At 40.2% G+C, this 66,807-nt stretch overlaps 1 protein-coding gene across 1 annotated transcript; it reads left to right on the forward strand.

The window, feature by feature from the left end:
• Nucleotides 1-17,580: 17,580 nt before the first annotated feature.
• On the forward strand, nt 17,581-42,714 carry LOC124595005. Its single transcript, XM_047133553.1, has 3 exons — nt 17,581-17,717; nt 33,826-34,050; nt 42,440-42,714. Exons 1-3 carry the CDS (start codon nt 17,690-17,692, stop codon nt 42,499-42,501), a joined length of 315 nt encoding a protein of 104 aa, XP_046989509.1. The 5' UTR covers nt 17,581-17,689; the 3' UTR covers nt 42,502-42,714.
• The last annotated feature ends 24,093 nt before the right edge of the window (nt 42,715-66,807 follow it).

Consider the following 66,807-nt stretch of genomic DNA (forward strand, 5'->3'; position numbering starts at 1 on the left):
GACAGACTAGGAAAGACATCCTATATAAAGTATGGACGGTTACCGAATGCTTCCTCGGTCGTGCGCCTTAATAAGAAATAATATAACATTAGACACTGCTGTGATTTGGAAAATGGGAAAACCTTCAATCTGGGGGAGTAAATTTTGTAAGGAAATATTTTAAAGATCAAATACCCAGCTGGTCAAAAGAGAAAGTGTATAAACTGTTTCGAATTACTACCGTGTCCTCTAACCTTCTGGTAGAGGAAAAGTCACAAATGGAACGACTTACAGAGAAAGAGCCGATGCTTCACATCTCACAACCAGCTCCGCTGAGGTAAACATACGTACTTAACATGAGAAATATTTAATTGTTTTGGTTTTTAGTGTAAATGGCATATTAGTTATATATGTAGTACACTTTCACGTGGAAGTAAATTATGTAAGATTGTCCTTAGAAAAATAAAGTGAAATAATTTTTTTAAATGCCTTGAAACTTGCATTTTCCAAAAACAGACATAATGTCAGGTGGGATACCGCAGTCACTGATTATAAATTGTTACTTATAATTCGTCTTAATTGCAAAAATGTTTAATTACATGACCGGTTTCGGTTCCTCTAGAGCCATCATCAGATCTGCAAATTTCGGTTACAGGAGTAACTCGTCTATACACAGCAACCTTCACATGCTGCGTCCTGTTACCGAAAAAATAAGTGGACAGATATGTCAACAAAAGTGGGCTCTGCGAACACTCCTATAGAGGTCTTGTTATTTACTGTTGGTACAACAAATGTCAGACACTCCCTTTCCTACAGAGCACTCGTACATCTGTTCCTGCATCCCCAGCATAACATGAGCAAGAAGTCACGAATGTAGACTTCCTTTGACTACATTCCCATTAACAGTATAGTATCCATTTTGTTGATGAGCTTTTAATTGCTTCATCTTCGCCTTGTTCGTAAACAAAGTGATGGGCTTCTTTTGTACTTTTTACTAACAAGGGACATCTTTGGCAACGAAATTTTGGAACCGCACAAAACCATGTATAAAATAAGACCATATCATAGAAAAACCAGTGGTCTGTATAATTTCCATGCAAAACGTTGCATTCTACTGCAAATAGCATTTTAATAGAGAGAAATAAAGTAACATGATGTAAGTGAAAGGTAAATAGGGAACTGGAAGAATATTTACACGTAATTCAGTGACGTCAGTGTAACATGCACTGTCAGTCAACAGTGCAAAATTACTCTGCCTAAAGTAATCATGCAGCTCAAAACACACTTATCCTACACACCTGATAGTGCTTATACTAATCCTCATTCTGCAAATGCGGAGGTGGTTAAAACATCGTGGACGAGAACAAAGTCAACATCTCACAAAATCCAAGTTTCTATATTCAAAATCACTTCCATATATTATCAGTCCAACAAACAACGGCACATTAATTACATTTTTAAATAATAATGTGGGTATATCAGTGTCATAACAGGCCTTTCACCAAGTATAGTGCAGAATATGCATGTACTCTGTTGCAGAAACTTGATTGTACATGACAGAGCGAAGTGTATAATGACAAACTTATGTGAATCTTCGCTTATGTTTGGAACGGTGTAGCCTTACATAATCAGCAATCCTTCTGATGTAGAGACTGTATTGCCGAAAGAGGTAACCACCAAGAGATGTTAGTGTTTAGTGCATTTTAGTGGAATATCTTCAGCATAACATCTATGCTTGGAAAACTTGCACCTAGACGAATACAATGCGTATACCCTCACCATCAATTACGCAGCAACACTTTCTTTTCACTTGCTGCATGTTCGCCAAGTACTAAAGTTAGAAATCGTTTCATGTTGTTCTTCTGTCGTTGTTCTACTTTTGTTTGCCTCCGCTTCAATGACCAGGTTTCTAGGAGGAAGTTATTGTCTGTTCTACGAGATTATGGAATAGGAGGCAAACTTTTTCAACTAATTAAAGGCCTTTACATAGATAGTCAGCCACCAGTTAGAGTTGACGGTAAACTGAGTTCATGGTTCAGAGTAGTTTCAGGGGTAAGACAAGGCTGCAACCTGTCTCTACTGTTGTTCATATTATTTATGGATCATATGCTGAAAACAATAGATTGGCTGGGTCAGATTAGGGTATGTTAACACAAAATTAGTAGTCTCGCATATGTGGATGACTTAGCTGTGATGGCAGATTCGATTGAAAGATTGCAAAGTAATTTTTCAGAGCTAGAACAGAAATGTAAGAACTGTGGTATTAAGATTAGCATCTCCAAAACGAAAGTAATGTCAGTGGGAACGATATATAAACGGATTGAGTGACAAATAGGAGGAACAAAGTTAGAACAGATGGACAGTTTCAAGTACATGCATATTCTCACAGGATGGCAAAATAGTGAAAGAATTGGAAGCGAGGTGTAGCAAAGCTAATGCAGTTAGCGCTCAGCTACGATCTACTCTCTTCTGCAAGAAGGAAGTCAGTACAAAGAATAAGTTATCTGTGCACCGCTCAATCTTTCGACCAACTTTGATGTATGGGAGCGAAAGCTGGGTGGATTCACGTTACCTTATCAATAAGGTTGACGTTACGGATATGAAAGTAGCTAGGATGACTGCAAGTGCTAGTAGATGGGAACAATGGCAGGAGGGTGTCCACAATGAGGAAATCAAAGAAAAACTGGGCATGAACTCAATAGATGTAGCAGTCAGGGCGAACAGACTTAGATGGTGGGGTCATGTTACACGCATGGGAGAAGCAAGGTTACCCAAAGGACTCATGGGTTCACCAGTAGAGTGTAGGAGGAGTTGGGGTAGACCAAGGACAAGGTACCTGGATTCGGTTAAGAATGATTTTGAAGTAATAGGCTTAACATCAGAAGAGGCACTAATGTTAGCACTGAGTAGGGGATCATGGAGGAATTTAATAAGGGAGACTATGCTTCAGGCGGAACGCTGAAAGGCATAATCAGTCATAAATGATGGTGATGATGATGCACTTCAAGCTGTAAATATAATCTGCAGTGACTCAAAAATTCACCAACTCGCACACACTGCCGCATTCGCAAACACACACAATACAAGACAAAATCAATTGATAATTAACACAAATATCCACCGATCGAAAACGTGACTAACAAAGATTGTTTGATTACACACAGTAAATCTATGATGTCGCCAAAAATAAAACTTGGTGGTGACGTAATATAACTGTGTCTTTTATCTACAAAGAACATTTAAATCGTAACGTCAGATTTGTAGGATTAGGATCGCCGTTTTCTAACTACTTACATATCACACCTAACAAGTGATAATCCTGTCTTATTAGTCTCAGCAATTCTGCTGTTACTGTGAAACATACAACCCTCAAGTATGAGGTGGTCCCATTAACTTTATCAAGGTGCGTTCCGATACTTCAGTTAAATGCTCCATCTCATGCTTGAGTGATGTATGTTTCAGAAGAACTGCGAAAGTACAAAAAATATTAAGACAATATTTCCACTTGCCTGATTCATTTTGCAGGTAGTTAGAGAACGCCGAATGTAAGTGTGCTTGGTTATTAGGTTTGATACATTCAGAAATTCTGGAGGTGCTGCAGGAACCCATTGAACCAAATATGTCAGAAGACAGAGAAAGATACGAATAGAAGCTATCCTACGAGCATGCATTCCATTTGCCAAAAATTTATGCTGGGAGAAAAAATGTAGATCTGGATGTAACATGCAAGGTTGCTCCAGTCATAAGTTCGTAACAGACCAGATATGTGATGCGTTCCTGTATTTCACTTTAAAAAGGTATTCCTTAAAACATTTCCACACAATATGAGGCAGCTTGGAGGTGGAAGTAACAGTCTTATGTTCCGTAATCGTCATATATACGTATCACAAATATTATTACACAAGAATATGCAATGAAAACTGTGCTGCAAAATTTAGTCTCATTTTAGAGACTAAACTACTCCCTTTCGACATTTTTACACAGCGTAATGTGCATGTCAGTTGAATAAAATGCATTGAAAGAACAAATAAGTGATGTATAGAAGCTCTGATTTCTGTTAATTGATTTTTCTAACACAAAATTCTCTAAAATTCCAATAAACTTCAGTAAATAAGGATGTTTTGTATCTGAGTGTTGTAGTATCATGGAGACATGATGTATCATATTTGATATACAGTCTACAGATACTTTTACTTGATAGGGACCTGCTGTAACACATACAATACATGAAGGTAGGTCAGTAGGCCAGTTATTTAATGACGCTTTTTTTCAAATTATATGTCTATTAGCGGTGCTAAAATGTGAAATTTTACGAGTTTTCCATTTCTTTCAGTTAAAAGTTTTATTCCAGGTCTGTAGAGATTAACTGATTCTGGACAAGAGTGCAGGATATTGTTGGCAATCGTGTGACCAACAGGTTACTTCCTGGATGACACAGAACTAGCCTACAAATATCACTTGATATTCTGTATGATTTGCATCAAATAATATGAGTGATTTTCACATAATGTGTGAAATAATGTTATCAACTTATGGTTATGAGCCCACGGAAGTCATTTGACTTGGAAACTGCGATAAATCTCGTCTTTTACGTTGTGAGACTATCCTTCAGAGCCACGAGTGGAGGCGTAAGGCAGAGCACAATGCTGCAAAATTTCGCTAGCCACGAGTAACTTGGTTGCCAGGGATGGGTGCCTGCTTTGATCTTGTCTCGGTGGAGGATACACTTTTATCCATTTTGTGTCACATCTAAAGGAAATTAAATTCAAAATCAATATGGAATTTTTATTTATTTCACTTATGGCATGCCACATTACCGTACCACTTGATTGTGACATGGGACAGCAAGTAAACACAGTTTGATTCAGTATCCAGAATGAACAATACCTTAGTAATTGAATCTAATGCAGGTAAGCTGTTCTTACAGATACTTTATATATTACTAAAATCGACTTTCATTTCATGACTAGCGTGATGATATGAATTTCATTTGAATTAGTGCAATATATATACATATATACATACATATATATATATATATATATATATATATATATATATATATATATATTCATGGCGTTGACCATTATTTTATTCCACACACCATTAAATATCAGCGTTAAACCTAAAATTTAACGATTCCACACCTGTATAGATCTACTCGGTGTGATTTAAAGATGTTAAACATTAAAATATGAAGATAGGGATACTGATTTCTAAGAACAAGAAGAACCTGAAGCTGAAGGTGATTGTCCAATCAGTACACGACGTTCATCGCCAGGACAGCAGCAACAGTCCAGTCAAAGTGAGTATGACCTATCTTCATGCAAACCGTCGAAATCCAGTGTACTGGAAGATATTGATGAAAGCCTACTAGAAAATACTGATGAAGGCTGTGGCAGTCGTGCCTTCAATTCTTGTAGCAAACTAACGAGACACTATAAGGGCATGAAAAGTAAATCAAATTATTCATTTACTGTAAATTGTGTGTCTAGTGAAACGCAGCAGGACATCATTTGAAAGAAAACAGTAGAAGCTCTGAAAGAGCATGTGGTATCACAATTAGATAGTGGGAGGTCGTGTTGATTTACAGTTCACTGTTGGCATCTGCAGATGTGGGCACTAGAAGCGTCTAAAATGGTTGACTTGGATAATTTCAAAGCTTCGAATTACTTTATCGACAATCTTAAAGCTGAGTATCGCATTTCATTTAAGCATTTTACTACATTCGTCACACGGAAATACAAAGAAGACGACGGGTCAGGGATTTTCTCTGCCTCGTGATGACTGGGTGTTGTGTGATGTCCTTAGGTTAGTTAGGTTTAAGCAGTTCTAAGTTCTAGGGGACTGATGACCATATGTGTTAAGTCCCATAGTGCTCAGAGCCATTTGAACCATTTTGAACAAAGAAGGCGATAATAGTACACTTCAGGTGGCACAAAGTTTGTTGAAGAAGTGAACATGTTTACGACAGAGCAGAGTGTGCGCAGAGAAAATGTATCTAACAATGACCAGAGCCTATTCCAGTACGAAATCTCTTCACCAACATCACTGCCCCACAGAGGAAAGAAAACTACAGCTAATGTATTGTAGTTTGTACATAGCTCTACCCCAGCTGCGCAACTGATGTCACTTTATCAATGACGGATTGACTAGCAAACAAATTGTACATCTGTTTTCATAAGGCTACAGTCACTATTGCCCTATATATTTAAAAAAAAAAAAAAAAAAAACGTGAAACAACCTGCCCACGTAACATTGAAGCGGAGGCAAACAAAAGTAGAACAACGACAGAAGAACAACATGAAACGATTTCTAACTTTAGTACTTGGCGAACACGCAGCAAGTGAAAAGAAAGTGTTGCTGCGTAATTGATGGTGAGGGTATACGCATTGTATTCGTCTAGGTGCAAGTTTTCCAAGCATAGATGTTATGCTGAAGATATTCCACTAAAATGCACTAAACACTAACATCTCTTGGTGGTTACATCTTTCGGCAATACAGTCTCTACATCAGAAGGATTGCTGATTATGTAAGGCTACACCGTTCCAAACATAAGCGAAGATTCACATAAGTTTGTCATTATACACTTCGCTCTGTCATGTACAATCAAGTTTCTGCAACAGAGTACATGCATATTCTGCACTATACTTGGTGAAAGGCCTGTTATGACACTGATATACCCACATTATTATTTAAAAATGTAATTAATGTGCCGTTGTTTGTTGGACTGATAATATATGGAAGTGATTTTGAATATAGAAACTTGGATTTTGTGAGATGTTGACTTTGTTCTCGTCCACAATGTTTTAACCACCTCCGCATTTGCAGAATGAGGATTAGTATAAGCACTATCAGGTGTGTAGGATAAGTGTGTTTTGAGCTGTATGATTACTTTAGGCAGAGTATTTTTGCACTGTTGACTGACAGTGCATGTTACACTGACGTCACTGAATTACGTGTAAATATTCTTCCAGTTCCCTATTTACCTTTCACTTACATCATGTTACTTTATTTCTCTCTATTAAAATGCTATTTGCAGTAGAATGCAACGTTTTGCATGGAAATTATACAGACCACTGGTTTTTCTATGATATGGTCTTATTTTATACATGGTTTTGTGCGGTTCCAAAATTTCGTTGCCAAAGATGTCCATTGTTAGTAAAAAGTACAAAAGAAGCCCATCACTTTGTTTACGAACAAGGCGAAGATGAAGCAATTAAAAGCTCATCAACAAAATGGATACTATACTGTTAATGGGAATGTAGTCAAAGGAAGTCTACATTCGTGACTTCCTGCTCATGTTATGCTGGGGATGCAGGAACAGATGTACGAGTGCTCTGTAGGAAAGGGAGTGTCTGACATTTGTTGTACCAACAGTAAATAACAAGACCTCTATAGGAGTGTTCGCAGAGCTCACTTTTGTTGACATATCTGTCCACTTATTTTTTCGGTAACAGGACGCAGCATGTGAAGGTTGCTGTGTATAGACGAGTTACTCCTGTAACCGAAATTTGCAGATCTGATGATGGCTCTAGAGGAACCGAAACCGGTCATGTAATTAAACATTTTTGCAATTAAGACGAATTATAAGTAACAATTTATAATCAGTGACTGCGGTATCCCACCTGACATTATGTCTGTTTTTGGAAAATGCAAGTTTCAAGGCATTTAAAAAAATTATTTCACTTTATTTTTCTAAGGACAATCTTACATAATTTACTTCCACGTGAAAGTGTACTACATATATAACTAATATGCCATTTACACTAAAAACCAAAACAATTAAATATTTCTCATGTTAAGTACGTATGTTTACCTCAGCGGAGCTGGTTGTGAGATGTGAAGCATCGGCTCTTTCTCTGTAAGTCGTTCCATTTGTGACTTTTCCTCTACCAGAAGGTTAGAGGACACGGTAGTAATTCGAAACAGTTTATACACTTTCTCTTTTGACCAGCTGGGTATTTGATCTTTAAAATATTTCCTTACAAAATTTACTCCCCCAGATTGAAGGTTTTCCCATTTTCCAAATCACAGCAGTGTCTAATGTTATATTATTTCTAATTAAGGCGCACGACCGAAGAAGCATTCGGTAACCGTCCATACTTTATATAGGATGTCTTTCCTAAGAGTCGTTACGTGCTCTTTCTCCAGAGTTTCAGCAGATATCTGCCATTTCGGTGTTGAATTGTGTACCTAGACTGGATTCTATCAAATAATGCGGGTCTAGTCTGTCAAATGACAGCTAGTGTCTGCAGAATGTGTCGGTTTGTTAACCGTTACACGGAATATGATCTTTTAAGGAGGGGAATTTTATGTGCCCGTATCATATAGCACTCCCAAATTTTATCCAGTGCAATATATATGGAGAACTTGGTATAATAGTCTGTAACTAAAGAATTAACCATATATTTCAAATAGATTTAATGTGTCATACAGGACTTAAAGAAAAAAATTTACAATATCGTGGAAACTGCTGAGGTAGTCTCTAGAGTACACTCCCTCGTGTGATTCTATGATTGGTAACTAGACTGTAGTATGTAGGCTCATAAGTTCCTAGGTATAAAATGCTCAAGGCACAAGTGTCCTCTTCAAAATGGAAAGCTCTTTAGACTGGACGGTGAATGGTATAAACGATCACTGACTTCTGTTCACCTCCTTCCATTAGGATTCGAGCCGTAGTACATTAAAAGATAGACTTTATTCAGAGAAAAAACTATTACTTTCACGCCTGTGCCTAAATTGAGTTGTACTAATGTTAAAAAGTATTACCAGTAATTTCTAAAAAGTAGAAATTTGTCTTCTCATTGAGGATTTGGCAAGTACCACCCCTAAGACGTGTGTGAAAATATCAACTCTATTGTGTTGCTGAGCCGTGGCAGTTAATTTCCCTGGGCACCTGTCTTTTGTTTCCTTGCCTCTACTAGAGTGACATGCCGGCCGGAGTGCTGTGTGGTTCTAGGCCCTACAGTCTGGAACCAAGCGAGCACTACGGTCGCTGATTCGAATCCTGCCTCGGGCATGGATGTATGTGATGTCCTTAGATTAGTTAGGTTTAATTAGTTCTGAGTTCTAGGCGACTGATGACCTCAGAAGTTAAGTTGCATAGTGCTCAGAGCCATTTGAACCACTACAGTGACACACAACGCAAAAAAAGGAAGGGAAATAAGAAGCAAACTAAATGACCCAGAATAGTGAACAGGTTTATAGAATGCTGTAGTTGTAATGTTGATTATAATTAGACACCGCGAACGATAACACATCCTTTCAAGTAGAAAGAAAGTCAATCTGCTGCTATTTCCTGCAATCACAGTTCACGGAACGGGAAGTGAGAAGGGAACTTAACGATAACATTCGATGATGCCATCGGGTGTATAAACATATATAAATGAAAATACAACGCAGAGAGCAGTAGTAGTTTTTGTCGAGTACAGTGAAGGCTGCTCTGTTGCTTGTTGCTGGTAAGTATTGGTATAATTTATAAAGTTTCATTCACGACAAACATTTTTTTCTTACCTCCATTTTACATAATTTCTCATGTATTAATCCGTGTGAAAAGCTAGTTCTACAGTCGATGAAGTACAGTTAACTGCCGCAATTGACGCCGTAAAGTTGGGAATGGAGAACACCTTAGGGGTCGGGCGTGGTCTAGGAAGATTTTTTCATTTCCTTTGCTCACGAACAATGACAATTCATAGATAGTTGACGAAAGGTGTTCGGGTTGCCTATATGAAAAGTTTAAATGGTTTGGGAGTAAGACCCAAGCAATTACAAATAAACAGTTTAAATGATGACTAACTGAAAACCTCAGCTGCACACAGGTGTTGTTGATATACCTCGATGTGGACAGCAGAAAATGTGGGCCCAGACGGGGACTCGAACCCGGGATCTCCTGCTTACACGGCAGACGCTCTATCCATCTCTTTTTTTAACACTTATTTTTATAGTAAGAAGAGTGTTCAGCTATGATTAGGCGTCCCTGAATCACTACATCAAAGTAGCTTTTTGATTTATTTTAATTTCATTTTATTATTGTTATTTTTTTACCAGGAACAGGGTAAATGAACAAAGATCTTTATTGGTAAAAAATAAATACAACAGAAATGCCATCCTTCCGGCGAAAATAACACAAGACATTATACGCGTACGAGGCGAGCAATTGTATTTTTTTTATGAACAAGGTGTAGGAAAAAGAAGAATAATAATACTGATGTAAGCTAAGAGGTGTGAAGCAATATACAGTGGAGTGAGGGAAAAACCAGTGTGTTCTGGTATAGTGCATAAAAGAAAGCAGGCGCGTGTCCATGCGCGTACTCCGCTGTGGGTTACAATATAGAAAGTAGCGTGGGGAGATTCAGATGTCAGCAGGGGGGGCGAGAGTGCTGTCGGTGTGTGGCACCATCCAACTGAGAGGGGGTGACAAAAGGATCGCATGTAGGTAATTGGTGAAGAAGGCGCGGTAGCGCGGTCGGCGTTCGACTTCACTGTGGTCGGTTTGTAAGTACTGCCAGAAATCAAGGCGTGATTTGTCGCCATCATTATACATGTAGGTGATCGTCCATCCCTTAACACATACAATCGCATGATGTTTGGTGGCTGGGAAATAAGTATTCTCAAGATGGATAAAAGTCCATGGGTCAATCGAGTCCGGCGGAACGCGGAGGTAACAGGCAGCAAACTGTCGGGCAAGTTTGCAGACGTCACTGGTGGCAGCACAGGTCAGTTGATGGACATCGTCATCCATGAGGTGACAAATGAAACAAAGTGGAGAGTCCGTTAGTCCGATGGCGTGAAGACGTTGATATGTGGCGAATTTTTCATTTGCGACTTGGTACCATGTTGCCCGGACGTTGGAGGGAAGAAAAAGCTGGGGGATATGACGCCAAACCGTGGGCCACCGCTTGGACGGTTGTTTCAGTTCGCTATTGTTGCTTGATATGGAACGAAGCAGAGGGCTGTAAAAATCTTTAGGTCGAGGAGAACGCGTGGTCGGTAGGTGTGTGTGAGCATAACTAAAGTCGACGATGAAGTCAGAAATGTGCGTCACATGGTGCTTGATGTGTCCGACTGGTACTGGTGGTGTTATGGAAGCGGGCACAAGAATTTCCAGCAAGCTGCGCGTAAGCGAGGGGCCCCCGTGCCACTGCTTGTGCATGGTGGACATGTACAAGGACGCCGCTCGGAGTCGCACATTGACAAGGCCAAGGCCTCCTGCTTGCAAGGGAAGGGTGAGCGTGTCGTAGCGAACCTTAAAGAGCGTACCGGTCGTAAGGAAGTATTCGAAGGCCGCCTGGAGGCTCCGCCCAATAGTTGATGGCAGTGGGAGGACCTGTGTGATGTGGACCATTCTGGATGCCACATGTTGATTGAGGTATTGGACCCGTTGTAAAGAATCGAGTCGTCGGAGAAGATTTTGACGCACCGTCGTGCGGATTGTTTGGAGTGCAAGCCGAAAATTGATGGCAGCGGAGCGGCGCACGGTGGAGGTGAAAATGATACTAAGGTATCGTAGTTTTTGTACACATGGGAGAGGTGTTAAGTCGTCATGTGAGAGGCCGTGTCCAATGGGCATCGACACGGATTTATCCACATTCTTGTTACTGCCAGCTGCCGTGCCGTACGTTGATATCAAATCAAGTACCGTGTGTGACTCACTCCGTGAGCGGATCAAGAGGAGCAGGTCGTCCGCATACGCACGACATCAAAAACTATACCGTCGCAAAGTGAGACCAGAAAGGTGGCTCATCAGACTCCCGATGAGTGGCCCCAGGCTTATGGCATAGAGTAGGGTCGAAAGTGGGCAGCCTTGCCGTACGGAACGCCGGATCGCCACTGGTCCCGCCACAGGGCCATTAACCTGAATCAGTGATTCGGCGGTGCTGTACAGGCGCCGGATGACGTCGATAAAGGCTGGGGGAAAACCCATGCGGTTCATCACTGAGAACAGAAAAAGATGCCGCACTTTGTCGAATGCGCTGTCAAAATCAATGGCAACCACTGCGGCGCGGAGTCTGCACGCCGCTGCCAGTGCAATTAAATCGCGATATTCTACTGTGGCCGTTTGTATATTAACTGAGCCGCTGGGAGTTATCTGTTCCGGGGATAGAATGCTGGGCAGGACCTTGCGGCATCGCATTGCCAGTAGGCGCGTAAAAATTTTATAGTCTGCGTTAAGCAGAGTCAGGGGACGGTAATGTGCTGTCGCCACATCTGGTGTCGGTTCGTGGATGGGTATAATAATTCCCATGACAAAGGACGGTGGTACGGGGTTCCCCATCGTCAGCAGTTCATGAAACATCGTTCTCCACCGTGACGCCATTAGTCTGAGGAAATCGCGATAAAATTCTATCGGCAATCCGTCGACATCAGGTGACTTATTCAGAGCACGTTTCTTGATCGCATCGTGGACTTCGTCACGCGTAATTAGCTCCATCAGCTAGTCCGCTTCGTCGCTGCTGAGGGTGCGAGTTACGTGTGGTAACACAGACTCCTCAGCGTGGTTGTTGGTAGTCTTGTTCCGCGGAATCTTGACATCGGGTTCGCACCATAGCCCCCTGCAGTCTACGGCAGGTCAACGCTACAATTTGCGCCTTAATCCGGCTGTGTTCCCTCTGGGTGTCGGGGGTGGGCGGTTGGGCGTCCACGTCGCGGAGAACGGCATAGAAATAGTCGATAGTGTGCCTGCGCCACGCAGCAACTTCCTTTCCATACTGAATCGAGGTACGTCGAATGGCAGGTTTGGCACATTCCAGCCACCAGGTCAAGGTCGTGCAGTACTTAGGTAAGCGACGTTCATAGGTGGCCCATGGTTCGATAACACGTTGAAGACATTCGGAATCACGACGATTGGAGGTGTTTAGCATCCACAGTGCACGGGGAAGAGAATGTTGCAGATGTAGGCATAGTGGTCCGGAAAGGCCAGGGGCCAAAGTTCTGGGCCTTGGACTGCAGGTGTGAGTTCCCGACAGACGTAAATTCTCACAAGGCGGCTCGCGGAGTGACTCGTCTGGTAAGTATGTCCAGGCGCGTCGCCGTGCTGAACTTCCCTAGTGTCGCGGAGCAACAGATCTCGGACGACAAGACGCAGTTCTTGCCAGGTGTTGTAGTCGGGCACTTGATCTTTAGGATGCAAGACACAATTAAAATCACCCCCGAGCAAGTAATGGTCGCAGCGTCCAAGAAACAAAGGAGCGATTTCTTCTCAATAGGAGATTGCCCTGTCGCGTCTGCGGGTGGAGCCTGACGGAACGTAAATGTTGACGATACGTGTCCCCATGACGGTGATGGCCATGCCTCTGGAAGATGGAAGGTATGTGATATCGGCCACTCGAATGCCTTCTCTGGCGTAGATGGCTACGCCGCGTACTAGGTGGTCACCAGGAGAAGGATAAGTGTTATATCCCGCGACGTCTAGAAGTGTGGCCAAGTGTACTTCCTGTAGTAGTGCGTCGTCGACGTCCGACGCCCATATCATCTCTCGCAGCAGTTGAAGTTTCACGGGTGAGCTAATAGTGTTGATTTCGCTATTCGGTAGGTTTGCAGTCCTAACCCGCCGAGGAGGGGAACTCCACCGGCGGAGGATGAAGAGGGGCGAGGCAACGGCGAGCCGTGCCGTACGCCACCTGACGGCGTAACGATGCTTCCGTCTGGGGTAACTCTGTCCCCAGTGTGTGGTCCGGGTCCTCATCGACGTCCTCACTCCGCACCATTGAAGGAGTTGTGTTGGACGTACGTTCCACTTCAGTCGTAGGGGCGCAGGACGTCTCGGCGGCAGTCGCAAAAGTGGAGTCCATTGGTTCAGGAGCACCTGGGCGAGCCAGTAGAGTAGGCATCGACACAGCCACAGTCGGCGTCATGTTGTCGTCATTCGTATCGTCGTGCAGGCTCTCCGAGGCCTCGTCGGGTCGGACGGCTCCTGGAGCATCAGGGGGAGGTGATCCGTCTCGTTCCGAGACCGTACGGCGCCTCCTCTTGCGTCTCTTAGGTGAACGTTGATTGCGGTTTCGGCCCTCCGTGTCGGAAGACAGAAGGGAGTCACGTCGCTCTGAGAGGAAGGCCGTCGCGGGAACGTCAAATGAAGGGGCGTCCATATGATCGGGCGGGTGAGGGTCGGAAGTTATCGCTGTTGGTAGTGGCGCCGGAATAGCGTCAGGCTTGGAGCGCGGCTTGTCAGCCCCGGCGGTATCCGTAGCAGCTGGAAGGGTCACCGGTACATGGTCCGATGGGCGGCGGCCGGTTGGAGGAGAAGAGAGCGCCGATGCGTAGGTGATCGGTAAAACCGTCGTCGGAGCCGGAGGTGCCACGGTAGCGGCTGGCAATTGGATGATTCGTCGCTGAAGACACTCAGATCTGAGGTGGCCTTCTTTGCAGCACCCGGAACAGGTCTTGGGTTGGCCGTCGTATATGACAACCGCGCGGTACCCGCTAATTTGCAGGTAAGATGGCACGTGGCGATGGAGATCAATGGTGATCAGTCATACACCGTTAAGAACGGGGTACGTTTGGAATTGCGCCTAGCGTTCGGCAGTGTGGCCATGTACAGTGCCATAGGGGCGGAAAGCCGCGATAACGTCTTCCGCCGGGAGCTCGAACGGGAGTTCAAAAACTCGTATGGTGCGCATTCCTAAGCCGGCATGGTCTACAGTGACCGATCCGACATTTCCGACATTGCCGTCGGCGTGGCAAAAGCGTAATCCATGGCTGGTGTCACGAAGGAGTCTTTCACGTACCGCGTCACTGACTACTTTGACGCACACCGTACTGCTTAATATGGACAAATGGATGCCAAAGATGTCTGAAGCTGGGATCTTAGCAACGTCGCGTAGGAAGCGTTCTACTTCCAAGGCCTTTGGTCGTGTGTAGCCGTTGCAGAAGTTGAATCGTAGTGTTGATGTCCTAAAACGGTTGGCCATGGTCTAGTACATGGAAGCCACACATAAGTGACGGCCGCTGAAATGTAAACAGCAGCGAGCGCGCGAGCTCCGTAGGCGGAAACAACAACACGTTCGCACTGCACGGCGGCGAAACCCTCTAAGGGTTGCTCATACCTGTACAGCCAAAGGTTGCAACGGACTGAGGCGGCCGCGTTAACAAGTGCGGCTGGTGAACATGACATTGCAGAGAAAACGCCATCTAGTAGCCGCAGGTACTACTTAGCTAATTAACATTCAAATGTAGACAGGAGAAAATTGTAAAGAATATTATTCAGTACATGATGGAAAAGGTAATGTTTTGTTTAACAGTCACAGATAAAGTAACATTTAGTCTACATCAGGTATTAGAAGTACAGTTTGAAGCATAAAAACGTCATTACAGAAAATACAGAAAGGGCTAAATGACGCATTCTGTAAAAAAACGATATAACATGAAATACAACCAATAAACCTTTTAATAAATGAAAAATTAGGAAACGACAGATGGAAAAAAACATTTCGGTTAACTGCACGAGGAGACCCGAAATTAAATGTCAAGCAACGGCTTTATACCGTTGAAGAAATTTTTGTTACGCAACTGCAGCAGATCATTGAGAATGAGGCTATCATTTGGAGAAACATGTTTAAAAATCCCTAATTTTTCAAGAATATTTAATCTACGCCGTTTCTTCTCTGTGTGCAAGAAGTTGATATCAGGAATGGCTTTAGACACGTGATATGTAATCAGAAGATGGCCACACAAGACGAATTTTTGGGGCTAGTACAACTTTTATCTTAAAAGGTGTTCATTACATCTTGTTGTAAAAGCGCGTCCTGTTTGTCGTATGTAGTGAAAAGATGAGGTATCGCTGAAAATCTTATAGACGCCACAACTTTCTAAGGGAGAACGTATCTATTATAAATTATATAATAATAACTTGTATAAATAAAAATTACTTAAATGTAAATATAATTAAATATAAATTGTGGTTTGTTGTCGTTGTGGTCTTCAGTCCAGAGAGTGGTTTGATACAGCTCTCCATACTACTCTATCCTGTGCAAGCTTCTTCTTCTATCAGTACCTACTGCAACCTTAATCCCTCTGAATCGGCTTAGTGTATTCATTTCTTCGTCTCCCTCCACGATTATTACCATCCACGTTGCCCTCCAATGCTAAATCGGTGATCTCTTGATGCCTCAGGAAATGTCCTACCAACCGATCCCTTATTCTAGTGAAGTTACACCACAAATTTCTGGTCTTCGCTCTGCATGGGCCACAAAATCTCTGTGCACAAGATTAAAGGCCTTTAAAAATTATTTTACTTTCTTTTTCTAAAGACATAATTTACTTCATCGTGAAAGAATTTATTACATATATAACTAAAACGCCATTTATGCTAAATACCAAACCAAATATAAATTTGTCGTGTTACGTGTGTATGCGTACCTCTAGCGAGCAAGCTGTTAGATGTGAATCATCGGCACCATATCTGAAAGCCGTTCCTTGTGTGGCTTCCGCTGTATGTAATTGATAGCGGACAGGATTATAATTCGAAAACAAATTACACAATTACTCTTCTAGCCAGCTGGATATTTTATGTTTAAAATACTTCCTTATTTCTTATCCACTTTTAATGTGCTACAGTCTTTTTCTACATTACAAAATTTGCTCCGCTAGGTTAAGGTTTTCTTATTTTCCCACTCACAACATGGTATTCTGTTAAATTATTACTTATTATGGCGCACGACCGACGCAGTATTCCATACGTTATACCGGATGTCTCTCCTAAGCGTCGTTACGTGCTCTTTCTCTAGAGTTACAGAAGATATCTACAATTTCCGTTTTGCATTGTGTATCTGGACTCAATCCTAACAAATGATGCTCGGCTGGTCTTTCATATGACGGCTAGTGTCTACAGTAGGCGTGGGTTTGTTACCCTTTACAAGCAGAATTATTTTTTAACGAATGATAGAACGATCCCAAATTTAGTCCAGTGCGATATATGTCTATATTATACACGATTTAAACGTGTAGAACGCGAAACAATTATAAATGCAGCACAAAACGGAACCTTGGGTCTACAAACAATAAAAAATTTATAATTGCGTTTTATTAATATTAAACAGCATTATTAGCAATTTCCAGAAACTCACTTTAGCAAAAATTTCTCTTCTCACTGCGGGTATGCCGAGTGCAGCCCTTAACACGTGTATGAAATATCAATTCAGTTGCGTTGCTGAGCCGTGGCAGTTGATTTCCGTGGACACATGCCTTTTCGTTTGCTCGTCTCTACTACAGCGATACACAAGTCAAAAGAAAGGAAAAAGAGCAAAAACACGACCAGTATGGTATTTCCAGAAACTCACTTTAGCAAAAATTTCTCTTCTCACTGCGGGTATGCCGAGTGCAGCCCTTAACACGTGTATGAAATATCAATTCAGTTGCGTTGCTGAGCCGTGGAAGTTGATTTCCGTGGACACATGCCTTTTCGTTTGCTCGTCTCCACTACAGCGATACACAAGTCAAAAGAAAGGAAAAAGAGCAAAAACACGACCAGTATGTTCATCAGTGTTTCTGACCGCTGTTAATGTAGTGGTGATAATTTTGGCACAGCGAACGATAACAGACCCTTCCAAGTACAAGGAAAGTCAATGTGCTGCTAGTTGCTGCAACCACAGTTCACGGAACGGAAAATCAGAAGGGAACTTACGATAACAATCGATGATGCCGTCGGGTGCTTAAACATATATAAATGAAAATATAACGCAGAGAGCAGTTATAGCTCTTGTCGAGTACAATGAAGGCTGCTCTGTTGCTTGTTGCTGGTAAGTATCGGCAGAATTTATAAACTTCCGTTCAACATAAACCTCTTTTCTCTTACCTACATTTTACATAATTTAAGGTGTATTAATCCACTTGAAAAAACTTCTACGGTCGAAAAAGAACAGTTAATTGCCGCAATTCACGAAGTAAAGGTCAGAATGCAAAACAGCTTAGTGTGTTGAGAGTGCTCTAGGAAGATTTTTCATTTCCTTGCGCTCGCGAACGATGGTAGTTCACAGATACGTGACGAACGGTGTTCGTGTTGTCCATTTGAAAAGTTTCAGTGGTTGAGAGTAATCCCCAAGCAGTTACAAGTGTTAATGTTCGCTGACTAGTTCTTATATACCCATGAGAAGCAAACTGGGAATTCTGGTGAGCAATCGAAGGGAAGATTTGTAGTGCCACTTGCAGATGAAAATAATGCGAAACATACTACAAAGTAAGGTGGATTTTACAAGTTCGCAAACGAAGAGGGTAACGTAAGTTAGGAAGGGATGAAGAATGTCAAACCAGTGGAATGACTGAGCCGTGAATATGGTATATAGCTACGACTATTAGACAATGTCAGTAGTAATCTCTTATTGTATGCTGAGGGATTGGTAGTTTGTAACAAAGAATACCTGTAGATAATATACTATTGACATAAAAAATTCGCTTTCTGGAAGAACTAGCACCTTGCCTTAAAAACTGGTAAGCAGAAAGCAGTTGTGGAAAACGAAACTGTCTGGAACCACGTGGCTGCTACGGCCGCAGGTTCGAATCCTGCCTCGGGCATGGATGTGTGTGATGTCTTTAGGTCAGTTAGGTTTAAGTAGTTCTAAGTCTAGGGTGTAAGGTACAGTGAAGCGACTCTAACAGCCTCTCCTGTACAAATGTCAACCTCACCTACCCGAGTTGCAGCTAAGGATTGCTGCACGGTACACCCTGTTATTGCTAACGAGGCTCTGACGACCGAGTGTTTCCCGGGATAAGGAAACGCCCCCTATCAAGTGCCAACGGTCTCAAAGAGAGCGGATGAGCGGATAGAGGCAGGGCACTCTCTTGTCCTTGGAGTGAGAAATTGCTCCTAAAGGCGGAAGAACTTCACAGTCAACGGCATAGGATGGAGAAGGCAACGGGAAACCACTCCATTAAAGATCACTCAAGATATCCCAAGAATCAGTAGCGCACCATGCCAGAATCTTCTGTTAAACATAAATCCGGAGTAATAGTCCCCCAATCGGATCTCCGGGTGGGGACAATGGAAGGTCAGGCAAAGTTGAAGAATACACTAAAAATAGCAACATGGAATGTAAGAACACTCCTCCAATGCGGGAAATTAGAGAACCTCAAACTAGAGATGGACAGAATGGGAACAGACATAATAGGAATATCTGAGATGCGATGGCCTGAACCAGGAGACTTCAGATCAGGAAATTATCGTATCATTCATACAGGTACTAACCAAGGAACAACTGGAATCGGTGGAGTTGGAATAATTCTAAAAGGAAAACTCGGGAATCTAGTCACAGGATATGTGCAATTTAACTCTAGGATAATACTAGTCAAAATTGGAACCAAACCAAAGAACACGGTAATAGTACAAGTCTATATGCCGACATCGGCAGAAGAAGACGATGTAATAGAAACAGTGTATGAAGACATCAACAAAGTTATAAATTATGTTAAAGGTGAAGAGAACTTAATTATAATGGGAGATTGGAATGCTAGTGTTGGAGAAGAGAAAGTTGACGGAATTGTAGGGAAATATGGTCTAGGAGATAGAAACGAAAGAGGAAGCCGGCTAATTGAATTTTGTGCCAAAAACAAGTTGGTCATAGCGAACTCCCTTTTCAACCACCATAAAAGAAGAAGGTACACGTGGAAAGCCCCAGGAGATACTAGAAGACACCAAATCGACTATATATTAGTAAAATCGCGTTTTAAAAACCAAATCAAGGATTGCAGAAGCTACCCGTCTGCGGATATTAATAGTGATCACAACCTTGTAATGATGAAATGCTTACTCAAACTCAAGCGATTAGAGAGAAAAACGAACAAAGTATGGAACAGAGATAACCTAAAGTCTGAAGAACTAGTGATCCCTTATGCACGGAAAACTGATGAGATGGCATCAAACATTATTCCCGGGAGTACTAACGAGGAGTGGAAACAAATCAAAGAAGGCATACATAAAGCAGCAGAAGAATTTATTGGGAAAGCCAAACCTGTAAACAGGAAAGAGTGGATAACACCTGAAATAATTTGTCTAATGGAAGAAAGAAGACTATACAAAAATGCCTCTGACGAGCAAAGCGAAAACAAATATAGAAAGCTTAGAAACCAAATAAACAGAGAATCTAGGAAAGCAAAAGAAAATTACCTCAACAGCATTTGTAAAGAGGTGGAGGAAAACATGGTTAAAGGAAAAACTGACTTGGCCTACAGAACAATAAAACAAAACTTTGCTAAACGGAAAGTAAAATCTTCAGGAACTATAAAGAACAAAGAGGGCAAGGTACTATTTGGATATGACACGCTGAAGAGATGGCAAGAATACATTGAAGAGCTATATCAAGGAGACCCTCTAACAGATAATATGATAGAATTAAGCGAAGAAGTAGAGAAAGAAGAACTAGGGGACACAATTCTGAAAGATGAATTTGAAAAAGCACTAAAAGAACTACCAGATAAGAAAGCGGCAGGTGTTGATGATATACCTTCTGAACTAATTAAGAAATCAGGAGACAAAATGAAAGCTACATTACTGCAACTCATACAGAAAATATACAAAACAGGTGAAGTTCCTGAAGACTATCAGAAATGCATCATATTCCCCATGCCTAAGAAAGCATCTACTATGGACTGTGAAAACCATCGAACACTCAGTCTTCTTTCACACGCATCAAAAATTCTAATAAGAATAATTTTGAAAAGAGTTGAAAACCAATTGAATAGCACTCTAAGTGAAGACCAATTCGGTTTTAGAAGCGGTGTAGGGACGAGGGAAGCAATCTTATCTTTAAGACTAATAATTGAGAAACAAATTTCCAAAAACAAACAAGTATTTATAGCCTTCGTAGACCTCGAAAAGGCATTTGACAATGTTGTATGGTCAGAAATGTTTAGAATTCTGAAGAAGGCTGGTCTGAAATATAATGATAGAAGGATAATCTTTAAAATATACCAAAATGAAACAGCCTTAGTTAAGAAGGAAAACAAAGAAGAAACAGCAAGAATAAGGAAAGGAGTGAGACAGGGATGCCCACTATCTCCAGTAATTTTCAACGCATATATCCAAGAAGCAATAGACAAAATAAGAGAGAATATTGAAGTAGGAATAAAACTTAACGGAATGAAAATAGATATGTTGCGATATGCAGATGATATCGCCATAATTACAGAAAGGAAAGAAGATTTAGAAGCCGCACTCAATGAAATGGAAAACACCTTAAAAGAACAGTATGGAATGAAAATAAATAAGAAAAAGACTAAAGTGATGGTGAGTGGCGCCCTGAACTACAATGAACCCATACGAATAACAATAAAGGGAGAGAAACTAGGGCAGGTTACAGAATTTAACTACTTAGGTAGCAAAATAACAGCAGATGGAAGGAGCAAAAGTGACATTAAAAACAGAATACAACTTGCCAAAATAGCATTCAATGGAAAAAGAAACTTACTGACGAGTAGAAATGTTAGTTTAGACGTAAGAAAGAGAGTCATGAAAACCTATGTGTGGAGTACAGCCCTTTACGGATGTGAAACTTGGACTAGTGGAAAAGAAGAAAAGAGAAGATTAGAGGCATTCGAAATGTGGTGCTACCGGAGAATGGAAAAAATCAGCTGGCGAGACAAGGCTACAAACGAAGATGTCCTCAGAAGAGTGAAAGAAAACAGATCTCTTTGGCGAAATATACAGAAAAGAAGAATAACCTTCATAGGTCACATTTTACGGCATAACAATTTCATTAAGAGAATATTAGAAGGAATCATTGAAGGAAGAACTCGCCGAGGACGACCTAGATTAAGCTACATTCAACAAGTAATAAATGACATCGGATGCCAGACCTATGCAGATATGAAGAAGAAAGTTGACAAAAGAACGGAATGGCGTGCTGCTGCCAACCAACCTGTGGGTTGATAACCGAAGAAGAAGTCTAGGGCACTGATGACCTCAGATGTTAAATCCCATAGTGCGTAGAGCCATTTGAACCAATTTTTGAAAACTAAACGCATCATATTCTATCACAATGTTTTTTCTTAGACTGTAAATGAGAAGTTCTAGTAAGCCCAGACTCTTCCTTGCATGATGTTCTAGGCTCTGCAAAACCTGATGGCCCGTTTCTAGTGATTATATATTATTTACCTCCTCGAGTATTTTTCCGTTCAGTGTTTACATAATTTCTTCGTTGAAAGTAAGTTAGTAAAGTGTGTTAGCCCCACCGTAGGATGTTACATCTTTCTTAGATCAGCTAGATGGTTCTTAACAGGCCTCCCAACAGGGCAACAGACGTCTTTCATAGCCGACCACTTTGGTAACAGACGCTGCTCATTTTTGCAGCCGTCGTCAGCATGTAGAGAGTCGCTGACTACGTTGCCGCTTGTTCCAAGTCAAGAACGACGTGAATTTTTTCTGCTTGGTGGGTTGCCTGTTCCGCTAGATCCGACGTACTGAGGTATGTCCTCGCCAGTTTTACTAACGTTGAGGTGACACTGTCGGTGAAAATGACACGTCCGCCTTTTTTTTGCCCTTGAGAACAACATCTTCATTCGCCCCAGAAACCGCTGACTATCTTCACCTCAGCTCCCACGTTGCTGACGAATTGGGTGCCTCTATCCTATTACCAAGCGACCAGCTATTAGAATTGGACTGTACTGCATTTGTAGTCTGGATCACTGAATGATGAGAGCCCCACTCCAGGTCAAGGCATAATTCTTGGGGGCACAGACAATGTTCCTAACAATGGAAGAAGATGATATCGGCAAAACCACCAGACAATTAAAAAATGGCTCTAACAAACGAACCTCCCCATCGCACCTTCCCCCACCCCCCCCCCTTCCCAGATTTAGTTATAAGTTGGCACAGTGGATACACCTTGAAAACTGAACACAGATCAATCGAGAAAGAGGAAGAAGTTGTGTGGAACTATGAAAAAAATAGCAAAATATACCATCTGAGTTGTCCATGCCCAAGATGGGCAACATCAAGGATAGTGAAAGCTGAGGAGCGCCGTGGTCCTGCGGTTAGAGTGAGTAGCTGCGGAATGAGAGGTCCTTGGTTCCAGTCTTCTCTCGAGTGAAGAGTTTAATTTTTTATTTCCAGACAATTATTATCTGTCCGTCCGTCCGTCTCCAAAATTCCAGGACATGTTCAGATTTGCTTGGACATATGCAGGATGTGACGGTCTACATACTGAAAAATTTGAAAACGTTAAAAACATATGTTTTGACAGAGCACAGGGAAAACTGTGCGACTGTGAAACTGATGCATTCATTTGTTGCAGTTTATGTGACACTCTTATGTTTTCATCACTTTTTTGGGAGTGATTATCACATCCACAAGAAAACCTAAATGGGGCAAGGTAGAAGAATCCTTTTACCCATTCGCCAAGTGTACAAGTTAGGTGGGTCGACAACATATTCCTGTCATGTGACGCACATGCTGTCACAAGTGTCGTATAGAATATATCAAACGTGTTTTCCTGTGGAGGAATCGGTTGACCTATGACCTTGCGATCTAATGTTATCGGTTCCCATTTGAGAGCACGTCCTTTCGTCTACTAATCACGCGGTTTTGCGGTGCGGTTGCAAAACACAGAAACTAAACTTATTACAGTCAACAGAGACGTCAATGAACGAACGGACAGATGATAACTTTGCGAAAATAAAGAAAGTACACTTTTCACTGGAGGGATGACTTGAACCAAGGACCTCTCATCCCGCAGCTGCTCACGCTAACCAAGGGACCACGGCATGGACTACTCAGTTTGTATATTTTGCTTACTTTTTTCATAGTTCCACACAACCTCTTCCTGTTTTCTCGATTGATCTGTGTTCAGTTTTTCAAGGCCTATCCACTGTGCCAACTTATATCTAAATCTGCAGGGGGTGCGATTGGGAGGTTCCCTTGTAAGCACTATGGGACTTAACATCTGAGGTCATCAGTCTCCTAGACTTCGAACTACGTAAACCTAACTAACCTATGGACCGCACACACATCCATGCCCGAGGCGGGATTCAAACCTGCGAACGTAGCAGCCGCGTGGTTCCGGACTGAAGCGCCTAGAACCGCTCGGCCACAGCGGGTGGCCCAAACAGTTACTCAGACAGACAGACACGCACAGACACATCTTAGGAAGTTAAATTTGTAGAATTAACACAGGAGTCCGGCAAGACGATGGGTTCTCACAGATTGACTTCATTCTGGTCTTAGACAAGGTATCAGGGAGTGGGATAAAGAACGGCAAGAGAAAAACATGGAAGGAGTCCATCTAGGACATGGCAGAGAAAGTTTTGAGATTAAATATCTCTCATTTGCTGACGATGTTTCAAAGGAGAAAAAAGATGCAAAGATAATGAGGGAAACACTTCACAAAATTGCAGATTATACCTGATAACTAATATCGTATCAGAAAACCGAATACATTGAATATAGACACGGCATAGAAAAATAAGTACAAATAAAACACGGAAACATCAAAGTAGCTGATATGTTTCAGTATTTGTGAGAATGGACACTATCGAATGGGTCGGTAAGACAAAAGGTAAAGAAAGATTAAAGAAAATGGAGTTAGCGTACATTCACCCAAAACTGGTATAATAAAAGATCAGTATCATTCCAGGCAAAAATTAAAAGCTACGCTACATCAATTATACTGTAAAAACTTTACGAATCTGAATTCCGGATACGAACACACAGAAATCTTTTAGGAACACGCAAGAACAAGGATTACAACCGGATGAAGACGATAAGATGAATACAGAAACATAGAAACATTCACACATACAATAAGAAGAAGGAGATTAAAGTCTTGCGATCATATTTAGAGAATGAATGAAAATACGATAGTGAAAAAGGCTTTTATTTCACTTACAAGTTAAAAGACACCACTAGATGGTTGGAGGAGACAAGAAAGGTCTCTAGAAGTTACCATACAGACTACGGAAAGATCCAGACTCCTAATCAATACTGCAAAATATCCTGTCCAACGACGAAATTCGCTACCTGAAAGGATCATGTCAAATAAACAGAGGCAGGTCATCATCGAATGCACGAAGAAGATCTGGGAGATAAAAAGACAAAGATTTTACCCTCGACTTAGGTTGTAAATGGTCTATAATTCACCAACTTCAATAAAAAAATATATCAGTGTTAGGCACAGCCGTAGCAATTTTGTTACTGTCGCTATATATTGATTTGACGATAAGCAGGCTGATCTCGTCCAGCACCTTCGTAAAACTCTCGCACTCACTGAAAAAAAGGATCACTCTTCATTGTATTTTCTCTACCTTCTCAGTCTGTCCTACAGATTCAAGACGGGCGAGCAGTACACAGGAATCTACAGAATGTTAGCCATCTCTTTCATTGACGAATTTTATTCCTTAAGAACTTTCCAATAAATCTCAAGACATGCAACTGCTTATCCTGCAGTCTGTTTTGTGCAGTTGTTCCACTTATCGCTTCGGACAATTAATCCTTGGTATTTCCTCGTTCCAGTGAATCTTCGCCAATAGTTTAACTTGACTGTTGTGTGTTTCCTCACGTGTTTAAGCGCAGTGCTTTATAATTAATTACATTCAGGGTAGACTTCCAGCACCCCCACCTATCAACGATCCTCTGCAGATTTCCAATTTCCTACAGTCTTCTGACGTAGCAACCTCGCTACAGACAACAGTGTCGTCCGCGATATATCTTATGGACCTTCCGTCGTCATCACAAGATCATCTGTATACAGAGTGTTAAAGAAAGTGTTCCATGTTTTGAGAAACTATTGTATGGTTCGAAACAAAGAAAGGAAAAGATACCGTAACTATCTAAAATGCATACCTCATTAGGAAAGAACACTTGTTCATCTCCGCTATTCTGAAGCTTATCTCGTCTACTGTAAGCTGTTGTTCAATCGCATCATTCACAGAATGCAGTAAACATTTGGGTAAACAAATGGGACCACCATACATTGTTGTTGAGTAACAACACACAACTGACATATACTCACCTATGTGTAAAACTGCTGTTCCACAATTAACAGAAACAAGACATCTAATACGAAGACCAATGCATACCGATAACGCGTACCAATAGAATTTAGACAGTTACAAATCAATTGTTACCGGACTAATGTTTACTGTGTCCAATGACGATTGAAATGGAAAAAAATGGCGAAAAGTTATGGTCTTACTGTAGTTATCAGGAATTATGTATCCCAGAATTGTTTGAATGAATGTAGAAATCAGAAGAAAAGTTTCACCTACTCCAAAAGGAGGGAAAGTTGCATTTGGTAAATAGCTAATGTCACTGAATTCACACAAATACTCGACATGAAAGTTAAAGCGGCAAATAAACAAAATACACTTGCGCGAACTTAGATGTAGAAGATACCCGTAAAGTGAACACTAAAGCTGTTCATTTGTGGTGCAATAATTTTAATATTAAGTTTAATTAGGACTTGCAACACTTCATAGAAACTGTACTGTGTCACGGTAATGCTGTCTATCTGAAAATGTGGTGACCAGAAGTGGTTAATATTGTTATAACTTACTGTTACAATAATGCCATAGAAACTTTCTTTCAAAGCAACAACTATTTGTGAATACTGATGTTACGAAGAGTTACGTCATTAGAGAAAACCAAATAAAATCATAAAATTACATTGGCTGCAAGATGGCCAGGCAAGCATACTTTTGTCACCGAAACATGTATTGCACTTGTATCACGTTTAGTTTGAACTGAGTGTCTGCGTTATCATAGCAGTGCTGCATTATATGAACAACTATAGTTACTACAGCTTTCTATTACAATATTACTTCATTGAAAATGAGTTGTTAATTTAACGGATTCTTTTTTCTTTTCACTATATTTTTCGCTTATGACTTTCTCGGAAATTACGGTGAGGGGATAGGACAACATTGATGGTTAATGGGTTGGATCAATAGGCTTTGCTTTGACTAGACCAGTCTAATGTTCCAAGAAAACTACTATTACAATGGCATGCCTATCACACTACAATACAAATACTGTCCAGATCTTAATTTGCTATGAGCTGCTTGTGGCACGATGTAATTCTTATAATAAATATCAGTATTGACTGTAGGCTCTTCTTGATTAGCGATGAGCTTGGATAAACTTGGGCCACACGAATCTCTTCATTAATCCTAAAAGCCCTCTTGCGTCCATGTACTACGCTTGTACATGTGCTCGCTCACTTTTATTTTGTCTTCCCACTTATTATAACGCCATTTACACCACAATATCCATTTGGCATTTGCGCGCCAACACACGCGTCTGCAACACAGGACAGATGCTTCACAAGTAATCTCTGCCGGCTCTCTCATCCAACGATATTATTGTTTCATGATATCTATGCCTCGTTTCGTGCAAATATAATATCCCTGACATTGCCAGAGTATATACTACAACGACTTGACATAATTATTTCTTATTTATTCTTCCAACATGTATTACATTTCCATACCATCTGATTTATGAGAAAATACATAAACGCATATTGTTTCAGAAATGGTTTTTCAAGTCATGAAATAAAGTGGCTGCCAAGTACGTGAGGCAATGTGTTGTACTTTGTCAAGATATTACGTACGACCTGCATTAGTGTCCCATCTATAAAGGAGGTGATCAAAATGAAGTTTGGTATTTTCCTTGTGAAATAGTAGGCTTCCATTTTCTCGCTGATGCACCTACCCTAAAATGTGTATACGGTTTATAGTGTCAAGAAGTGGTCGAGCTGAAAGTATACTTCTTAGAGCCCATGTCTCCCGGACATTTTGCTTACGTTTTCATGCAAACTATCACCTCCCAGAGTATGGAATCCTAATTTTACATCGTGTATATTGTGAACAGATACAGGCATATCACAGCTCGCTGTGGTTCCCTTGAAGTTATCTTTCCGACTATAAATTTTCTTTTATTGAGAGAGATGTGTTGAGTTATATCGGCAGTGAATTAGCGAATAAAATCAAAAATCTGGTCCGATACACAGTATTCTCGTAAATTATCCGCTAAATGCCATTTCGGAACCGTATCGAATTACGTTCGGAACAATTCATGGAACAAGGCATCGATGTGGGCTACATTGGGCACACTATGATTCAGAGCTGATGAGTATCGCAAGATTTCTGTTTGCAGAATCCATTTGGTTTTTAGTGGATGAGACGTTCCTCCTTTAAAAATGTCATCATCCGTGTGTGTAAAGGGGGTTCATTTATTCTGTAAAGTCAACGAGCAGGCTTTCAATCATGTGTGCTATTTGAAATCGTTTTGAATGCTTCGTCGCTCCTTTGACCTACAATTAACTGCTGCTAGTAGGAGAGAAAGACAGGAACTTATCGACATCTTCTCAGATACGGATACCTTTCCACTACTGAATAATTTTAGTTTATATTGTTCTGTCAGTTACATCAACGTCGACCAGCTGGGTATTCTGAAGCAACTGAGCGAAACATCCTTCCGTGGTGAAACAGTTTCTCAAAATCTACATCAGTAATTGACCTTCTCTCCATGATCTGTCTTGATGGTGCCAGTACGGTGAATGAGTGACTGAATAAGTGCTATAGATTTATATACTGTACCTATAATTGTTAAGATTTTTGGTAAGATCGGCTAGTGACTGTAATCTCATGGCTCCTTTCAGCTCTTGTTTTTTAACAAGGCACCGAAGTCACATAAATGTGTATCGAAGCTCTTATTGTATTGACAGAAACTTAGTAACATATCACTCGAACCATGACGGGTCTTTGCATTTCACTGAAACCTTACTCGGCACGTACAGTTCTACGATACCTTTTCCAATGGTTGTAGAGTTGACCATTTTGTGTCTCACATCTTTGTAAATAGTGAAGCTGAATATTCGATCATGACAGCCGAAATACTCTGCAGTTTATTTCCTGATATTATTGCTCCAGTAACGGTCTTTTGACACCAGTTTTCATTGAATTTGTAACAGCCGTATGTTCACTGATCTTCTCTTCCATGTTAACCGATTCGCGAACTTTAGGTCTGTTACCAGATCATGTAAGAATTTCCCTATGAATCGCTTCTGTTAACTAAACTGCTAGAGGTATTTCTCAGAAACGTCGTCCAGAACAGTCTCATGCAAATCCTGCCTGTAGCAACTCTTTTAATCGCATGACTCAACCAATTAATAGCGTTGCAATTCTTTTACACTTGAGAAGTATGTAAATATTACGCTGAGTGATACACACTGGGACGCGCACGCTACACCTCTTGTAGAAATGGTAAAAAGAGTTATCCCGCTTTAATTACTATCAATAAAGTTACTACACCAACTACGTTTTGGTGACGTAGCACTACATAATTCGGGATTTTTTTCCGCCTTAGGCTGTTGTAGGAAGGAACGTAAGTTTTAGATCATCTGTCTTCGTGTGTGTTATTCTGTGGCTTTTCCCATGCGGTCGTCTTTTCATGTCTTCATTGCATTCAAATAATTTTCGAATGTATGGTCTGCGCTCCTAGGATAATGTTTTCGGAATACCTTATTATGCATATCATGTCACTTTCAAAATCCAGAGATTGACACGTACCTAACTCTGCATTCACAGTGTTTGTGTAACTTAAATCGTAACATAAGACTTCGAGTTCTTCGTTGCCACTGTGAAATGTTTTGGTGTGTTGATTGACAAATTTTTTATGTGTTACGTTTCAGATGTTTTTTAAAAACTATAAGAGTCACTTAGAAACGTAATAGGTACTGCAATAATGAACCGCAATGAATAATGCATTTCAAGTCACTAAATAAAGTGCTTCCAAAAGAATTAAAGAAAGGCGGAGATAACCGCAGGCAGGACCATACAAAACTATGATAAACAATAAGTAGCATAAACGAAAGGACTAAGGAGAATCATGTAACAATTACAAAGTCAAATGCAGACCACATAATAGACGCTGTGGTAGAAAGCGAGCACAATGAAAAAACTCTTATATTATTTACAGAAAACAACGTAATGTAATTGACAACTAATATTGAAAGAAACAGTTGCGAAATAAAATCAAGCTGCGTTTACACGGAACATATTTCTTGATCACAGTGTATAAAGAGAAGTACATGAGCCCTAAAGCTACCATATTAAGTTCTCATATATATCAGAAAACCAAACAAATAAAAATGGTACCTATAAATCTTTTCACGCAAGTGATTTTCAGAGGACGTTACAGGAACTGTGTTATAATAGGTTCCGTTCTTTACCTTGACGAGGAGGGAAAAACTGTTACAGAGTCATCCAATTGGAGGTATTAGTTCTTTTCAGTCAGATACCAGTTACATGATCATAAGGAGATGGGCTTACAGATTTTTCAATACTTTCATTCTCTACTACAAAGGAGAGAGCGGTCTGTTTGCTGTCAGAACCAAAGAAGAGCCTAACTTTTTCAGCCAAATAACTGGCTAAGTTTTAGTGGGGAAGAGACAGTCGCAACTACATATTTCTAGGAGACAATTTATATCTCCGTCATTTGACTTGCTAGAAGGGAACCCCTTCAAAAACACAAGTGAGGCAAGAGCAAATATTTTCCATTTAACTGTGAGATAACAACAATCCAACAGGAACTGTAGAGGCTACTGTATTTGCCCATTTATGCAGGAAGTTAATATCGAAAACTTGCCCGACATGATCAAACAGTGCTTGTCGCTGTTGATGCTCTCTTTTTTATTTTCAGGGAATTGCAGACTGTTCAAGCAGTGATCCATTTTTGTCATATACAGCATTACCAATTACCAGACGAGATGTTAGGCGGGCGGATGGAGTTCGAATTCCGAGCATTTGGGGGGTGTTTTCGAGTTCCAGCATTTGAATTCATCCAAGGAGCTTACGAAAGATTTTCTCTACTTGTGAGGATGTGTCGTTTGTTGCTGGTGCAGGCAATGCAGGCAATAATACGCTCGAGATTCGCACTCCCAGTCGCAGTGACAAGAGTATTCTACTTTCGTCGAACGGATTTCATCTGCGAGATTCGCCTTGGCCATGGGGACTCTGTGATGCACGCCACTATTGTTTGATAGGTCAAGTTAATGACGACTAGAGTGACGTACCGGGTGATCAAAAAATCAGTATAAATTTGAAAACTTAATAAACCACCGAATAATGTAGATAGAGAGGTAAAAATTGACACACGTGCTTGGAATGACATGAGGTTTAATTAGAACAAAAAAAAAGACACCTCATATTGCTAGAGATCTCTTGCGCGTGTCGTTTGGTGATGCTCGTCTGCTCAGCCGCCACTTTCGTCATGCTTGACCTCCCAGGTCCCCAGACCTCAGTCCGTGCGATTACTGGCTTTGGGGTTACCTGAAGTTGCAAGTGTATCGTGATCGACCGACATCTCTAGGGATGCTGAAAGACAACATACGACGCCATTGCCTCACGATAACAGCGAACATGCTTTACAGTGCTGTTCAAAACATTATTCCTCGACTACAGCTATTGTTGAGGAATGATGGTGGACATATAGAGCATTTCCTGTAAAGAACATCATCTTTGCTTTGTCTTACTTTTTTACGGTAAATATTACTATTCTGATCAGATGAAGCGCCATCTGTCGGACATTTTTTGAACTTTTTTTGTGGTTCTAATAAAACCCCATGTCATTCCAAGCATGTGTGTCAATTTGTACCTCTCTATCCACATTATTCCGTGATTTATTCAGTTTTAAAATTTATACTGACTTTTTGATCACCCAGAATATGCTCCGATGTAATGGTTCTAATTCCCTGTAATTAAAATAATCCATGAGATTCGATTAGACAGTGAACAAGGTTGCATTATTGGGTCGATATTCTAGGGTCGAGTCGTACATCCTTCATTTTTTACCATTAGCTAAGCTCTATAAAAAATATATTTGCCAAATTTACCTATGCATCACTGATTAACGTGAATTTAAAACAAATAGAAAATGTATTTAAATAATTATTTAAACATGGTGAAAGAACGTTAGTCTCCTGAATAACTGATGTAGCAAACTTAAAAACGCTTATACTACAACGAAATGATAATTTATTCGGTCAGTTAAATAGCTACACGGGGATCCTTCAAGTAGTGCTTAACCATGAAACCAAATTACAAACATTATCCAATCCCCTAAAGTTTGCATGGTTCTGTACTTTAGAGTTCGTAATTTCCCATTTATTTAGTAAAAGGCGATGGTCAGTGGAACACATAGTCTCCTGTCATCGATTAAACACAAAATACTCCTCAGTTCGTAAATAATTATAGTTCACTACAGAGTTCAACATATCAGAATTCATGTAATCACGAGTAGATGTGATAATATTAATAATAATTAATAATAATTACAAATTAGTTGTCATACAGTACCAGTTATATCCCACTTTTCACATCATCTACGTCGTCAGCATCGGGGACCATATCATTTTAGACGCACTGCCCCACCCGTCACCCAGAAGAAAGGGATGATTTGTGAGCTCCCCTTCATCACTTGTCACCTCAGCAATAGATGCTCAAAGAGCTTCTCACCCTCTCCTCTGAGTCATACCAGGCTACACCTCTGGGCAAGGATTATTTGACTCTTATCGGACATTTTACGATCCCATGATTGCATTCCCCTTCCCTGTCCATCTACAGTCAATGAAAGTCAAGTGTAGTTATCCTCCTGGTTCCCTCAGATACATGAAGTCCAGTATGGCCAACACTATGACATCATAACCTAAAATTGTAGATCCAATAAGGCGAACTCATTCACATCACAAATTCAGTGAAACTAACTGTCGAAGTCAACAATATCACAATAGGTCTAAGCGTCGTAGCTGTAATGTCACAACAAGTTCCCCTTCCGCCCGAAAGAAATCCTGCACCTAATGACTACTTACATTATACAGTTGTGAGAGATGTGGTCTGGTTTACAAGACCACATATACACGATCAGTGTGCGATTCATGTTACATATGCCACCAGTTTACCGAAGGTAAGGCATGGAGAACGTCATACTGCAGTCATGTATGGTGTAGATGCGGAGAATATGGTGATCTGGCAGGTTTACATAATTGAAAATATGTAAAACATTATAATTTTTCTTCAGTGTTAAAGATACATAGAGATAGTGATTTTACAGGTAATACCGCCTGCCTTCCGCATAATTTAGCTCTCAGCTCACCCGTTCCACGCATGGAAGGAAACCACCGATATCCTGTCACTAGCCGCTAGCTCGCCGGCAGCCAAGTGGCTACCGAATGTGGCTTAGTCGCATGTACAAGTGTCGGCCTCTCAGCAAAGTCAAAGCGTTCAACTCCCAGGTTAAAATGACTTTGGGTGGCTGAGAAGCTCGCCAGCATATGCGCTATGTGACACTGCGAATAAATTAGACGAACGAATATACTAGAAATGAAGCAGGTAACAGATTTTATTATACGTACTTTCAATAATATCCTGCTGCTTGAAAACAATTCACTGGGCAAAAGAAGTCTCACCAAGGCAGTCAATTGATTTTATTATTCACTACTTCAGTTAGCCTGGCTCTGTAATTCTTTTCATAGCTAAGTCTGTGTTATTTGCACTAAAGCCTGCATGCTGTTCGTGTTGCGGTAGAGTACGTCTTCAGATATTCTATATAAATGGAACAAAGATCCGTTATTTTCTAACTTCCCTGATTGTAGTGGGGTGGTTTTCATGTATGTCTTAAAGACCATCATTCTCAGACTCACACTACCAGACAACATCAGTATCTTTACCACACAGTGGAGATATGTTAGCAAGTGGCAGAGTTCGTGCTACGTGTCAGTAGAGTTGCACTACACCTCAGTATTGTTATGCTAGTAGCTGGTACGTACATAGCATACTGTAGTGTTTCAGTGCTAAGTGGTAGAGTTGCACCAACAGTCATTTGACGAAATAGCGGCCTGTAATTATGTTCATCGATTTTTACAGCGCTGGTAGCAGTGGCGGAGGTCCACGGGCAACCAGAAGAGTCTACCACCGTCACCATTTCGAGTGACAATCTAACCACCAGCAACATCACAGCGGAGAGAACATTTTTGGCGAAGTCATCGTACACGGGAAATGACGATACCATTTGTGTAGAGTCAGACAACAACTTCTACTTGTATGTTAATGTGTTGAAGCTCTATTCTTGCTACCACCAGCTACGGAAAGGTAAATTACTTCAAACAACATGGTGTTCTCTATTCAAAATGGACAAGTTAAAATCAGATTGTTGAGGGTCGCGAAGGGTTCCACAGTGAATGGGAAAATATGAGTGAAATCAAATCATCAAGGAAGAGTGGCTACCCTTACGTTACAGTGCGCAACGCAAGAATCTCCACTTCATGAAAGTGCAACTCCTCATGAATCTCCACCAAAACCATTCACAGAAAAGTGCTGCGCGTATTTAAATCACTTTTGGGAGTAATCTGCGTTCCCCTTATATCTGCTGCATTATTTAAATCTTATACAATTCTTTTATGAGTGGTATGTTGTGTAACGCGACGTCAAGTTTCAAAATTTAAGAAAAGAGATATTTTAACAGGCGACGGAAGTTGCTACGAGTGACGTGGTAATAACGTTTGGTTAATTTCCACAGTGAATGTGTTTGCAGCATTGTGCACAAACCTATACTAAGTTAAACACTCGAAGGTTGTAGGCAAGGCACCCTTTTCGTCGTACCCTGTAGAAGGCCAACAACGCAATTAGTGTATATAAACAATACCCGTCACACGCTTAGGAACAAGTAGAAACAGGCTTACAATAAGTTTTAAATTTAGCGATGCGTTGACGTAGAGACGAAGAATTAGATGAATTGGGGAATGGTAAGTGAACGTACTGGTTTACACCTCGTCGGAATGATCATGTTGACATTAAATTAGTGCACACACGCATTCACTTTCCTAGTGACAGACACGTACAATCTACCATCAGACCGAAATGTATGCTACTTATAGACGATGATACACTGTACTAGTAATCAACCGTATAAGCCGTGCATAAATTACCCAAATCTGAGGCGTTTCTAAATAGCAACATGCCTCACATATAAATTAGGAGCCAGTGAAGGTTGCATAAAGAATGTCGTAAAAGCATGCTACTTACGCCAGACCAAAATATCGAGAAAGAAGGAGAGGGAAATAGCGTAGTCTTCATACTAGTTTATAGTCTTCATACTAGTTCATACTTCATACTAGTCTTCATACTTCGTACTAGTTAGCACAAGAGCAACTATTACATAAAAGGTAAAAAATTTAAGTATATCCTTGAAAGGCTTTCAGATTCATCTGTTGAAGTAAGTTTAGAAGAAAGCTTTAGCTCAAATGTACAGTCCTTCAAAGTTGTGTCGTGTATTTAAACCGTCCCAATAGTCTTAATAATACCAGCAACCTGCTAAATAATTCTAAAACTTTTCTGTAAAAGCGTCGTAGAACAGATGGAGACAAAGAAAAATAAAGTGTAAGTGTGCAACTGTGCAGATTTACCGTCGTCTTAACGTTAATGATGTAGTTGTAGCAGTAATTAATATGTAGATAGACATGTCTACAAAACAAGCTGTATAATCTACATTCATAGTAAGTTTGTTAATACACAATTACGATATTATTGCGTTTTGCTTCTCGTGGCCGCTATTGGAAGCAGGCTGAGACACTGCAGTCATCAAGTACAGTGGTTAAGAAAACGCTTCTTCAGTCGAAGCTTTCAGGGCAGCTATGCTTATACTATCAAGCTGTTCATCGTGTTCTCGCGAAGTATCACGAAAAAAACTGACGATTAGCCGACGGAAATGCCCCCAGTCCGAGGTGCAATAATATTTGGCCGATTAACAAACAGAAGATTGCCACGTTTCTAGCACAGAGGTGAAGTCCATTAACTTCGGCAGGGATCGTACAGCGCAACACTGGCTCAATATGAATCCTCTAGAGTTGGGGAAAATGAAAGGACTCACTACTACAAACTTTTGGTCTCTGTCAAAACAATTGACATTTTGGTCATCTTGCTCTCTTCACCCTTGTCATTCTCAGTCATGGATGAAGGTACCGGATTCATGTGGTGTGTCCACGGGGTGATTTTTTCCATCGTGTGCGAACTCTACAATTTGATCGATGGGCGGATACGGAACAAATAAGGTCTAATGAACTTTTGCCCGGTAGTGGTTTCCTTGCTGATGACCGTTTATTTGTATATTGTTACAGAAACTGCAGTCTAATACGCGCTGTACCATGCAGCCACTGTTACAGTATTGCTGAAGATTGTTTTCATGTGCCATTAACGCATGCATGTACGTGTCGTAGCATGTTATGTCTCACACGTTGACATCAGCCAGACTGCTTCCGAACAGTGTCAAAGGCAGCGTGAATACGCTGCTCTAGTATCTCCACGACTGGAATGGGCTCTGCATACACGATACTTTTCAGATGGTCCAATAAACAGAAATCGCACGGGTTAATATCAGGTGAACGGGCAGGCCATGCACCTGGAACCCTTCGACCGATCCATCGAGCAGTGAAGACACGACTGATATGCGTCCGGACGTTAACGGTTAAGTGAACTGGAGCGCCATCATATGGCAGCCACAGAGCGCTTCTAATCATCAAAGGCAATTCTTTCAGCATGGTGGGAGGGGCGAGTGACCTTCAAGAAACGCAGATAGTTGTGGCCTATTGGGTGGAATGCAAGTGAGACTGGTCCGAAAATGCGGGCGCCTGTTATCATCGATGCTGATGATTCGATATCACCATTCCATGGGAGTTATGCATGCAGTCGGACGCATGACTATTATGGAAGTTGAACATACCAATCCGTGTAAAGGTAGCATCTTCTGCCAACAGGATGGATGCCACAAATACCGAAATCGTTGTTGCCTGGTGAAGGGACCAGTTAAAAAACAGCCCGCGATGTGGAATGTCTGCTGTTAGTAAGCCCTGCACACGCTGTAAGTTATAAGGACAGTTAACAGTTGTCATGGAGAACGTTCCACACGGTCGTCTGGATTACCCTGAACTGAGGGGCCCACTGCCTGGTACTGACACGGTGGTCAATCTTCACGGTGTTAACCACATTTTCCTCCAAGTCTGATATCCGTATGTTTCTGGCACGTCTTTCGTAATTTTCGGCTTCCTGAAACGACCCTGTCTCAGAATAACGGCGAAGCACTCTTGCAAACACGGAATACTGTCGTTGTCGTCGGAAGGAATAGGTTTCGTGATTCAACCTTGCTACCTGCCGCCCGTTGTCATTCGCCTTTCCGTAAGTAAATACAAAGTCGGCATGCTGCCGGCCGGAGTGTCCGAGCGGTTGTAGGCGCTACATCTGGAACTGCGCGACTGCTGCGGTCACAGGTTCGAATCTTGCCTCGGACATGGATGTGTGTGATGTCCTTAGGTTGGTTAGGTTTAAGTATATCTAAGTTCTATGGGAATGATGAACTCAGAAGTTAAGTCCCATAGTGCTGAGAGCCACTTGAACCGTCGGCAAGCTCTCGATTCGAATACGGAGCCATTGTGTACAACGTTGTATCATGTCCACAAAAAGGTGAGTAAGCAACAGAAGTGCATCGCGCTCAGAATTACCAATTACTATGACAGGCGAGTGTGCTAAGATATGACCTATGAGGAACAATGCCGCCCTCTAGGAGGAAACCGTGCATACTGTAACTGTCACTAGGTGGTACAGCAGTCTCTGTAAGAATGTACGATTGAATTAATGGTCTTTAGCATGAGAACCATGCATTACCGGAAATAAATTAATTAGACGTTTTTGGTCCGTATCCTCTTATCGATCAATCCCTAGAGTTTGTACACGGTGGAAAAAATCACCCCGTCTAATTCTGAGGACATGTAATGTAATTGAACGATAGGCTAACACCGACGCCAAAGGTTCCGATTATTACATGCAATGTAACAGCATAATACAGCTGATGTCTGTTTTAAAGAGCTAAAATGCGCTGTTAGTGCCCTTCATAAAGATGTCTTTCTTGTTTTCAACGAGACTATGTCTTTCTAGTGACAAAGTACTACGGACACAGAGGCGAATTTTAAGAGTGTGTCCTGTAATATCAGCAGCTAGAAGAGTGTGTGAGGCCGTCTAATAGAGCAAGATCTATTGGAAAAGTGCCCGTCCAACCACACAGTGGCGCATTTTCTAATGAGGTCTCTGGCTATTTTCTCCAGAACTCGATCAACTTCTACCATTACAAGGCGCAAATGCGCCTAATAGTGATTTTTCTACAATTTTTCTATGTTCATTATATCTCAACATGCCGCCATATTTTTACTTGAATCATGAATTTAATTTAGTGCAGGTCGCCTATATTGGATTTTCTCAATTTTTCGTACTTCTTCTTATGTTTGGCACTTGGTGCGCTATTTACATGACGACGGAAGAGGATCTTTCTTAGGCATTTAACGCATATAAGTGTCCTACCCGAACTATTAAAACCTTTACGTACACAGATCACTGACACATTATAAAATTATTATTATGTTACTTTAAAAATTTTCTGTATTAATTGACGTTTCCTTATACTTTCTCTCAGACATGCTTGATCGGGAGAACGTTCTACCTCCGCTCTTTCATTTTAGTATTTTTGTCCGTTCCGGCAGACACAACCCACAGTGAGAATTGCTAGATTCAGAAACGAAGTGGGTTTTATTATAGCGGGTGCCGTTAGTTCGATAAAACACACCAGAAGAGAATCCCGATTTGCTACTGAAGAATTGGCGTATAGCATGTTCTCCAGAGGTCAACTGTTTCGCCTCAGCATTCACACGTACAAGCATTCAGAAGTTATCCCTTATTTTGTTTAAAATAGCTTGTGCGTACCTCACAATACATGCCGTTAAGCGAATATCTCCATCTTCTGTGTCATAAAATGTGTCTCCTTTGCAACCCAATGATACTGGTTGAAGCACACAAATTACAGCAACCGATGGCTGGCGATGTTGACTAGCACCCATCTCGAGAACCCCTGGATCCCCACGCCCATATCCCGATATTACTGTTTCACCCACCGATGGAAGGAGTCGGATTTTGACTTGCAGCACACAAAGTCAAGGAAGATACACTGTGACAACCACATAGGCTCATTATGGACGCACATTATTACTTTGACTAGAATACGAGGGCCACAAACCTCACAGAATCTTTGAAATTTTCAAGTGCGTCAGTTAATTGCTGCTCATGTGAGTTAAGAAACGATGGAAACTCTTAGCATAAAAACATACACACACACACACACACACACACACACACACACACCTATGTATTTCTTGTGTCAAATATAATACCTACGCCTTAAGTACTCACGTCATTAGCAATCAATTTTTCCTGGAATTGTAACAAATTTCTCATTAAATTACTCTCTTTACTGTCTCGTCATTTAATTTTCATCATTAAATTCACCTCACACATGTATACGTTCACACTCATCTCACTATTGACGGTCGCCTCTCACATCTTTTTGCGAAAAAGTTCAACTATTTCCTGTCTCTTGTTTTTCGTCAATACTCACAGACACACATGGGACATAATGTATCATCACCCTTGACTAAGTGCTAAGTGAGTACCATTGCCGTAAGTAGCTACCATTCCCCTAGGAGGTCGCCATTGTCCCTTTGGGATGGCACTGTTCCCTCAAAATAGAAGAATGTGCCCTTAATGATATGTCTCTGATGTCACGAATCTGGCAGTCCTGCGCCAGCTTCCCCTTAACATAAGGCAGGTGTGTAACTGAGAAAAAAACTGCTACCATTTTTAGCGATATGCAAAGCGAGTAAAACCTATATGATCAAAAACGGATAGCAGTATGAGAACTCTCAACTGAGAGAAGCAGAAAGTTATTTTTGTAAGCAAGACCCAAACAGATTATGCTTTCTCTGTAATTGGTATTAATATTCAATGCGAAGCTTCTTGAAATACCAGGACACTTCAGCTTATTTGCTTATCCATATCAGTAAGCTCCGTCGTAAAGCACTCACAGCTACACACAGAACACTGGACAGACAGTCGCAACGTATTGAGGGCATTGAGCAGGTACCGTTCGTGATCAAATTCAACAATGGAAGACGAAATCGTAAAAAAAAGTACTATGGCACCGTACAATTTGTACATAATCGTTATCGTGCTTGAAAATGTGCAGTAGAGTAGAAGTGTTCAGATGAGTCAAGTAGAGTGGCAGCGGTTATGAGACAGTCTGGCATTCACTGAAGGCAAGCTCACCACTGAATGTAATTCACACCTACTGTGTAGGACATGTCGGTAATCCGTATTGGAGATTGCAGTCCAGGTGGAAATTTCCGTCACGCAGTCTCTTAGGCTAAGCGGTCGACAGCTTCATTGCCAGTGATCGCAAAGTGTTATTTCAGCCAAGCGATAGCTCATCTATTCCAACACTTCAATAATCATTTTTATAAATGGTTTATGGGTCAACAGGTTCAAAAGTTTTTAGTACTGCAAGAGGTGATATAGAATCACTGAGCAGAAAACGTAGAGGAGCTGTCACCCTGAAACAGAACGAAATGCTGATAGTATCGTGTCTCTTGCCACTGCTGGTAATCTGAATACACCTGACTTCTGCTAACATGGTACGCAGTACTCGTTTCCCACAAAGTCACTGGTTTCGGAGCAGTTGGAGTAGATATACAGGGTGATTCAAAAAGAATACCACAACTTTAGGAATTTAAAACTCTGCAACGACAAAAGGCAGAGCCAAGCACAATCTGTCGGCGAATTAAGGGAGCTATAAAGTTTCATTTAGTTGTACATTTGTTCGCTTGAGGCGCTGTTGACTAGGCGTCAGCGTCAGTTGATGCTAAGATGGCGACCGCTCAACAGAAAGCTTTTTGTGTTATTGAGTACGGCAGAAGTGAATCGACGACAGTTGTTCAGCGTGCATTTCGAACGAAGTATGGTGTTAAACCTCCTGATAGGTGGTGTATTAAACGTTGGTATAAACAGTTTACAGAGAATGGGTGTTTGTGCAAAGGGAAAAGTTCTGGACTTCATCACTGGCCTCCAAGAAGCCCTGATCTTACCCCCTACGATTTTTTCTTATGGGGGCATGTTAAGGATATGGTGTTTTGGCCACCTCTCCTAGCCATCGTTGGTGATTTGAAACGAGAAATAACAGCAGCTATCCAAACTGTTACGCCTGATATGCTATAGAGAGTGTGGAACGAGTTGGAGTATCGGGTTGATATTGCTCGTGTGTCTGGAGGGGGCCATATTGAACATCTCTGAACTTGTTTTTGAGTGACAAAAAACTTTTTAAATACTCTTTGTAATGATGTATAACAGAAGGTTATATTATGTTTCTTTCATTAAATACACATTTTTAAAGTTGTGGTATTCTTTTTGAATCACCCTGTACTTTATAACCGGACACTGTCTTAAAACAGAATCGAAGTTTTATTTTTAATGAGAGTCTGAGGTAGCGCCAGTTATTAAGTTCACCTTTGACAGTTTCATTCGGAAAGGAACTTAATACCTGTTTAGCTCATGTTCTCTAATGATCATTCCTGATATCTGCTGAGTATCTAAATACGCGTGGAATAGAGGAGGAAGCACTAAAATGATGCAGAAGCTTCCATTTCAATAGTTTATGGTGTCATTGGAGCCTATCGATCTCGGATTGTTGAATTCATATTGAACGCTTCTAAGAAGAAATTTGGTGCAGAGAGATTAATAGCGTGGGTGGGGTGGAGGTGGCAAGTGGATAGTCTTTACTTGTGTGTGTGTTATATTAAATACAAACCTGGGAATGTGAAGTGAGAAGTTAAATGTGCTACTGAGTTCAGAGCAAGATAACTTACATGAAATTAATAGTATGCTTGGTGTGAAAACCGATCTTATTCATAAGCAAATAATTAAGCAAAACAATAATTTCACGCTAAACAATAATATCCAAACACATAATACTGGGCTCACAACTTTGTCGCCGAGGCTGTTTCTTCAGTAAGTGTTTTGAATATACGGTTGCTGGCGACCGGCAGTGCTCACCATTCCCCAAATCACAAACTCAGGGATCGCCAGATCAGTTCCCAGCATACGAAACTGATGTACCTGAGGTTACCGTCGTTTGGCATGTTACAGGATACATATGTTGCTTATTGAATGCTTCGCACGCCAGGAGCGTTACCCTCCTAGAGGAACTTGGTTCTAGTGACATCCTCAAACTCGATAAATGAGCCAGGCGTCATGTGCACTTCCGTTGTCCATCTTCCAACTTTCTGCTATCGTGCAAGTAAGGACAGGAATCAGGTAACATAGCACGCTGGTCAACAGTTACGGCGGTTGCACCATTATTACGGCACTCGTAATAACATTCACCGCCTATTAAGCATGTATTTGTAAAATGTAGGACTGAGAAAAATACAGGAGGAACCACATTTTATCACTGATATACGACCATAACATAATCTTCTCACAGTGCTGAAAGTGAAATTCATGCTATCTAACAAAAGGGGAAGACTTTCCGTTGTCGTATGAATAGTAAATTTAAACGTGCTGCGTTATTTTCATACATGCTACTGTTAATGATAAATATTTCCATTCTTTGCAGTTTACGTGGTGAGACCAAGGAGTCAGTGTGAACCACACCTGTCAGATTGTCCCAGGCACTAGGAGTATTGCAACTATGTGGGCTCAGCTTGAAGAGACTGATTTATCTGCGAGTGAGTGAGGACTAAATGGCTGTCCTGCTGACTGAAGACATCTGCTGTTTCCAGAGGAGCCAAGAAACTGCAAGAGCATCAGAACTTAGCTAGTTTACTCAAACATCTTTCGCTTGTTTCTGTAACAGTTGTATACTGACGCATTAAAAGTGTAGTTTCATGACGTCAACTGTTATATTCAAACTGCAGAAGATACTCCCTATCTATAGGTTGACGTGATTACTGTCAAACTGTGGCTTATTATTAATAACATCAAATCCAATTCATCCTTCATTCACGCTGACCTCCTATAATCCCAATACTCAATTCCAGCCTTAACACATTGACTGCCACGAGGACACCGGTGGCCACAGGTAAGACTTATGACTGACGCCCTGGCTTGTCCTTCCCTCGCCTGGTTAATACCTGAAACATCCGTAATCCAGAGGAAACTGTGGCATATCTGACTATAGTGTCTGGTTTTATTGCAAGTAATAAGGCAAAGTGAACTGTGAAATATCACTCCAAGATGCTGGTTAACATTGTCGATGTAGTAAAAGTGATCATGTACCGTCTCAGTTACTAGCCCTTCTGGATTGAAACTTAAATACAAGGGCGTGCCGAAAAGTAATGTCTCCGAATTATTGTATGTGGAAACTTAAAAATCTTTTTAATTAAAATAAATTTTAATTAACATTTACACCCTTATTATTTATGTGTATATGTTTATTTCTCATCATAGGCACCTTGTTTATACCAACGAGATAACAGTTTCTTGATATCGTCAGTGTAGAATGTCTGACTTAGCTGAAAAGGCTGCAATCTTACTTCTACTTTCGCCGCTTCTAGGGGGCTGATAACCTCAGATGTTACGTCCCATAGTGTTTAGAGCCGTTTGAACAATTTTCAACTGCTTCATCACTATCAAAGTGAAATTCTCGAAAGTTTCCTTCGAGTTTGGAACCCGATGAAGGGCGGATGAGGCCAAATCGGGATTAAATGGAAGATGACTTATGACCTCGTATATAAGGTGTCGGGTAGTTACACATGTTGCTCAATAATTTTTAATTCCATTTGATGCCATGATTTTCCGATTAACAGACACTGACTTTTGAATTTCAGTTATTAACGGCATTCATCCAATGAAAAAATACATACACTTTTAACCTCCCTAGTACCACTGAAGTCAATATAATCCTGTAAGCAACTGGAAACAAATATTCCTAGTTTTCAAAACTATTATTTCTAAACCATGTTACTTTCGCCCTCTAAGTAAGTTTAATACAGTGAAGCTTTGTTCAGTTTTATATTTACAGCACATCAAAATTTATGCGTAGTTTTCGCACTGAGGACCGCTGTGGTCAATATGATCCCAGTCTGCATTTTTTTTTCGTTCCTTGAATGTAGCATTTCTGCAGTCAGAACGTTTACTTATCTGGAACAGTTTTCGTGTTAGTTCATTACAATACTGTCAGTTATCCTTTGTACATTACTTGGATTCTTGATGACCCGACGGACAGTCAACGAAACAAAAAATAATTCCATTAGGGGGGTCAAGTCGACTAAACCACAGAAAGAAACAAAAAAAAGTGTGAATTAAAATGAACATATTTTCGTTTTAAAGTCTTATAACCATCGAGTGGAGGCGAAGAACGACAGAGAGTTGAAATTACGCATGCATAGCACTAACAGTGTCGTATACGATCGCTGACAGAGATGAACGTCATCGTGAATCGCGCTAACACGAAACAATGTATTAACAAAAACTGTTTACCAGGTAAGTAGGGCTATCGCCATTGTGATTCTACTCTCTGCATTACAGGTAATGTCTTCCTTGCTTTCTTTTTCTTTCATATTGCCAAGTTACGTTTATATTTCATTTCAGAGGGAATTTTGATTATCTTTCACTGATATGAGAATTTGGGAATAAGATTATCGTTGAATTCGGACCTGGTTGTTGTTTTTCTTTATGCGTTTATCAACACTGAGTATCGACTTAATTTACAATGTTATGACATGAAACATAATTTTTTTTTTTACAGAATAGTATTACGAGGACGATTATATTACTGGCAATCAGTAAGGTTTTACACAGTACACAATATGGATCATCGTCAGAGTTGGTTTTGCTACTCACTATTTTGTATTTTATATGGCACCCTGAATTAGTTTCTTATTTTCCCTCCTTATTTGGTGAAGTTCCATGGGAAACCAGAGAAAATACGTCCAATCTGACAAGAGGTTTAATCGACTACATTAATATTATTCACATAGTTGAAAGTTCGATGATTTATTAGTAACCACTCTTTTACACGTCGGTGTTCTTTTTGATTTAGTATCTGGAAAATAGTTATTAACGCTATAGCAACTGTTATTGGGAAATCGTTACTTAATAAAATCGTATCTTTTTACTTATTTATTGAATTATAAACTACGCAGTTTCTTTTTTTTTTTTTTTTTTTTTTTTTTTTTTTTTTTTTTTTTTTTTTTTTTTACTGTAGCTACATTATTATGTTGTGAAAGCCAACATAGGATTCTTTTTATTAGTTACATTTTGGGATGCATCGCAATTTACTTTATTACTTTATATGTTGCTTTATTTTGCTAAAGAAATAATTTGTCAATAGCAGGTACTTTGCTTTGTCACACACATAATTAGAAAGCTATTTTTATTATTACATACGAATACTCTACTGTCTGCATTTCTTAACACATTCGTTTGCCTGTAGTTCCTTGTCCGTATTTATCTGTTAATTGACCATCTCCCTTAAGCAAGATTACACGTTTTTCAAACACTTCTTACGAGACGTGAGGGAATTATTCATCAATTTTCCACCTTTTCACCATATTTCCCACCCTACTGATTTCGTTACTCCTATTTCTGTCCATTACCCCTAATACATTTATTTCGAAGCTTCTTTCTCCCTCCTAACGCTGTGACCGAGCGGTTCTAGGAGCTTCAGTCTGGAACCGCGCCACCGCTACGGTCGCAGGTTCGAATCCTGCCTCAGGCATGGATGTGTGTGATGTCCTTAGGTTGGGTAGGTTTATGTAGTTCTAAGTTCTGGGGGGACTGATGACCTCAGATTTTAAGTCCCCTAGTTCTCAGAACCTTCTCCCATATGTCCATTGGAGAGCACATGACGACCTACGTGGTAGTGACCAATTCTCCATCTTCCTGTCACTGCCCTGGAGTTTGGCCCATGGACGCCTGCCCAGATTGGCTTTAAACGAGGCAGACTGGGAAGCCTTTACCTCTGCTGTCACCGTTAAATCTCCCCCCATAGTAATATCAATGTGGATTGAGCAGGTAACTACAACGATCGTTTCTTCGGCAGAAAACGCGACATCTCGTTCTTTAGGGTGCCCCAGGCGAGAGACAGTCCCTTGATGGTCACCGGAAGTCGCTGAGGAAATTAAGGAGCGTCAGCGAACTCTTCAGCGGTAGAAGCGGCACCCTTCCCTAGCCTTTAAAAGGCTCCGTGCCCGCGTTCGCCAGCATATCAAACGACGGGAGCAGGAGTGTTGGGAGAGATACGTGGCTCCGTTTTATTGACCTTTCCCAATTCGAGACAACTTTATTCCCAACTGAAAATTATTAATTGATGCAGAGTTTATTATTTCAGAAGTTTTCAGCTTCAATTACTTCACTTAACGCAAAGTATTCCGTATAGTAGAGCTACTAATCCAATTTATTATTGATTTACTTGAGCCATTATTTTTCTGTCATAGGAGCTCAAAAGTCAGCCACCGTACTTTGACAGAATTTACTATTGTAAACTATCTTTCATATTCTCTCGTTAGTCGTTATTTGTGTATACTCAATTTTCGAGATAATTCTTGCTCACTAGGACGTCATTACAAACTAGTAGCATATTTACAACATGAATACGTATATTCCTTTCTTACTATAATAGGACGGAAGAAGAGAATGACACTAAAAATGTATATAAATTTTCACCCAGTTAGGACCAACAGGACGCAAAACTGTTTATCTCCCAGAGAGTGGCAGTCTCGCTACAGAAACTAGCTGCTGTCGTTTCTGAATCACTTCAAATCTACAATTCTTCGTATACCATGTTCTTTCTTACTTTTCTGGTATCCCAAACGGTATGAGTGTGCATTAGGGATGCCCATTATCCTCAATTGTACTTGATCAACATTCATAAACTTCTTTATTTCTGCTGAAATTTTCTTAGATTTATCTATAGTTTTGAGTTACACTAGATTAGCAGTGCTATAACTAGCGGTAGAAGCTTTCGCGTCGTGCCTTCTTTTTCTATCCAACAGTCTTTTACATACGTTTGTCCTATCCTGTGCCTTCTTACCGTCCATAGAGCTCTGAGACATGACTGGAAAATAAACCACGCTTGAAAGCATGTTGCGGAATTCCTGATTAACCATTAGTTCACAAGGAGCAAAGCCTTTGGCATTATGCATAAGATTGTTGATGATTTCTGCGAAGTTTTTGATATGAACGGCCCAAGTCGAATGCTTCCGGACACAGTAAGTCCTATACAGTTCTGTTTAGGTCACAAATAACCCGCTCGCTCACATTTATCTGTGAAAAATACGCTGAGAGCATTATCTATGGCGAATTCCGGACTTTTCTACACACACTTTAAAAGTTTCTGATACACATTGGGGCTATTATCCGATAAGGCTCCCCAACCTTTACAAAACAGATATTTTCGAGCTTGTCTACCAGCAATTTGGCATTAGTTCTCTTCGTCGGATATATTTCGACATACATCACCGCAAAAACATGGGAACATCGTCGTTTTGATGTCGGGAGAGGGTGAAAATGATCGGCTGCACGTAATTTCAGAGGTTCACATATCATCCTGAACTGCTCTGTTTACTGAATGTACCTTCTGACAAGCTACTCTACGATGCATGTTATCGAAAAAGACTTTCTCGCTTAATTTAGCAATGCATTTGTCGGCCAAATATTGGCCATATCGTAGGTGTATGTAATCTATCAGCATATCGACATGTGTTGAAGGAAGAAATAGTTTCCATTTTGGCGAATCTAATTTTGTTCTTCGGAATAAAATTAATTAATGTAGGCAAAAGTACTGCGCTATTTTAGGATAATCGGGGACTCCTAAATAGCTTTTGACTAACCTCAGCTGATAATCTTCATTCTCCTCCCTTTTTATGTTTTAGCATACTTTCTTCAATGCAGTATCCCACTTGAGCTAACGCAATTTCTGATTCCTGCGTAACCTTGATAGCCCATCTGCTACCACATTGCTCCCTTGTACGTATTTAATCTCAAGATTGAACTCCTGAAGGTACAAAGCCCACCTGGTTTGTCTTGGATGTGTCAGTTTGAAAGTTTTTAATAAAGTAAGTGCCGTTTGATCACTACAGATGAACACCATGTGCCGTAAAAATAATGCGCAAACTTTTCTGCAGCAAACACGATGGCGAGTGCGTCTAATTTCGAAATTCCGTAACTGCGCTCACCAGGTTTCAGTGAACGACTCGCAAACACGACTGTTTTATGCACCTCTTGGTCGCCTTCTCTTTCCATCTGAAACACCTCTACCGCAATATTATGACCACTCGCGTCAACTGACTTGCAAAAGGGATTCGGAAAATCTGGATGATGCAAAAGCGGACTACTCATCAAACAGTTTCTTAATTCTTCAAACGCGATGTCATTCTTTAGTCCAAACCCAAACGCTGCTATTCTTGAAATGGGGTAAACAAGGTGCATGAAACAAGTGATCTGTAACAAAACGGCGGTAGATTCCGAACAATCCGAACGTTGACATCAGCTGATTTTCATTACTGATCGCTTAAAACTTTTCAGTGCCAGAGATTTTTGATCAGAAATGAAGTTCTGCTGCTAATTTCAGGACCCAAGAATTTTGATTGGTCTCTTCCATTTTTTCCATAGCTTCTAGTACACTGTCTCGTAGATTGATACGTTCTTTCCACGTGGGAGTTGCTAACAGTATAACATATACATGAATAGTCTCCTCATATAACAACTCCTACCCCAATACGTGATCTGTTATTCTTAGAAAGGCACACATGAAAATACTTAATAGAAATGCGATTACTTTATATCGGTACGACACTCCTTCATATAAAAAGGCTGTATATTTACGTGATTCTTTCACCAGAGGCAAATTGCAGTATCGACAAGTTATGTCCATAGATGTAAGATACCTACGCATGCCCAGGCTTTACATTCCTGCGGCATTCATATCCTTTAACTTCACCAGGCGTATTCGAAAATACATTATGATGAGTGCTTAATACTTTCCTTAAATTTGCTCTCTGTTTATCAGGAATTTTGTTTGTTGACTGTACCTTTTGCTTCTGTCCCTTCTAGGATATAGTCCCTTTCCGCATTAGCATCATGCACACTATTACCGAATTCAATATCTTCCTCAATCATCCCTTACTCCTCATTACTCTAACAGGCAGGTTCCATGCTTTTATAGGACTGCCTACATAGTTTCTATGAAAGATTCTTTAATTACCTGAGAATCAGTCAACGTTAACACTAACTGTTTCTGATCATAGTCCGTTCTTTCCTGATAATTTGTTTAGATAACTGTGCCTATTAATATCTCAACACTTAAACCGAACATGATTAAACAAGGATGATCTATTATTATGTCACCTATATCAAATGAAATCAAAGCTTCGTGCTCTACTGATCCACAATGTTTTCCAGTAGCACCTATTATTCTTAAACCACTTACTTTCACGACAATTAAATCTCTCTTATTTGGAATAGAATCAAAGAATTCTTGGGATAAACCAGTTCCTTCACTAGCGGTATCAAGAGGAGAACTCACTGTTACTCTTGAGATTTAGATTTTTAATAGGGTGAATTGTTCTTGTCTGAACAGGTTACTCACAAACATCTTCTAATAAATCTTTTTCAATTTGCTTCCAGCAAAAGTAGTTTTGTTCAGTTGCAAGTACATTCACACTTAGATTCACGGCGTCATTAGTCTCTGCATTCTAGCTGCTTTTCCAACCTGTTCACCGATTTTAAATAAAAGCACTTGATGACTCCCTCTACTTTCGTTTGCTGCACTCCAGCTAAACTACTCTCAACCCTGAGCAATTGCGTCTCTGCACAACATTGCTATCTATAACACTGTTGTCGGATTTTATTGTTTGTGGCAAGTCAATACAGCTACTAGGTTTCTTGACCTCATTATTATTGATAACCAGATCATCCATCAACTCCTCCTCTTCAAAACTCTGTAAAAAAGAATCTATTTCTTCTACCGAAACTTTAGCCTTCATGTTGCTATCATTGCCGAAGATGGAAGCCTATACCTTATCTTCGTCCTTGTCAGGTTCAAACACATTAATTTCTTTTTCCCTGTTATCTACAACAATTCCTTTCTTCTCCTTGACTCACTTTTCTAAAGTGTCCATATTGCTGTTATCTATATAATGAGAGTGGTTTAGCACATCACTGGTATTGTCTGTTCCTTTTTCATCATCCCAGTTATCTGTTTGCGTGTGTTGACTGACTGTGTTACTGTTCCCTCCTGGTGAGCTACAGTTTCATCATGGATGGGAACTAGTTTCCCAAACGCAGCCTGTTTTCTTCATTCGATAAATATCAGATAGGGTAATATAAGGCTCTCTGTCTACTCTCAAAGGTGCATTATTTACATTTCTACTTTAGTCATAATAGTTACTGAAAAGCAAGGTGGCCGTCTAGCCAATCTTTCTGAACCACGGCCTCGAACATGATAATTAGATCTTGTATAGTGTACCTCCATACTTCTAACATTCACGTTCACACAGTCATTATTTCTCTTGGTTACGTGATTGTTATAATGACTGTTATTATTTTGCACCTGCTCCTCAGCAGCAGCTACTCTTTCTAATCGCTCCAAGAGTTCAGTGAACCTATCCATATTATCTCTAGGTGTGAAAATGATTCTTTTCTGCCAGAATCAAGGCAGCTTACCTTCTAGCACCATGATAATCATTTCAGATGTCACATTTTCTGTCAAATGCGACAGTGTTCAAACCCACTTACTAGCGAAATCTTTTACTGACTCATGACCTGAACCAAACTTATTAACACTCTAAACCTACCTCAAGACATTGATTTCTGTGTTGTGTTACCAGTACTGATTAAGAAACGAAGTTTTAAATTCAGAATGACTTTTTCTTATTATTACGTAAGATGACCATCGCGGAGCATCTGCTGACAGATGACTTCTTATGAAAGCGATTTTCTCCCGCTCTGACCATGCGTTAGGCAAAACATCCTCAAAATCATTCCAAACCTCTAGTGGGTTTTAATCAAAACGTAAAGCTGATGACATCCGATAAAAGCGGCGTCAACAGGAGCAACGTGCTGTACAGTAGCATCACAAGAACTAGCAGAGATTGTTCTATTTTTTATGTTAGTGATACTAGTATTTAATTCTTCTGCTTTTAATTCTACTGCTTCCATTCTGTCAGAAAATCTTATATCAACATCCTCATATAATTTCACAGAATCAGATTTTACTGTCTTAATATCTCCCTTCCATTAGTTGACCTCCGACTTTGAAATCTTTGCGAACTTCGGTTAACTTAGTTTTTGAGAGTACTAAGCAATTTATTTAGCAATTGCCCCACCTTGACGTGGAGATTGTGGTGGTTAGCATGAATTTTATAACTTCAAATATTTAGTTTTGAGGTCATTTCATCCTTCAGTCCTTAATTACTAGACTCAATCTTACTACTTCACTGTTTACTACTGTGTTTGTGCAATATCTAAACAACTAGCTTCTAATACTATTTTTTTCCTTTTCTCTCGATATTAATTCGTATGAATGATTTCTTTTCCTAATTAGTAATAAGAAATTTATACAGTGCCGCAGAAGATGGCAATGATAGGCTTTTAATTTTATCTTTGTAACAGAAGAGCAATGTCTGGAGAATATTTAGTTTTTTTAACAAGTTTTGTTTCCTTCAGATTCTCTTGAGAGTACTTATGTTTTAGATTTAACACAAAAGCGATGTGTAATTTTTACTCACGACCGACAATGTGTGTTATAAATGCTATGTGTATATAAAAATGCAATAAATATACATTTTAAAAATTATCATAGCCGCAAGAATATTTTTATTTATTACGCCAATATTCGTTCACAAGACTGAGTTTTGCCTGCAGTCATATGAAAAGGCAGTAATCTCTTCCATCCTACAAGACACCTTGAAATATATATGAGCGCATCATCAAGATTTAGTGTATGGACTGTCTGATAGGCAACCACAGAAATTTAGAGGTAAATTAGTGATTTCGGCCTAACTTAACAGTGACTTCTATTAAATGCCTATATGTGTTGTAATTGAACAATTGACTTTTTGTTAAGCACGAAGTCTGCTGCAAAATCAGTCATTCTAGAAACCTACGTCGATAGAGTAAGAGATATTAGTCTGGATACATTATTCATTTCTGCGCCTTCAGTATTTGTACTTTGCAGTATATTTTTCTTACGCTGCGATGAAGACCGTTAATGGAAAAATTTTAGTTTCAACAAAAGTCCATGCTTTGCTTCCAGTACAGCAAATGGTAATTATTTCTCATTAGGTAAATTTCATGCCAGTCGCTGTGTTAGCTGTTGGGTTACCTCCCAGCATGGCTATTCCTAAATCTACCAATAGACTAACACAACTGGCGATCGATTTTCTAGGAATAAGTCATAGCTGAATCGAATTCCAGCGTCTTGACTGCCCGCGACCTGCCTACGCCCACGGTCTCCAGAGTGTTCCATCTACACCCGACACTATGCACGGCGCTCCTGCTACACAGTTATTTCCTGCGCTATAATATAACCAATACATATTTCATGTGTGCAGCAAATGGTTCTTAACTTAGAACAAAGTATTGCTAAGTAGACAGCAATAGCCATTAAATTTTACTTGAACTGTCAAGCGCTTAGGCCTTTATTCTTTTGTGGTGTTGCCTTTGGTATTAAATCTACGGAAGTTAACTTTGCGATTAGAACCGCTCTTCATACATTGGTATTATTGTGAGTTACTTAATTCATAATTATATCCAGACAGTGCTTAGCGAATTAATGATTTTACCACTAGCATACAGATTGCAGTATGGTGCCTATTCCATAAGATCCAGTTACAACTGAACATGGCACATATAATGCCCACACAAATTTATGCCATGCATAATAACCTACTCTCACAGAATGGCCGAAATTTCCACCAAGGACGACATGAGTGTAACAGACAATGCATTTGCAGCCAGTCACATGGCAACAATAAATTTTCCACACGTGTGCAATCTCTTTCTTAAGAATTATCACTACAGATGTGATGTGCTATTCCTTTCGACACATCTAAATTAAACACTTAACCAGTTTGTAGCTGCCATACACTTTTTTTTATTACAAACACACCCTCTTAATGAAATTAACAGTAACAACGAATATAATAAACCGCACCTGCCCTACAGAACCACCAGCAGGACTCAGATTAAAACCTCAATCCATTTAAGTCCAATATACACAGATCCTGTAAAATTTACTCAACCAGTTTTCGCTAGTTAAAACAATGTTTATAAAAGCACCCTTAATCAAATTTAACTGACATAACTGAATCACGCAAACCTTTTAAACATGCTTTATGACTCACATAGAAACTATATGTACCTGGTATCTGTACAGATATATTTGGTGATATAGCAGCGCTTGTAGAATGAGGTTATAATTAAATCTAGACGTGTCACTGCTTACAGGCGTAGATAAATATCAACCGGGACAGTTGAAAATGTGTGCCCGGCTGGGACACGAACCCGGCATCCGCCACGAACAAATTCAATGAACAATGTAGAACAAAATGAGATTTAAAAAAAGATAGAGCGTCTGCTACGTAAGCTAGAGGACCCTAGTTCGAGTCCCGGTCGGGGAATACATTGTTCAACTGTCCCCTTTGATATTTATCAATGCCAGTAAGAACAAACAAATAAAATAACGACATAGAAAAAAGAAATAGGGAAAATTATTTCGGCCCGTTCTCGAACAGCAGGCACAGACTTACGCACTAGTTGGTATGACCTATAGCTACGCATTAAGCACGGATTCATGTCTATTTGTTGAGCGTAGCTGGCACTCCCTTAAATGCCGTCAACGTATCAGGCGGCCAGACCAAATACAGTGACAAGTAACTGAAGTAATCATGTGTTTTCAGTGCACTCGGGTATTCAATTAACATGAACAGAACACACCAAGGAACAATTAGACGACTCCAGTTCATTCACTTTGAGTAACACGTAACAGACGCGAAGGAAATCTGTTCTTTAAATCTCAAGGAAATCCCAATCACCGTCGGCAGCGGATCTGCTTTCCAACGGCTAAACACGCCGCAGCAGCTGCCCACGCTCCTCCGTCTTACCGAATAGGCCACTCGCCACGCTACATATATCCACAGTGCCACACGTCATTGTCTCTGACACAACTGATACCCAAACGCCAGCCCCAGCAGAGCGCTCTTGCCGCAGTTAAATAGCTGTCTGGTGACCTCCAGTTTTCTGATAGGCAGCACCCAGTTTCCCACACGCGGCCTAATGTGTTCGATACAAAATACGGCTCTCCGTCTTATCTCAACGGCGTATTATTTACATTTCTGCTTTAGTTATAATAATTATTGCGAAAGCAAGGCGGCTGTCCAGTGCCTCTTCCTCTACCACGACAATCAGATCTCCTATTCTGAACCTCCATACGTCTAACAGTCACGTTCCCACTGTGATTACTTCTGTTGTTTACGTGATTGTAAGAACGACTATTATTGTTGTATTCCATTTGCTCCTCAGCAGCAACTTATTTTTCTACTCGCTCCAAACATTCAGTGAACCGGTCCTCATTATCTCTACGTGCCGAAATTATTCTTTTCTGCCAGTACCAAGGCGGCTTACCCTAGTTTCCAGTGTGAAAGTCCTTATTCTTCTTATGCTCACTGAAAAAAACGTTTGTAGTCTCTACCTACTCAGCTGCACAAGGTTAAAATGGCTCTGAACTATGGGACTTAACATCTGAGGTCATCAGTCCCCTAAAACTTTACTTTATGTTTTTCTAAAATCGACTTTAGTTTTATGACTATCGTTAAACATTAAAATATAAAGATAGGGATACTGATTTTGAAGGAGAGGAAGAACCTAAACCTGAGGTGGCTATTCGAACAGTACTCGACGTCCATCTCCAGAGCAACAGCAACAGTCTAGTCAAAGTGAGTACGATCTATCTACAAGCAAACCGTCGAAATCGATTGTAATAGAAGATATTGATTGAAGGCTGTGGCGGACGTGGCTTCAATTTCTGTAGCAAACTAGTGAGACACTATAAGCCCATTAAAAATAAATCTAATTACTGATTAACTGTAAATTGTGCATCTAGTGAAAGGCAGCAGCAGATGGTTTGAAACAAAACAGGCTGTCCCAGTTGCAAGCTCTAAAAGAGCATGTGGTATCACAATTTGATAGAGAGAGGTCGTGTGGATCTACAGTTCACTGCTGGCATCTGCAGATGTGGGCACTAGAAGCGTCTGAAATGGTTGACTTGGACAACTTCAAAGCTTCGAATTCCTTTATCGACAGTCTTAAAGCTGAGAATATCGTTTTATCTAAGCATTTTGCTATATTTGTCACACAGAAAGCCACAGAAGACGATAACAGTACACGGTAGATGGCACAACAGTTTGTGGAAGAAGTGAACGTGTTGATGACAGAGCAGAATGTGGAGAAGAAAATGTTTGGAACAGTGACCAGAGATAATTCAAGTACGAAATATCTTCACCATCAACACTGTCCCACAGAGGATAGAAAACTACAGCTGATGGGTTGTAGTCTCTACATACCTCTACCCACAGATACACAATTGATGTCACTTAATCAGTGACAGATTGTACAGTAGTAAAGTAGTACATCTGTTTTCGGGAGGCAAAAGACAGTATTGCCCCAAATATCACACAGGAATTTGAAACAACTTGCCCACGAAACATTCATGCGGAGGCAAGCAAAAGTAGAACAATGACGAAAGAACAACTTCAGTCCTTGGCTTACACGCAGCAAGTGAAAAGAACGTGTTGCTGCGTAATTGATGGTGAGGGTGTACGCAACGTACTCGTCTAGGTCCAAGTTTTCCAAGCAAAGATGTTATGCTGAAGATATTCCACTAATATCCACAAAACATTAGCATCTCTTGGTGGTTACGTGTTTCGCCCATATCAACTCTACATCAGAGGGCTTGCTTATTATGTAAGACTACAATGTTCCAAAACATAAGCGAAGATTCACATAATTTTGTCATTATACACTTCGCTCTGTGATATTCAATCAAGTCTCTGCAACAGAGTTTATGCATATTTTGCAACATACTTGGTGAAAGGCCTGTTATGACACTGACATAACCACATTATCATTTAAAAATGTAATTAATGTCCTGTTGTTTGTTGGACTGATAAAATATGGAAGTGATTTTCAATATAGAAACGTGGATTTAGTGAGGTGTTGGCTTTGTTCTCGCCTGCATTGGTTTAACCACTCCCGCATATGCAGAATGAGAATTAGTATAAACACTATCAAGCGTGTAGGATATGTGTGTTTTCATCTATATGATTGCTTTAGGCAGAGTATGTTTGTACTGTTGACTGAAAATGCATGTTACACTGACGTCATTGAATTACATCTTAATATTCTTCCAGTTTCCTACTTACCTTACACTTACATCCTGTTACTTTATTTCTCTCTATTAAAATGCTACTTGTGGTAGAATGCAACGTTTTGCATGGAAATTATACACACCACTGGTTTTTCTATGATCGGGTGTTATTTTATAGATGGTTTTGTGCGTTTCCGAAAGTTCGTTGTCAAAGCTATTCATTGTTAGTAATAAGTACAAAAGCAACGTGTCACTTTGTTTAACAATCAGGCGAAGCAGTTGAAAGCTCACCAACAAGGTGGATACTATACTGTTAATGGGGATGTAATCAAAGGAAGTCTACATTCGTGACTTCCTGTTCATGTTCTGCAGCGGCTGCATGAACAGAAGTACTCGTGCTTTGTAGGAAAGGGGGTGCCTGACATTTGCTGTACCAACTGTAAATAACAAGATTACAAAAGATTTCTCGGAGTTCATCTTTGTTGGCACATCCGTCCACTTATTTGTTACAGAGTACGAGGTAGTTCCAGATGAGAAGTGCCAGTGTGGTGCGACAGACTGTCCTGAGCCCTCGAAACCACACCGGAGTTTTCAGCTAGAGGAAGAGCCCCAAGTGGCTGACTGCCCGGCGACGGATCAGAGTTCAAGCGGCTGTCTTCACAAATTATCATTTACATACACTGTTTCGGGCTTATTTGGTTTCCACGTTTTTGTAAAAGATCTACTCCTAACCGAAGTCAGTTTTACGATATTGGTGGCTACATTTTTAGTCATGAAATAAATAGATCTGTCTCTATCACCGCCACGAATCAACTAATGATTGAAAAATATGCAGTATCTCAAAAATCTACATTTATTATTGTCCAAGACCGTTAGATATAATCGTGGCGACAGAGGAATAAAAATCATTATCGAAGCATATTTTCGTGCAGCAGCAACTACGTGATGAGGAAAGATTACGATGTAATAAGAAATTCAACACAAGCTCGGATAAGGATGTGGTGGGAAATCAGTGGCGTCTTTTTTATTTTTAAAGGCACCGTTCTGACATGCTCCTTAAGCCAAAAACGAAATCCTCGCGAAGTTTAAAGAGGAGTAATCGATTGAGATTTGGTATCTCTCTACTCGAAGTGAGAAAGGTTGTATCGTTGGTTATGATGTTTTGTCTTCAGTATCACTTAACACAGTGTCGTCTCTGCCGTGATTACTGCCAGGTAACAGTCAGAATGTCATCAAATTGTTTTGTTCACTTGATTTTTATGTTATTAATTTCGTCTTCTTCGTGATGTCACCGAAAAAAATATACTTCCTAACCGAGAAAATCTCTCAAAAAGTCTTTCTCAGACCACTGATAAAAAGATAGTAAGGATGTAAGTATTCGAAAGAAGCAGTAAGAACGTAAATGGTAACAGGATACGTGAAACCATACAGTGATATCGGAGTTTGCTGTTTGCAAGATCTGAACGCTGTGAAGCGATGTGAATTGTTATTCATACTTCATTGCTAGTTATAGGAAGAGCGAACGGATATTCGTCTTGTTACAACACCTTTGGGCTCTGTATGGCCCACAACATCTCTGTGCACGAGGTTCAAATCTATGTCACTTATAATCCGTCTTGATTGCAGAAATGTTTATTCACGTTGCCGGTTTCGGTGCCTCTTGAACCGTCTTCAGATCTGCAAATTTCGGTTACAGGACGCAGCATGTGAAGGTTGCTCTGTTTGGACGGGCTACTCCTGTAACCGAAATTTGCAAATCAGAAGATGGTTCTAGAGGAACCGAAACCGGTCAAGTGAATAAACATTTTTGCAATCAAGATGAATTGTAAGTAACATTGTATAACCAGTGAATTCGATATCCCACCATACATTACGTCTGTTTTTTCAATATGCGAGGTTCAAGGCATTTAAAAAAAAAGAAAAAATATTTCACTTCATTTTTCTGAGGACAGTGTGACATAATTTACTTCCACGCGAAAGAATGTACAACATATGGAACTAATATGCCATTTACACTAAAAACCAAAACAATTAAACATTTCTCATGTTATGTACGTATGTGGGAGCTCTGGGGAGCTGTTAGTGTGTTGTGAAGCATCGGCTCTTTCTCTGTAAGTCGTTCCTTGTGTGACTTTCCATTTACCAGAAGGGTAGGGGACAAGGTTGTAATTCGAAACAGTTTACACGCTTTCGCTTCTAGCCAGCTGGGAATTTGATTTTTAAAATATTGCCTTATTTCTTATCCACTTTTTTTGTGCTCCAGTCTTTTTCTGCATTATAAAATTTTCTCCGCCAGACTGCAGGTTTTCCCATTTTCCAAGTCACAAAATTGTCTTGTGTTAAATTATTACTTACTAAGGCACACGACCAACGCAGTATTCCGAAACCGTCAGTACTTTATATAGGATGACTTTCCTAAGAGACGTTACGTGCCCTTTCTCTCGAGTTATATCACATATTCGCCATTTCCGTTTGAATTGTGTAGCTAGACTCAATCCTAACAAATAATGTTCATCTAGTCTTTCATATGGCGGCTAGTGTCTACAGAAAGCGTTGGTTTGTTACCCGTTACACGTAAAATGATTTTTTTAGGAGGGGAATTTTACTTGCGTATAAGATATAGCACTCCCAAATTTAATCCACTGCAATATATAAGTATAGCTTGGCATAATAGTCTGTAACTTAAGAATCAACCATATATTTCAAAGAGGTTTAATATAAAGGACTTAAACGTGTAGGTCTCGAAAAATTACAAATACTGCGCAAAACACAACCTTACGTCTAAGAACAATAAAAAAATTTAGTAGATGGTGGAAACTGCTTAGGTAGTCTCTAGAGTACACTCCCGCATGTGATTCTAAGACTGGTAACTAGACTGTAGTATCTAGGTACTTACGTCCCTGGGTATACAATCCTCTAGGCACAAGAGTTTCCTCTTGAAAATGGAAAGCTCTTAAGATTGCACGGTGCCTACCATAAACGATCACTAACATTTGTTCACCTCCTTTCATCAGGATTCGAGCCGTAATGCATTAAAAGATAGGCTTTATTGAAAGAAAAAAATATTCGTTTCGAATCTGTACCTAAACTGAGTTGTACTAATGTTAAAATGTATTATAAGCAATTTCTAGAAACTCGCTTAAATAGAAATTGGTCTTCTCATTGCGGATCGGACAAGTATTGCCAATAAGACGTGTGTGAAAATATCAACTCAATTGTGTTGCTGAGCCGTGGCAGTGGATACCGGTCGTTTCGTTTCCTCGCCTCTACTACAGTGACACGCAACGCAAAAAGAAGGAAAGGAAAAAAGAAGCAAAGTAAACGACTGAGTATGGTAACCAGTTTTATTGAATGCTGTAGTTGTAATGCTGACAGTAAGTATGACACAGCGAACGATAACAGCTCCTTTCAAGTACAAGGAAAGTCAATCTGCTGCTAGTTGCTGCAACCACAGTTCACGGAACGGAAAATCAGAAGGAAACTTAAGGATAACATTCAATTATGCCATCGTGTGCCTAAGCATACATAAACGAAAATATATCGCAGCGAGGAGTTATAGTCCTGTCGAGTACAATGAAAGCTGCTCTGTTGCTTGTTGCTGGTAATTATCGGCAGAATTTATAAACTTTCATTCACGATAAACATTTTTTCCATACCTCTATATTACATAATTTCTCATGTATTAATCTCCGTGAATAGGTATTTCTACAGTCGACTAAGTACAGTTAATTGCCGCAATTCGCGACGTAACTTTCGGAATGGAAAACACCTTAGAGGGTCGGGAGTGTTCTAGGAAGTATTTTCATTTCCTTTGCTAGCGAACAATGGTAGTTCATAGATAGTTGACGAAAGGTGTTCGAGTAGCCTATTTGAATAGTTTGAATGGTTAGAGAGTAAGACCCAAGCCATTACAAATGTACAGTTTGACTGACTAGTTCTTTTACACCCATGAGAAGCAAACTAGGAATCGTAGCGAGCATCGAGATAACAGTTGGAATGATAATCATAGAAACACTTTACAAAATTACAGATAAAACTTGATAGCTAATATCCCATGAAGAAACGGAATACATTGAATGTAAGCAAAGCATGGAAAAATAAATACAAATAAAATTTCAAAAGAGTTGATAAAATGGTTCAAATGAGTCTAAGCACTCTGGGACTTAACATCTGGGGTCTTCAGTCCCCTAGACTTAGAACTACTTAAACCTAAGTAACCTAAGGACATCACACACATCCATTCCCGCGGCAGAATTCGAACCTGCGACCGTAGTAGCAGCGCGGTACCGGTCTGAAGCGCCCAGAACCGCTCGCTCACAGCGGCCGAAAAAAGAGTTGTTAAGTTTAAGTACTTGTGAGAATGCACTCAACCGAATGTTTTAGATATCATCACAAGTAAGGAAAGATCAAAGAAAATCGAATGAGCATACACTCACCTAAAACTGGTATAATAAAAGATCAGTACCGTTCCAGGCAAAAATTAAACTCTTCGCTACATTAATGAAACCGTAAACAGTATACCCATCTGAATTCCAGACACGAATGCTCAGAAAAAGTTTAGGAACACGAAAGGACAAACATAACAACTGGACGACCGGATAAACGAATATTTGTACATATACATTTCAACACACACAATAAGAAAGGGGAGATAAAGTTTTACGGTCGTATTTACAGAATGAATGAAAATGCGTTAAGAAGAATATCTTTAATTTCGTTTACAAATTAAAGGACACCATTGGATGGTTGGACGAGACAAGATAGGTCTCGATAAAAATTAACGTCGTAGAAGACACAATACAGGCCACGGAAAGTGTCAGACTACCGATCAGTACTACAAAATACCCTGTCCAAAAACGAAATTGTTAAATCTCTGAAGGTGATAGCAAATGAACAAAGCCACGCCATCTTCGAATGCACGAAGTCTGGGTAAGATAAAAAGGCCAAGATTGTACCTTTGTCTTAGGTTCTAAGCAGTCTCAGTGTTAGGTAAGCCGTAGTAATCTTGTTACAGTTGTGAAATATCAGTTTGACGATGAGGAATTTGAGCTCGTTCAGCATCTTCGTAAAGTCCCCGCACTCACTAAACAAAAGCCTCATTCTTCGTCTTCTCTGTATTCTCAGTCTGTACTATCGATTCAAGACGGGCAAGAAGTTCACAGGAGAATCATCTGTGTGCTATGAGAATCATCTGTTTCGTGGGTGAATTTCGTTTCATTAAGAAGTTAACAATAACTCTCATACTTGCATGATATTTCCCTGCAGTTGTTTTATGTGGTCGTTCCAGTTCAGGTCCTTTCGGACAATTACTCCTAGGTATTTCCTGGTTCCAGTGAATTTTCGCCAATAGTGTAAGTGGAGTGTTGTGTGTTTTTTCACGCGTTTAAGCGTAGAGCTTTATTCTTAATTAGGTTCAGGTTCAACTACCAGCGCCTCAAACAATAATCGATCCTCTCCAGAATTCCATTTCCCTACAGTCTTTCAACATAGCAACCTCGCCACAGACATCAGTGTCGTCCGCGAGATATGTTATGGAGTTTCCGTCGGTATCAACGGATCATTTACATAGAGAGTGTTAAAAAAAGAGTATTCCATGAATTGAAAGATGGCTGTATACCCGTAACAAGAGAAAGAATCCAGTACACTTTAAAATGCATACCTTATTTCGAATGAGCACTTGTTAATATACGCTATTGCGAAGCTTATCTCGTCTACTGTAAACTGTTTGCTATATCGAATCATCAACAGAGTGCAGTAAGCAACTGAGTAAACCAGTCGGACTACATTACATTCTTGTTGCATCACAACATATTACACACATTTACACTCCTGTGGCTCTGAGCACTATGGGACTCAACATCTATGGTCATCAGTCTTACTCTCCTGTGTATAAAACTGTTGCACAATAAATAGAAACAAAGCATCTAATACGAAGATTGATGCTTACCTATAGAATTTAGACGGTTACAGCCTTATCGTTAGTGCACGAGTGTTTGCTGTGTACAACAAAGATAGAAATGTAAAAAAGAAAGAAAGGCAACGAGCTGTAGTTTTACTGTAGGAAGTTGTAATTATGTATCTCAAAGTTGTGTGAATGAATTTAGAAATCAGGATAAAAAGTTTCCCATTTCTAAAACGATTGAAAACTACATTTGGTAAATAGCTAATGACACTACATTCACGCAAATACTGGAAAACAGAGATAATGTGGTAAAGAAACAAAATGCCCTTGCTCGAGCATAGATGTAAAAAAACACGCGTAAAGTGAACTCTAAACACGTTAAACTGTGATAAAATAATTTTTATTAAATTTTAATTGCGACTAGCAACACTTCATAGAAACAGTAAGTCGTCACGCAAATCACGCTAATGCTGTCTCTTTGAAAATATCCTTAGTCGTGACCTGAAGTAAATAATTCTTTATCAGATACTATTCGTACAGTGTCGTAGAAACTTTCCTTCAAGGTAAGAACCTCTTGCCAATACTAATGTTATGTAGAGATATGTCGTTGACAGAACCCAACATAAACTCATAAAATTACTTTGGCTACAAGGTAACCAGTATACTTTTGTCACTCAAACATGTATTGCACTTATATCACTTTTTGTTTCAACTGATTGTCTGTGTTACCATAGCAATGGTGCACCATATGAAGAACCATAGTTACTTCAGGTTTCTATTGCAATGACTACTTGATTGAAAATGAGTTGTCAATTTAACGGATCCTTTTTCTTTTAACTATATTTCTCGCTTATGACTTTCTCGGAAGTTATGATGAGAGGACAGGACTACGTTAACGCATTGGGTCAATAAAGTTTGGTTTGACTAGACCAATCTAATGTTCCAAGTAAGCTACTGTTATACTGCCATGCGTAAACCACAATTATAAAACTACTATATGGATCTTACTTTGCGATGAGTTGCTTGCTTTACGATCTAATGCTTAGTATGAAATTCAATATAAACAGTAGGCTCTGTCTGATCAGCGAACAGCATGAATAAACTTGGGCCACACTGCTTTTTTCGTTAATTCCAAAATCCTTCTTCCGTACATGTACTACGCACATACACGTGCTCCCTCACTTATATCTTACCTTCCCACTTACTGTAACAGCATTTCCAGCACAATTTGACATTTCTGCCCGAAGACACACGTCTGTACCACAACGCAGATTGTTCGAAACTCATCCCTCCGCGAATTCATACGCCAATGACGTTATCGTTATATGAAATGTATGACATGTTTCATTTAAATATAACATCCCTGACATTGCCAGAGTATTTACTACAACTACTGGACATAATCATTTGTTATTTGTTCTTCCAGCATATATTACAATCTCATAAAATCTCATTTATGATGTAGTTTACAAGTACATACAGTTTTAAAAATGATTTTAAACTTATGAAACCAAGTAGCTGGAAAATACGTGCGGTACTGTATCGTAGACTTACACGCTATTACATGGGACCTGCATTTGTGAGCCATCTGTAGAGGAGCTTATCAACATGGAATTTGGTATTTTCTTTGTGAAACAGCGGGCTTCAATTTTCTGGCAATCGTAGAGAGAAAACGACAACGTAAATGTTTTTCAAAAGCTGTTCAAAATACATACCGGTTCTGTTAGAATTAACGTAGCTACTGTACTTCCAATGAACTGTGAATACGGTTTTAAGTATCACCAAGTACACATAGCTCTAAAAGTATGGATCTTAGAGCCCTTGTCTTAAGGACATTTTGCATATGTTTGCATCCAAACTACCACCTCCCAGACTATGGAATGCATTTTTTACACTGTGTTTGTTGTGAAAAGTTACATCCATATCACAGCTCGCTGTGGTACCTTTGAAAATATCTTTCCGACTATCACTTTTGTTCCATTAAGAAAGTTGTGTTGAACTATTTCTGCAGTGAGTTACCGAATAAAATCATAAATCAGGCCCGATATCCGGTATTCTCGTACGCTGTCCACTAAATGACATTTCGGATCTGTACCGAATATTGTTCGAAATATTTCAAGGATCGAGGCTTCGATGTGGGCGACATTGCCCATAGTGTGATTCCTATTTGATGAGTATCGCAAGACTTGTGTTTTCTGAATCAGTTTCGTTTCTTATGGAGGAGACTTCCTTCCTCCAAAGCGGTCATCATCCGTGGGTATAAAAGGGGTTCATTCATTCTGCAACTACAACGAGTTAGGCATTCAAACATGTGTCCTTTTTTCGAGTCGCTTGGAATGCTTTGTCGTTGTTTCGACCTATGGTTAACTTCTGCTGTAATGGGAGAAAGCTGTGTATAGGACCTTGAAGACATCTTCTTAGATGCAGATACATTTCCACTACTCAGCGGTTTTAGTTTCTGTTTCTTGATCAGTTACGCCAATGTCGATTAGCTGGGTCTTTTGAGACAATTCAGCGAATCTTCTTCTGTGGTGAATCAGTTTCGGAAAAGCGAAATCAGTACTTCGAGCTACTCTCCTTGATTTGTCGAGAGGTGTCAGTACGGTCAAAGAGTGACTTAATAAGTGAAGTAGATGTGTATATTGTACCAACACATGTTAAGATTTTTGGTCATATCGGCTATTGAGTGATTAATTTAAAAATCCTAGCTGCTTTCAGGTTTCGCTTTTAACAAGGCTAAGAAGTCTTGAAACGTGTATTGAAGCTCTTAATGTTTTGACAGAAACTTAGTAACGTATCACTAGAACTGTGACGGTCAAAGAGTGACTTAATAAGTGAAGTAGATGTATATACTATACCAACACATGTTAAGATTTTTGGTCAGATCGGCTAGTGACTGTTAAATTTAAATCTCATGGTTGCTTTCAGGTTTTGCGTTTTACAAGGCTCCGAAATTACAGATCGCTATTTCGTCTAATGGCTGCTAGTGCAACTCACTCACTTACGGCTGCGACACTACTGTATGCTATATATGCACCATCTGCTAGCGTGCATACGGCTCGACCCTACAATATCAACCCAATATTCCAAAGAGAAGTCAAATGTGGTAATTGCCTAATTTCATCTCATGGATTATTTGAACTACATAAGTTCTTTGCCTAGAGACGTTTCACGCCGTACACGCCACCAGCCTTATTACCCGATCGAGCATAAAACGTCTTACGCCTAAAAAAGCCGCTCATAACAGGTCGAGTTAATGTATTGGACTGGAAATTCAAGACTTCGTCGCCGACGAACAGCAGTCGGCGTGAGCGTACGAACCTAGCACCTGCTGGAACGCCGGTAAACAGCAATCTTCGCTTAATGATTGTTGAGCAGACACTGTTGGTAACCGCTCGATTCACCAGGGGCGTCTTTTCCTCAACTGTTGCATGCCGATTCATCCGTTACACATCTCCGAAGCTGTTTTTCACTCCTGTCATCTATGTTCCATGCTGCCCCACTGGTCACGGTGTCGGTTTTGGATCGTGGAGATTTTCCATGCACAGTGCACTTTAAGCAGGGTGACACTTGAAAAGTTTACAAACTGAGGCGTGCATCCACCGTTGGCCCGAAAGGCAATATTCAAACCTTTTTGTACGTCAGATAAGTAGCTTCGTTTCCGCATTATGACAACGACTGTACTGTCCGCCGCGGCGACCTGACGCACTTTATACAGCCTCCACTGTTAATGTTGCACCCTACCGTCATTGAGAAGTTATCTTGCGTTGATGCCGAACAAAGGCGGTGGTCACATTACTGTGACGGAACCGTGTTTGTACTAGTATACTGGACTTAACGTAGATAGTGAAAGAACTCTGATGTCTCCATCGTACAGCATGCACAACATCACAACAAGTTAAGTGAGACGTTCCATGCAAGGCTGTCGCTTCTTTACCCCTAAATTTGGTTTGAATGTAACAGAAAACCATATAAATACAAATGGTACCTATTAATCTTCTCAAACATGTCATTTTCATAGAACGTAAGATTAAGAGTATTTTAATAGGTTACATTCTTTATCTTGATGAGGAGCGAAAAACTGTTAGAGAGTCATCCACCTGGAGATATTTGTGCTTTTCAGTAAAACACCAGCTACATGATCGTAGCGAGGAGGGCTTCCAAATTCTTCAATACTTTTCACTCTTTACTATAATGTGTACAGCAGGCTGTTTGATGTCAGAACCAATGAAGAGCCCAACTTTTTCAGCCAAATATCTGGCTAGCTTTTAGTGGGGCAGAGCCTTACTAGAAAGGAAAACCTTCCCAAGCATAAGTGAGGAAAGTACTAATATTGACAATTTAATTGAGGAATAATAACAATCCAACAAGAACTTGAAATACCGCTGTATTTGTATAATGGAGCACGAAGCTACTTACGAGAACTTGTCCGACGTGAGCATAGCGTGTATGTCGCTGTTGATTGATTCTTCATTATGTAGTGGGAAGAGCGGAGTTTTCAAGTAATCGTGTAAGTTTTCAGTCATGCACATCATAGCCCATTCCCGTGTGGCATGTTAGGCGGCCGGACCGGACTTCCATACCGGCCCTATGGGGGGCCATTTTCAGTTACGGGAATTAGCTTGTGGCCAAGCAGGCATTTACCATAAAGCGAAGAATGCAATGTATCATAATTCAATAGAGGTATGTAAATTTGGTAGCGCATACTCTGTAG

This window comes from Schistocerca americana, chromosome 2 (assembly GCF_021461395.2).
Source record: "Schistocerca americana isolate TAMUIC-IGC-003095 chromosome 2, iqSchAmer2.1, whole genome shotgun sequence".
NCBI lineage: Eukaryota > Metazoa > Arthropoda > Insecta > Orthoptera > Acrididae > Schistocerca > Schistocerca americana.

Excerpts from the sequence above, each read along its gene's own strand:
- LOC124595005 (XM_047133553.1), top strand. The coding sequence starts at position 17,690 with ATGAAGGCTGCTCTGTTGCTTGTTGCTG. Across the intron at positions 17,718-33,825 it reads TGCTCTGTTGCTTGTTGCTG|CGCTGGTAGCAGTGGCGGAG; the intron begins GTAAGTATCGGC and ends CGATTTTTACAG. Across the intron at positions 34,051-42,439 it reads CTACCACCAGCTACGGAAAG|TTTACGTGGTGAGACCAAGG; the intron begins GTAAATTACTTC and ends CATTCTTTGCAG.